The sequence below is a fragment of the Pinus tabuliformis genome, chromosome 9, assembly GCF_031772625.1.
Source record: "Pinus tabuliformis cultivar Carrire ecotype Pingquan chromosome 9, CPIR1, whole genome shotgun sequence".
Classification (NCBI taxonomy): domain Eukaryota; kingdom Viridiplantae; phylum Streptophyta; class Pinopsida; order Pinales; family Pinaceae; genus Pinus; species Pinus tabuliformis.
In genome coordinates this window covers 721,810,487-721,882,575 of record NC_142307.1, presented here as the reverse complement: position 1 = coordinate 721,882,575, position 72,089 = coordinate 721,810,487, and the positions used below count along the sequence as shown (strand labels likewise).

Below are 72,089 nucleotides of genomic sequence, written 5' to 3'. Positions count from 1 at the left end.
CACAACCTTCCTTAAGATTCCTCTAGCAAATCCACACTTGTCACACCAACTACCTACTAGCAGAAGCAGTCTAAGCACTATGAATTCCACACTATCCAAACTAGCTGCTCATGGCAATGGTGGAGGTTTAAATAGGAGAAGGGGTCTCCATGAATGATGGGAGGATAAGCTTATCTTCAAGGAAGGTGGTTTCAAATGACGAACAAACATGCCATAGAAGGGAGGGCGATACTCACAAGGCCAACAACCAAGTCTGGAATCATCTGGAAGGCTGGCTGTTGGAACAAATTCGCCCAAACTGGATCAGCGCGGCTGTATAACTGAACTGGGGCGCTGACAGCGCATCCTAATAACAGAGCAGGCTATGTCAGCGCGGCTTAATACTTCCATAGGATGCGCTGCCTCATGAAATGCGACCAGCGCGGAAAACCCGTGTGCTTCCGCGCTAGCAGCGCATCAGTCACGTTATCAATCGCCAGTTAGCGCAGTTATTTTAATAACAGTCGCGCTGATGAAATAAACTTTGGCAAAGTGGGTCATTTGGCCAGTTTAGAGAGCATGAGCATGGTGCATTTGATTTCATGACACAGTAGGGAGACTGACAGGGAGACAGTGACAAATTACTGCGTAACAGATGCCCCCTAAAGCATGAAGCCCAAGAGAGTGGGAGCGGTGAAATGCTTTACAAAACTGTTGAACTGGAACACCACCAGGAAGGACCTACACGTATGTACAACTGATATCTCGATTACACGTAGTCTAGGCATGGGCGCAGCCATCCAAAGACATACGAAGAAGGTCTGTGGTATGGACGCAGCCACCCAGCTGAAGAAACCATGATGATAAGAAGTTATGGTCGCAGCCATCCCGAAGACTCAGGTATGGGCGCAGCCATCCATCAATGGGTCATGCAATAATAATCCACAAAATCGCAGCCTGGTTCCTAATAGACAAAAACCAGGGTCTTGCGCTCCATCCCAACCCGAACAAAGTACAAGTCCAAGCATGTGAATACATGAGCTGAAGTCGAACATGCATGAACATCGTTTGATTACCATCCAATAATGAAAATTGTTAACAGACGCGAGAGGTACCACCAATAATGACAATGGTCCTCAAGGTACTTATAGGTACAATCCGCGCCGTGTGAATCAATGAGCTGGTGGCGAACACCCGCAGAATCATCCAATCGGAGGCCAATGATGAAAACCTTACGTCGAACACGAAGAACCTGCCATTGAGGCATGCAGGCTCTAAGGCACCTGAAGGGAGTCTCTAGGTCACTTTCCTGGATAATGAGCTGAAGTCGACAGGAAGTAACCTCGATCGAAGGTGGGCCATGATATTTCCCACATCATCGACATGAGACAGAGAAGGATAAAATATTTTGTGCGAGACATCAGAGGGAGGTGGTAAGCTTGCAGAGGCCAACTTATCTTGAACATATCGGCGGCACAACAGCGGATTTGGCAGTATCTGACATCAAATGGGCAGTGGTCATGGTGACAAGGCAATGAGCAGATGAGAGGTCAAAATATGAGAACCCAAACCCACGGAGGCTAGTGTGAAACAAGATGAGAAATCCCCACCCATACATGAATGCAGACGAGTGCCATGTTCAAGATTGACATACTGCCGACACGACCATTATTACAGTTTCATTTTCCCCACCATTTCTGGCAGGTACCCCGATTATTTTTGGAGGACAAGCTTGACGGGGATAGCATATGCTTGGGAAGGCATCATTTCGACGATGTCTGATGTCATTAAGTTTTAACGAGCCTGACAAAGGAAGAACTCGACGTCTTTTCTTGTTTAGAGAGTCTGAAAATACAACAGAAAAGAAAACTCCAGGGGGGTCCTTTTTCGTAAAGTTGTGTCTCTCGAGCCCGAAAAAGTATAAAACAATGCTCGAAAGAACCGCCTGACCAGTATGATCGAGGAGTACTTTTCGTGAATAGTGACTTCGACCTGAAAAAGTAAAAAAGCGGTCGGAAGTACGTCGTTTTGGGGCCAATAACGAGTGCGAAACGACAAACACCCGGTGATCTTTTTAAGTTAAACGGTCGAAAAAAGAGCTTTAAAAGCGACCGCCTCTCGTTCCGTTTAACGAGTCGAGAGGGAACCCGGCCATCTTTTCTTACTTTACGTCGGAAAAGAGCATGAAGACGATGTTTTTTGGGACCAAGTGTTCATAGAGTCGTTGTGACCATGGCGGTTGTTAGAACCTGCACAAGAACACCACCCGCGTAAACCTGTTCGACATGCTAAAAAACATAGTAAAACATGCATAAAAGCATAATATAGCGACATTAGTGCTAAATCCATGGTAAAAACATGATAAAAACCCACATTTATAAAAAACCAGAGTCAATTACAAATTTTTTACTATAAATAGGGGGGTAAAAGTCATTTTTTACCATTGTTACCATTTTGAGTTGTGAAGAACGTTATGGAGCTGCGAGGTTGACAGAGCGATTTCCGTCCCGTGCAGACACCGTTCATCCAGCAGCTTGTTCCAGGTAGGTTCTCCTCCCCCTGCGCTTTAATTTGAGTCTTTTTTAGAGCAATTCCGCGGTGGGAAGTGGCCCTTTGGGCAAATGTTTTGAGCGTTGATGCGCTCTCGGTCAGCGCGGATATCCTCATCGGGTCCGCGCTGATTGATTTATTTTACACACACCACCACCCGGGTCAGCGCGGAAAACTCGTGCGCTTCTGCGCTGACCCAGGAAGAAAAACACAGGGGCGCCATTATCAGCGCGACTGTTTTAAAAACAGCCGCGCGGACGCCGTGAAATTTGATTTTTGAAAAATTGAACGTGCAAACTCCAACGGTTATGGTCTTAATATTTTTCTATGGTCTTGCAGGACATAATGGCCTTTGTTTGTCAAGAGAGAGCTCACGATGACGAGGATATAGCCGCTTATGCCATTGCGGAATGCCGAAATGCAATGCGGGCATGCGGGTTCTTAGAATTCTTCCTCACTCCGCGCCTGAGGGCACAACCTGATCTTCTCAAGCTCTTAATCAGAGCTTGGAACCCAGTTGACAGAAAATTCACAATCCGTGGTCGGGACATTGAGTTTGACTCCACGGATATCTATTTTTTGGCTGGATTGTCACGCCGGGGCCAGATGCCCATCCTGGAGGGGCAACGGCCCAGCGGTGAGACCCTTGACCAGCTCATGGCTTGAGTGTGCCCACAGGCTGTTAAAACACGTAGTGGGAAGGTTGGTATTCCGACGGTGGACGACATCGTTCTTCGCACCATACTCTTCATGGTGACACGGGCAGCAGGTTCTTTGGCCAATCATGAGGCCTCAAAGACCCATCTACTACTGGCTCTTGAGTGCTTACATCCCACCATTTTTAACTGGGCAGCAGCAGTGATGACCAACATGAAGAGGCAACTGAGCAACTGTCGACGCGGAGAGTCGAAGTAGTTCGCTTATGGGTCGCTCTTAATTCCGCTCATGCTGGAGCGGGTGCAGGACCTACAGCTACAGAACATGGCCGTGGATCCACCCAGAGGTCCCCGGGAGACGAGGGCCAGTGGATGGGGCCGTGTCATGCCGCGCGGAGGTGGCGGCCGCCTAGTGGCTTGGGGAGTGTATTTTCGAGAGTGGTTGGATCGGCAGGTCATTTTCGTAGAGGACTAGCCATATGCCGGTATGGACTTCCGCGGCAATCCCGACATGCCACTGCCCGCGGGAGAGCATTGGGATGATGGAGGTATGAGACTTGATCTCTTTTTAATATTTTTTAATGTTTTTGATTTTTCATGTACATGTCTTGATAAATGTCATGGTGTGCAGATGTGGGACCCGTGAGACCCATTGGTCTAGCCCCAGAGGCACGGAGAGAGGGGCAAGGTGCTGGAGTCCTAGCCCTGGCTCCTCCAGGAGTTGACACGACGGAGACTATAGCTCGCAACCTCGAGGGTTTACTGGTGGGGGTGCCAGATTACCAGGGGGTCGAGGAGGTCCCCATAGCTTCTCAGATCCACACAATGGGGGTGGAACCCAGGATGCACCGCCTTTTGAGGCGGGTGGCACGGGCAGTTGTATGCTATAGAGAGCATAACCCAGCTCAGTAGTCATCTAGGTCTTATTTCCACTGATGTTTTTGAGAGACATATGTCTCGGATGTACTGAGGACACCGGCTTTACTTCAGACATATACACTTATTTTTGAGCGCCTTAGTGCACCACACGATATATATATATATACCGATTTTGGATGGATCTTTTACATATGATGATGTTTTATATGCTATGCAAATGTCTAATACAAATGTGATCTAATTGTATCGGTTGCACAACATGCGATCCACATATTTTCATTTTTTATGCAAGCTTAAAAGCACACATGAAAACACACATGCAAACTATGCTTGGAAAATAAATTATTTGCACATGCTTGTTATATGGTCTTATTATGTTTTCTATGTTTTCTTGTATGATGTTTATCTATTACGCAAATGTCTGTCCAACACATGGTTTGCCAATGCATCAGTTAACGTATTTAATCGTCTCGGAATGTGTTGATATGTGATGTAATCAAAATTCCTTTCTAACAATCTCACACGTAAATACAACCTTAGAATGCGTTGGTCTCTGACGGAATATCGCCCGTTGATTTGATGGACGACAAGTTGAGAGTCCAGGTTTACCACCAATGCGCGAATTTCGAGATCAACTGCTTCGGCTAGTAATTCAATTACAGCACTATATTCGGAAACATTGTTGGTGGTACGGCCTAAGCACACGCCTTGAATATCTAGCAACTCGCCGTGAGGATCGTAGATCGCCCACGCCGCAGAAGACAAATTGCAAGTGCTACGGCAGGCTCCATTGGCGAAACCAACATAAGGTGTACTAGACATCTGCACAAGAAGCAGAAAACAAAATAAGAGGCAAACACGCCTTCACACCAAAGCAAAACAAGAAATCATGCACACATAACACACTTGCTAAGAACACACGTATGTACAAACTAGGTGCACGAAATCATGCATAGTATTTTTTCAAATAGAGCCCGTTGCGGGGCTTGTCGAGAGGATTTCCTTCGTAATCGATCAGCTCATATGCCCCCTTTTGCAAAACTCTCTTCACGATATAGGGGCCTAGCCACATGGATTCGAGTTTACCTGCCCCCAGCTTATCCTTAGCTTGATCATAGAGCAGTACTAGATCTCCCTCAACAAAGGAACGAGGTTGAATGGTATTGTCGAAGTGAGCCTTAACCCTCTTCTTCTGCGCTTCAATAGCTAGAGAGGCTAAGCGATGAGTCTCGTCTAGCCGTTCTAAATAAAGAAGTCGTTCCTCCACCGGAGTGGTGTTGGGAAGCAACTCGACAGCTAACTTTAACGAAGGAATCTCACACTCAACAGGAAGGGTGGCCTCCAGTCCATAAACAATCTGAAAAGGAGTGAAACCGGTCGCGTCCTTCACAGAGGTTCGGTAAGCCCACAAGGCAGGGAATAGCATCAGATGCCAGTTAGACTTTTGCGTATTCACGGTATGTTGGAGCATTGTGATCAAAACTTTGTTCACAGCTTCAACTTGGCCGTTGGATTGAGGGTAATACGGCGTCGAGCTATCTTGACGCAAGCCTAGCTGGGTCGTTAGTTCCGTCATCATGTGATTACGGAAATGTTTTCCGTGATCTGTGACGATAGCCTGGGGGACTCCGAACCGAGTAATGACATGATTAAACAAAAACTGTGCCGCTGTGTAACCGTCTTCATTCAATGTAGGCATCGCTTCGGCCCATTTGGTGAAGTAATCCACGGCAACGATGATATACCCATGCCCCCCGGCCGAATGAGGGTTACAAGATGTATAATCGATGCCCCATTTGGAAAATGGACCTATGGTAACAACAGGGTGCAGTGGTGCAGGAGGTGCACGCATTTTCCGGTGGTAGACCTGACTTTCATGACATGCACGGACGGCAAGGATGCAATCCTTGAAGATAGAAGGCCAGAAATAACCAGCACGGAGGATTTTCTGGGCGGTGGCATATCCGGACATGTGGCCGCCACAAGAACCGGAGTGGCAGTCATTCATCACTCGCTCAGCCTCCTAGAGAGTTAAACATCGGCGGAGAACAGAATCAACTCCGAGGCGGTACAGGGTATCGCCAATAATGCGATAGGGTTGAGATTGGTGACGAATCCTCCGTCGACCGTCTTTCGATACATTAGGACGGAAATAAGACGTCTGTAAATATACTATGATGTCCCCATACCAAGGGTCAAGGGTGCTGATTAGAAACAATGTTTCATCCGGGATATGCTCTTCCGAACGAGATGGTACAGAAGGGGATGGCAAAGAACAAAGCAATTCTGCAAAGACCAGAGATTTCTTAGACTTGGCAGCAGTAAATTCCAAGACAAACTCTTGTAGGATGACAATCCATTTCGATTACTTGCCCCCCAGTAGCTGACGCGACAAGATGTAGGTCATTAGGTTGCAGTCAGAAATCACGGTCGTAGTACGCAACAGGATATAGTGCCGGAATCGTTGGACGGCGCAGACAGCTGCCAATGCCAACTTCTCGACATAAGCGTAGCGAGTTTCTATATCCAAGAGATTGCGACTAAGGTAATAGATAACATGCTCATTGCCATCATCATCATCCTGCACCAGAACCATGCCGATGGTAGTGTCAGCGGCAGCTAGATAGAGAGTATAATCACGGTGGTAGTTCGGAGGTCTTAAGAGTGGGGCCGAGACAAGGAGGTCCTTGAGTCGCTCGAAAGACTCCTGGGCGATGGAATCCCAACGAAAGGGTGTGTCTCGCTTTAATAACCATGTGAAACCCTTAGCCACCTCGGCATAATTCGGAATGAATCGTCTAAGGAAATTCGCTTTGCCTTGCAAGCTCTGCAATTGCTGCAAAGAGGCAGGGGGAGGAAGACTCAAAATGGCCTCAACTTTGAGGGGATCCAGACGGATGCCTTCTCGGGAGATGATGAACCCGAGCAGTCGGCCGGATTCTACGCATAAGACACACTTATGAGGATTAAGCCTAATACGATATTGTCGACAGCGGAGAAAAATCTCGCGAAGATGAGAGGGGTGGTCCTGGTGCTTAGCTGAATGAGCTGGGAGGTCATCCAGATAAGGTTGTACAATGTGACGAATGTCGTGAAAGGCATAAGACATTGCACGCTGAAATGTAGCGCCGGCATTCTTTAGACCGAAAGGAAGATTCTTATAGGCGAAGGTGCCCCAAGGACAAATAAAATCCGTCTTATGTTGGTCCGTGGGTGCAATGTTGATCTGGTTATAGCCAGAGAAGCCGTCCATAAACGAGTAAATTTCACTTCCTGCGCACTCATCAATAAGCTGATCGATGAAGGGCGTAGGGAAGTTATCCTTCGGACAGGCACGATTGATATCACGATAGTCAACACAGACCCGGATAGTGCCCTGCTTTTTATTCACAGGGACTATATTAGACACCCAATCCGTAAGGGGAATGGGGTAAATGAAACCAGCTTTAAGAAGCTTTTCGACTTCGGCCTTGATGGCTGCAGCCTTTCGGGGGTGCACAGGGCATAATCGCTGACGAACAGGCTTAGCGCCTAGGTATGTAGGTATTTCGTGCACCACTATACTAGGATCAATGCCGGGCATTTCCTCATAGGACCATGCGAAGACATCACGAAATTCGCGAAATAGAGCAGTGTAGAGTTGAAATTCCTCTGGAGTGCAAGTGACTCCGATATGAATGTGCTCGACAATCCCTGGTTTGACAGAGATGTCGATCAGTTGGGTTTGCGTGATATTTCCCATATTTCCCTCTGAAGACACTTGATAAAGCTGGATGGGTGTTTAGAGGGGCGGAGATGGGACACACGAATGAAACCGCTCGAGACATACGGTCATTTCCGGATGGGGAGGGAGAAATGAAGAGCAGTGGTGGTGATCTGACCAAGGGGGCTCTTCGAGAGACATTGTCTCTATGATGGCTTCGTCGGAAGGAAATATTTCCTTCAATGGATCTGAAGTAGCCTCATCTCCTAGCCAAGGGAAATGATCATACGAATCAGGAACAGTGCTCGGGGGAGCAGGTTCATCAGGGGGAGCCGATGCAGCAACAATCTCGATGTAGTTGAGTTCAGCAGGACTCAACGGCATCATATCACCCCAAGAGTCTTCCTGATTAGCAGGAGGGAGAACCCACGGATCAGAGCGTACAGAGATCATATTAATAGGGGTGAGATTCGGAGGTGGGAGGGGAAAGACTCCCATTAGAGTGGGATCTTTGAAAAGTCCGGCACCCACGCTCTCGAGTGACTTAGAGGTATGCTCCACGAATGGCACATTACCTTCAGAAGAAGAGGCGAAGAAGGAGAGCTAGTCCACCGTGACAATCTTCCGCTGGTGAGGGAAACGAATGACACGGAAGAGGGAGGAAGCCACGGCCTGCATGGTGTACGTCCAACTCCGTCCGAGGAGGAGGTTGTAGGTCAGATTGGCGTCAAAAACTTTGACCTCCACTTCTACGGTCTTCCCTTCCAAAGAGATGGGCAAGCGTTGGAGGATACCGTAAGGACGGGATCCTCTTCCATCGAAAGCTTCTAACGTTGTAGGAGACTGACTCAAAGTAGGGGAACCAATCGCCTTCCAGCAAGCAATGGACATGATGCAGGTTGAGGCACCTTCATCAATAACCGTACGATGAATCGTTCTGCTATTGATGATGACCTATATAAGGAAAGCAACTTGGTGAGGCAGTCTCTGTGTAAAACCCTCGAGATCAAAAGAAATCAAATCTGAATCTGCAGGGTCGATGCCACCGATAGCTGATAGCAAGGACTTCCTCTAGGAGGGGCAGCTCTGGAGGACTTCTAGTGCGGACATAGCAGACGGAGCCTGAGCTAAGTCCTCAACAATGCTATAGTGCTGGGCAGCACGAGCATTAGGGTTGTAAGATGACTTCCTGAGTACACCTTTTGGAGGGGGTCGGGGGATCGTCTCAGCGCTGGGCCTTTCGATGTGGAGAGGACCAGAACTAGATGGAGGAGCGCTGGAGGGAACCTCCGGCTCTTTCCCGCCACGAGATCGACAGTCTTTCGCTTAAGTTGAAACATGGATGGGAATCGTTCCAGCCATGAACACTTGAGAACCGAACGAGGAAGAGGGTTGAGACGGGTCTGCCACCATTTGAGTCTGCTGGGAAGGAAAAGGCTCTTTAAGCCTGACAGGAGTCCCAGGAGCACCTTTCAATAACTGACTAACTTCGGACCGCCTCGGGCAGTCCTTAGTGTAGTGATCCTCATCACAGATGAGACAAGGATACTTAGGTTTTCGTTTAGCTCCTTCCTCGGGTGGAGGCTTAGGGGCATCCTGCTTGGGCTGTCCAGATTTATCTTTAGCTTTCCCTTTCTTTTTCCCTTTTTAGGATTTATCCACCACGGTGGACTGGACAGCGTTTACCTCAGAGGTACTTCCCGGATTAGATTGGCCCTAAGGAGCATTTCCATTAGAAGCGTTCTGTTTTTGCTTCCCAGGGTTCGCGGTCGATTTCTTCGATGACGAATTAACAAAGCCAATGACTCCATCAACAGATGGTTTGGGCGGAGCCTTGGGTTGTCCAGGCCTCGGGGCGTCTGGCAAATAATCATATAGAGTACCTGACTGAGAGTATACTAAGTCTAGGTACTGACCCCGCGCAATCGCTTGCTCTTCAGTTACACAAGCTCCCATGGTTATGTCTCACGCAATTGCAGGGAAAACGGAAGTTGTGAACCAATCGGTCAGGAGTTTATCAGGAATCCAGAACTTGATCAAGCGACGACGCCTTCTCCATTCATGCATATGATCAGATATATGGGTCGCCGTGTCCTGTTTGAGAGACGTGAGGAGATGTGTCCCCATCTCGTACCGAATGGGTAACTGAAAATGAGTTAAGAACGCAATAGCCAGTGAGTTGAAATCTTGAAACGTGCCGCGATTTAGCTCAATGTACCACTTAGCGGCTGAGCTGGTGAGAGTTCTTTGAAAGAGGTGGAGCCGGATAGAATCATCAAGCCATGAGTTCGATGAACACCAGAGGTGATAGGTCATGACATGGGCTTGAGGATCTTCACTAGCTTTTCCATCAAATTTTGGACAATCACCGGGTATTTTAGTCGGAACTGGTGGCCAATATGGATTATGCAGAATGGGATCATTCGTCAACTTGGACACATCCGGCAGTTCCAATGTCGCTAAGAATGGCAACTGAGGGTTAAAGGACATTTGTGGCTGTGGATTCGAGGCAGTACTAGGGTTCCAACCAGGTGGTGGTTGCCCCCATGGACTCTGTCCAGATGGACCTGGCCCAAAATGGCCTGGCCCATAGGGACCTTGCCCGTAGGGGTTCTGCCCATACGGATTTTGTCCATATACGGACAATTGTCCCTGGGTCTACCCCCCAACACCCCATTTATTAGCAACTTGACCCGCAGGTGCAACATACTGATAATTTTGGTAAGGCGTGACCTGCATCTGTTGATAATTTTGATAAGGGGTAAACTGAGTTTGCCCCTAGGGTTGCTGGTAGCCATACATTTGCTGGGCTCCATATTGAGCCTGATAAGAAGGCCGCGCTTGGTAGGAAGGTTGGGGTTGTGGCCCGCCTTGCATTCGATAACCCATTTGAGTTTGAGGCCCAGAATAATGTCCTTGAACTGGCTGGGCTTGGATCATCTGGCCGGAAGGTTGGCCTGGTTGAATTTGGGATGGACCTGTTTGCCTAGAAGGACGTACTTGCTCGGTGCCAGGTTGTCCTTGAGCAACCAAGGGTTTTCCTTGCGGAACAGATGGCCGAGCGGGCTGGATGGCTGGTTGACCTTTCGGTTGGCTAGCCTATCCAGATGCATGATTAGGGCGGACAGTGGGTTGGCCTTGCTGTATAGAAGGCTGGCCCGCTTGTCCGGAAGGTTGTACTGGCTGAGCAGTGGGTTGGCCCTGCTGTACGTAGGGTTGCCCCCCTTGCTCAGGAGGATGCATGGGCTGAGCAGTGGGTTTGCCCTGCTGTACGTAGGGTTGCCCCCCTTGCCGAGAATGATGACTAGACTGAGCAGTCGGTTGGCCCTGCTGTACGTAGGGTTGCCCCCCTTGCCCAGAAAGATGACTAGACTGAGCAGTGGGTTGGCCTTGCTGCACGTAGGGTTGTCCCCCTTGCCCAGAAGGATACCCCTGCTGGACTGCTGGTTGACCTTGAGGGATATAATTTTTCCCAGCTTGTCTGGTGGGATAACCCTGCTGGAGACCAGGTTGGCCTTGTTGGATATAAGGTTGTCCCGGTTGTCCATACGGGTAACCTTGCTGAGTACCGGGTTGCCCCGGATAACCAGAAGGTTGACTCAGATAGGAAAAAGATGGACCACCAATGGCCGAAGGTTGTCCCGGGTAGGGTTGTCCTTATGGGCCCCCAGATTGTCTTGGGTAAGACTGGCCATAAAGTGGTTGCCCTTGAGGGGCTTACACATAAGGTGGCTGGCCTAGATTAGGTGGTCCTTGAGGCTATCCAGGAATTGCCTAGCCCCCATGAAAAGAATGAGTACCGACGTCATAAGTAATAGATAATGGTGCCGAGACTTCAACAAAATGTTGAAGAGGCGCGGATTGAGTGAACTGGAGGTACTGACCGGTAGAATCATAATAAAAGAGTGGACCTTGGTAATTGGGGTCCACAATGGGTTGCCCATGGGCATCATACGGCCCCCCTCCTGGAACAAGACCAGAAGAGGGTTGAGCACTTCATGCAGGGTCGATGACTCCAGACGAAAGTCCCGGCTGGCCATTACTCACTTGACCGTGAGAGGGACCAGCGCCAGGGTTCGTAGATGAAGATGTTGTCACAGCACTGACGACTGGAGTTGAGTATGCTACACAAACAGTTGGAATCATGGGGACTGAGGTAACAGGCATATTAGGGGGTTGCGAAAGAAAAGGTTCCGTGGTGGCAATGACACTAGGATCCCATATAGTTGTAGAAGGCATTCTGGCAGCTATTCTATCCCTCATCGACTGATATCGTGGGGGGAGTGGAGAAGTAGCCAGAATGGGAGATTCAATATTTGACACCACGGGTGTCTCACCTACGCTGGGAGATGTCTCGTCCATGTGGGAAGTGGACATCGGAGACGAGATACCAGGAGGGGTAACAGGAGTATCGTCCTCGTCAGGCTCCCAGATACATTGATACGCTGGATACTCGGGATAACCGGAAGAGTATCGCTTAAAACTGGTACCTCAGGAGCAACAGAAGATGGAGAACCTTGATCACTTGGACCGGGAGTTGACGGGTCAGCCAGGATGACAAACCCCACACAAAAACCTAAAGGAAACTAACAATAAAGACCCTACTCAAGCTAACGCACATAAGAACTAACCAGGTAATGTTATCGTGGCCGAATAAATTTTTAAGACACAGGAACCAAACTTGGCCTTTTCATGTTTCAAGAGTCGAGAAAAGGACGAAAAGATGACTCTAGTCTCCTTCGAATGTTTAATGAGCACGAAGTGACAAGACGCTCACTGGCACCTTTTCTTTTAGGGAGTCCGAAAAGGATCAAAAGTGACTACTCTGGAGATTCTAGGCAAAGGGTTTACCAAGCAATCCGTAAAACTGCTTATACACCTTGGCAATCGTATGAGAACGAAGGACTTTCCGTACTGCAGTCAATCTTCCCGAATGCTGTGTTCGGTGCGTTACGGTTCGTAGGGCGGCAGACTCGACTTCCTATGGATCGAGGATAAAACCCTAGTGGGGTCTCCCTATATACGCGACAGTACGTGGCAGCACAGTCCGTGTTAGACCACTATCGAGTCACAGAAGGAGGAATCACCCAACCGTAATGTGAAACAACAGTGACTATGTTTAAAGACGCCGGAACACGTATCTAACCTAGACCTCTAGATGTTTGCGTTAAGTTCCGATGCGTTTTTAGGTTTATTCAGTTTATTTTATGGTTGATCTTGAATTAATTTTCGGTTTCAGGCCTTATCGTGTGATCTCTCACAATTACCTAGATGCAAACTACATGCCAAAGAATACCATTTCGTTCGATGAATTCTAATTATGAGAGGGTTAAGAGTTTTCAATCAAACAAAACTAAATCAAACAATCAAACAATCTAATGCAGCTAATGACAAAGAAATGAAATTTTTCTTTTGAGAACACAAATCAATGAAATGCTCTTCTTTTCATTAACTATTGAATGCAAAAGACATTAGTTTGATTTCTTTTTCAATGGCACTGTGCACTTTAAAATGAATTTTGAGAGACAGCAACACCGAGTAAAAAGAAGTAAAATCACTCAATGACAAACACAACAAGTGTGAAAAGAGCTGATCGAACCATAGCAACTATGATCTGTGTCTGGCTAGTGAAACAATCTGAGGATCGGTTCAACGATAATCACCTCAAACAAACAAGCAAAGAAAGCAAAAAGAGGAAGGTTTCCGCAAAAGCAAAGGAAAGCAGCAACGAATCTTTGTGAACGAGTGATAAAACAAGGTCAATCGAGTGAAAGCAGGATGATGGAACTAGGTCACGGGACACAAAAACGAAATTCGTCCGACAAGACTTCGCAAGCAAGTGTTTCACAATTCAAACAATAAATATCAAGTCATAAACCAAGTAGAAAGAGCTGGAGATAGTCAAACCAACAGGCTCAGGAGGCAAAATTGAAACAAATTCAATTTTACAGGATCAGCGCGGGTAACGCTCAGCAACAATGCGCTGACAAGAGGTCACGCGTAGAAACAAAGCACTGTCAGCGCGGAAGAACACGACTTAAGCGCGCTGGTTCGATTTCAGAACCGTCGAGACTGTTTTACGTACAAGCGCGATGACAACGGGGTCAAAGAGACAGCTAAGCACTGTCAGCACGACTGTTTTGATATAAACCGCATTGAGGCTAAAAAAGAGGCAGAATCAAGCCAAAAACTCCCAAACCAAGGCCAGATCTCTTTAAACATTTTATACACCTCCCAGACTGAACCAGGAAGTCTAAAAGTAGAGAACTAATCCCCAATTTTGAAAAGAGAGTAACAATCAAACTCAAACACAAGAATGAACAAAAAAAGACAAAGGCCAGCTCCCCAGCAGAGTCGCCAAATTGTTGGAGAGGTAAATCCCCTCTACGGATAGAGGCGATCCCTACTAGCCCAGAATAGGTTTAGCAACAATCAATCAATGCTATTGTGCAAGTTCCTAATTGAAAATAAAAGAGAGGCAATGAACACCTACTTGGATTCCAACGCTATTGTTTGATGAAGAGATGCCGCTCTCGCTCCTTCGCTCTGGCCGGTGACGATCCTCCACGATCTCCGTGAATATATACCTGCACACACGAAGAGAAAGACAAACACAAGCGTGAAATCTAATAAAAGCAATTATACATCAGTCAGAAAGGATATAATTCACATTAACCATTACAAAGACAAATGAGAATGGAACCATAACAGTAGTCATCTATTATTAATCAATAACAGAGAAAGGTACAACCAAAGTTCTGACGCTGAGTCCTTCTCTAGAGGGTCCAGCCAGCAAGTCTCTTAAGCATTCACCCTTGGAGGTAGATTCTCCCAAAACAAAGCTCTCTCTCACACAAGCAATACTCAAAACCTTCCTTAAGCTTCCTCTAGCAAATCCACACTTGTCACACCAACTACCTACTAGTAGCAGCAGTCTAAGCACTATGAATTCCACACTATCCAAACTAGCTGCTCATGGCAATGGTGGAGGTTTAAATAGGAGAAGGGGTCTCCATGAATGATGGGAGGATAAGCTTATCTTCAAGGAAGGTGGTTTCAAATGACGAACAGACATGCCATAGAAGGGAGGGTGATACTCACAAGGCCAACAACCAAGTCTGGAATCATCTGGAAGGCTGGTTGTTGGAACAAATTCGCCCAAACTGGATCAGCGCGGGTGTATAATTGAACTGGGGTGCTGACAGTGCATCCTAATAACAGATCAAGCTATGTCAGCGCGGCTTAATACTTCCATAGGATGCGCTGGCTCATGAAATTCGACCAGCGCGGAAAACCCGTGTGCTTCTGCGCTGGCAGTGCATCAGTCACATTATCAATCGCCAGTCAGCGCGGTTATTTTAATAACAGTCACGCTGATGAAATAAACTTTGGCAAAGTGGGTCATTTGGCCAGTTTAGAGAGCATGAGCATGGTGCATTTGATTTCATGACACAGTAGGGAGACTGACAGGGAGACAGTGACAAATTACTGCGTAACAGTCTCTACAACACGAGGGCCCTAATATTCTCTGGCAAGTCAAGGTCGAAAAGAATTGAGGAAGCTTCAGCCTCTGCTAGGGCTAAGAATTATAGAGCCATGATTTTTTCGTCTAGATGGTGCACTTCAAGCCTTCGCTCAAGATTTGGTAGCTCATTTCTGATATGCGATCCATCCAACACCACAACGCCTCTATCCTCCATTTAAACAAAGTAACTCAGTCACACCCTTTCTCCTCTTGGCGAATGAGATGTTGTGCATCTCTCCCTCGGGATTGTCTCCAAGGATCTTAGTGTCTCGTTGGTTGCTTGGGACTTGCTACGCTTTCAGATCGGGTGAAGTTGGTAAGTCGACCTCCTGGTGCTAATGCATGAGGTCAATGTATTGCTCTCACTCCTCTTGCTCCATATCTGTATCCATATGCTTAAGTGCTTTTTCAATCTCTTGAGCAAAGTCTTGCTCCTATGATTGCTCACCCTGTCTATTTGGTGCGAGCTTTTCGGATGAGTCAACTACCTATACAGGTGAAGTTTCATCTATTAGTACATGTTGCATCCTGTACTGTACTTGTTCCTGCTGCGCTTCCTTCTCCTATATGCAACTCCTTCTCTGTTTCCTCCATTCTTCATTTTCCTCTTTGCCTTTGCGCATTCTTCTTGTCGCGTTGTTTCCTCTTCGCCTCTATTCTAAATGCTACTTTTTGCACAAGTGGGTCTACTCTGAACTTGTAACTTTGTTCTACCTCTGCGCTATCGACAATCTTCCTCTTGCATTTGACACACACCTGTATGTTTACCTCTGCTGCTGCTGGTGATCTCTTGGATGCTGCTTCACTAACCATTCCACAACGATGTCAACCAGTTCATTAGGCCTAGAGAAGTTGTAACAATATCTCTATGGGTCTTCCTCCACCCAATGACATGCCTCGTGGATCCATTGAAACTATACTCTCGCCTAGTGATCTCTTACAAAACAATGCGGGTCATACGGATTGTAGCTTCGGGCATCAAAAGGATATTTCTTGATCTCCTCTGCTTCAACATCCACATGCTTGAAATTTCATATCTCGTATAACTTGATCCACAATGGAAGAGCGGGCCAAGGTGCCTTCTTCTTCTCGTGTAGCTTGGTTGATAGTCCTCCTGAGATGTGGTATGATACTTCATGCATGATGAGCTTATCAATGGAAAACTTTAGCAAAACATGTGGAGGCTTCTTCACCTTGTACATCCGTATGAAGATGTTGAATGGTGAGACATACCAATCGACAATATTGATCAGTGCCCCCATTTCTTCCTTCAACATACAAGGTGGATCCTACTCAAATATCATCTTGTACACCGAGGTGATAAAATTATCTAATAGTTTTGTGATAACTCCTCTGAAGCTGCATTCAAACAACATTATGCAATAAGTATCCACTAAGGTTTCAACTGATGTCCATGCCCACTTCAAGCCCGAGAACTCCTGACGTGCACAGATTGCATCCAAGTTGTAAGTGGACATGTACATTTTTGCTTGTTGACCTTTGGGCGACTAGCGAGCTCTTGCTACCTATTCCTTCATCCTGTGAGCCAACATGTCATACTAGTTTCATGCTTTTCCTTCACTGCTCAGTTGGTCCAACGTGATCACCCAACTCTACGGGAAGGTTTCCTCACTCACTTGGCCATCCAAACGATATGCAAAGATGATCAATTATTGATACGCCTTCCACAATATCTTTATCTTGTAAACATGGTAGGGTGTCATCCTAAATTTTGCTAGCTCCTTTACCTATTTCTTCAAGATATCCCTGGAGTTGGAATTGCTGCTGAGCATGTTGGGGGGTGTCTCCATTATGATCATTGGCTTCAACATATGGTACATCTGTTCATAATCCTCTTCCCTAAAGGTAGAAATCTTCGTTCCACTGACACTAGTCAATATCCATCATCTCAAGATCAATGTGCGAGATGATCCAATGTATCATGTCTGCAGATGGGAACGCGGGCTACCTGCATGCAATCTGGTACAAGCCAGACTTGTGACTATTTGCATAGACTTGGTGGTCTTCAAGGTCTTCCCCAAATGTGCCTACAAATGCATCATTGACCTCTTTCCATTTCAACTTGATTTCCTTGTCTACAATCAACTTGATGTGTTCATAGATCGGAAAACTTGTAGAAACTTGCTCAACTGCTCCTTGAATTGCACTTGCATTAGTTTCCTTTGATCCTATTCTCTTGGAGGCCATTGATCCTGAATTACTAAGAAGCAGATGAATACCTACTAGATATGGAGACACGGTGACATGCATGGCAAGAAATATGTCAGCTAAAATCAAAGCAAACTTGAGGAATGACATGCAACATACATGGGGATTAACTCACTAGGATTACACAATTTTTCGTGGGAGGCCAAGAGATTAGCTGTCAAAACTGCACAAAAGGAAGTCCGGACTACTGGGAGGCTAGCTGGCTACTGAAATTGCACAATGCACAATCTAGACTAGCCTGCTAGGTGTTGGGATTGTGTAATGCACAATTTCAATTGGCAAGGGTTGCAGGCCTAGTGACTACAATGTAGAATTTTTTGGGCTAGCAGTCACTACCTCTGAGAATTACGCAACGCAAGACTAGAGGACATTCACTGGGCATAAATGCACATTTTGCAAGAGGAAGTTAGAACCTTCCATCTCAGGATTGTATAATATTGTCTTGGTGAGGTAGAGTCTCGGCCAAGGCTACCGAGGCCCGCCGATAGGAAACTGAATGAAAATGAAGAAGTGAATGCATGGCAATACTAAGTGTAAGTAGGAGCGAATGATTGTGCATGCAAATAGTGAATGCAAGATTCAGAAAATGGAATAGCATGCATGTGTGTGAAGTGAGTCGTCGAATCAGCGACTGTTCATGCAAAATTGTGTCATGAATGCGAAAACAGTGAGATGCTAATGAAAACTGAAGCAGTGCTAGTAAAAGTTAATATGCATGCAAATGACAATAAGCATTAATAGAAATCAAGCATACGACACTCACACAAGCCAAAACACAAAAAGCAATGAAAATGCTACAAAGTACAAGTTAAGCAAACTTACTTGGAAATAACTAAGATGGATGTGCCAAAGACTCCTAGATGTGTTGTGGGATGTCAGAGCTCCAAGGTCAATGTGAAGAAGTGAGCTCTAAAGCATCAAATAACTAAGCTTGATGCTCATGATGTACATGCCACAAGTCTAGGAAAAAATTACACTTGGAGGAAGGTTTCTAAAATGATCTTTGCATGTAACTTCCAACTCCTAAAAATAGCTCCCTAAAATCTAGGAATTATTTTTGCATGTTTTTTTTTATATTTCGGGAAAAAGAAGCCCATGCATGCATGTCATGTTTTCTCAGTCCCAGGTGGAACTGGTCAACCTGAGGACACATGCAACAACCTACTTGCCCAAGGGAGAAATTTATGTAGTTCTGAGAGGGAGTTGGGCTGGCTGCCCAGAGGAATTACGTAATTTCTGGGAGGAGCAGCTGATTGTTGCCCAGGATTACGTAATTTTTGGGTTGATTTGTCCTTTTGGGTTAGATTGCACAGTTTTCACTGGGAAGGTTGACTGACAGGATTGCATAGTTACTAAGCCCAACAGGCTACCATTCAAGATTGCACAATTTTTGGATGGAAGACTGGTTCCCCTCCAAAATTACGCAATTTCTTGAGGGAGATGCTTAACCTGCAACTGGACCAAGTCCAGAGAAAAAATATGTGAGGGGAGTGAAATATACTATCCTGCATAAGTTGACATTCTGCTAGAAAACCACTAAAGGTCATGTACTTGACAGTGCAAGACAGGTTGATGGGCATGGTTGGTAGGGAAGCTCCAAAATGAAGCTAAGGAAAAATTTTGGAGAATGGTTGTAGCTGCGACAACAACTTAATAAACCAGGTGGAATTTGTTCCTCTTTAGCACTTGAAGATAAAGGTTACGGATGAGAGAAAGGAAGAGTGTAAGAATAAGTTCTTGAAGTGATTATTTGGATAAATTGTGGTTCCTCAGGTTGAAGTACCTCTGGTTGTAATATTTTCGACTCTACAATTTCAAGTTCTATAACTTTAGGGTCTGATGTCTCATCAATTTCTAGTTGAGAAGTTTCAATTGTTGAAAACTCTCTAGTTTCCAAAGATGTAACTTCGGTTTCAATACTAATATGAAGTGATGATTCTAGTTGATTAATTTTGGATGTAGCTTTCTTTTTCTTATGTTTACGACATCGAGTTGTTGCCTCGGTAGGTAATGGATGAAATATTTTCATTCTACACAAACCATTAGGGTGTTGTTCCACTGTTAATTAATTAATTTTGAATAGAAAAAACACAAATAAAAGTAAAGAGGGCTAACTACACACATAAGGATCATCGATTCACTGTGAATTGCAGTATTTATTTAATTATGTGCAGATAATCTCCCTGAATGTTGTGTTCAATGTATCATAGTTACAAAGGAATCCAACTTAGTTACCTATGGTAGGTTTGCAACCTAGTTGGGACTTCTAAAATATACCCTAAGGTACTTGAAGTGTAGTCTGCAGTAGTGTTGTATAGTGTGTAACCATACAATGGGGGCATTCCTATATACTCGTTGTACGTGGAAAACTGACCATCCCTTGGATGTAATGCTAATAGGTAAATATTGTTCCTACATTTTGAGACATTGGAACACATCTTCTAGCCTAGACCAATAAATGTGTCTTTAAAGCTGCTAATGCCCCTTAGAATATTTGATAAATTCTAGTGTTGATCTTGATTAAGGTTTCAATTTCAAGGATCAAAATTAATTCACTTGAACTCCTAAAGTGAAACTAACATGAGAAGAAACCCTTTTCATTCAAACAATGATGTCGAAAAAAATAACTTCTAAACAAGATCTCCAAATCTACTATTATAATTAAAAAATTCAAAGCCCTAAAGCATGAGAAAATGAAAATTTTCTTTTCTTTCAATTTTCAAAGCAAGAAGAAATGAAAGTATTTTAAGATTATTGAATAAAAAATAATTCAACTAGAATACTACTGTAATATGAAAATTTCTTTCAACAAATTAATAACCAAGTCCAATAATTAAAAACCCTAATTAACAAGAGGAAAAAAAGAAGAAAACCCTCATAAATAAGGCAATACTCAATTTCCAGCAACTTGTTGACTTTAGAGACCTTGGAAATACCATAGACTTAGGAAGACATTGTAAAAAAAAACATAATTCAAAGCAAGACAAGGAAAATGCAATTTTTTTGCACTTACAAGATCATCTCATGTAGTGTATGGAAACCAGTGTGATAAATCACACTTACAGAATTGGGAAAATGCACTGGGATGCTCTATCTCATAATCAAAAGTGTGATGGGGTTAATTCTTCTCAAAAGATGCAAATCAAACCCTAACCAAGATAGAAATCAGGTTTCCCTTCGTCTAATGACAGTTTGAACAAGACAAATAGAGTCAATTTTAGAGGTCCTAAAATGCTAGGCAAATAAAACCACTAAATAACATCATGTTACCTAACAGAGTCACCGAGTTGTTTTATGGATAAGTTCCTTTTGTGGAAAAAAGTAATCTCCCTAGACCTAATGTCTTAATGTACAAGCAACAAAGACAAAAATACAATGCTTTCCTTATATACGTTTGAAATATGGCAAGTAAACCTACTTGGAATCCAATACAAGCTTACTCCTTCTCCTAGCTTGTTAGCTCCATCTCCAACTCTAATTTCTATAAGTGGAACTTGCCAATAATCTAAAATAAGTGAGAATGAAAACATACAAATCACATATACAAACAACTATGAACAAGAAGCCAATGATTAAAGTTCTACATATGCATAAATAAGACATCAGTATAGGAGAAACAATTCACTTTTGTATTAATAAAAGTAAGAAATTACTACAACCCTTGTAGGCCTTGACATTGTGAATCTCTCATAGCTACCTTGTCCTTCCTTTTCCACAATGATAAGCCTTCAATCACACCTCAATCACAAGGATTGATTATCGACCTTTAGGCACAAATGAGCAATATAAGGGATAATTTGGAGTCTCCAAAACCCAACCTAGACTTTATGGGAGGCAATGAATTTATATGAAAAATGAGGTGGTTTTGGATCTACCATTCTAGGGATTAGATCCACATAAGGGCAAGGTAATTTCTAGGAGATAAGAGATAAGACCTCAATATTAGGAGTTTGATATATGATCAAATAGTAAATGGTTAAAACCACTTCCGAAGTTTCTAGAGAGAGAAACTTCAAATTTTTATTTTATTTTTACACATTTCTACTTATCATTACACTTTTTTGGAAAGAAACATGTGCTTCCCAGTAGAGTTTCTATGTGTGCAACCTGTGTCATCACAGTTTGTCTTAAAAGTAGGTGCAATGATCCACAAAATTATGGTTTTTAGCCAATCTAATCTAGGATTTTGTAACTTTTGGAAACCGAATCTTTGGATTTGTAGAGGTTGATTGTAGAGTGTAAATCGATGATGATATATCTGGGTTCAAGGTCATCTTCTTGGATGTGACAAAATCACGTGTAACAACCATAAATAAAACATTAAGCAGTGGCTTACCTTTGTATTTTTTAGATCCTCCTTTTAGCTTTTTCACAACTTTTGCTTCTTTTTTATATGATTCATGGCAAGAACGATCACAGGATTTGTGTCATTTTTTCTTATTTTTTGCTTTGAAAAATGCTAACTTTTATGATGTATTTTGTTTTCCTTTCCTCATTTCATATGTAAAGAGAACCCCATACAACTCATCCATTGTTAGTTTCTCCAGATCCTTCATTTCAATAATGGTGGAGAACATGTAATCAAATCTTTAGGGTCATGACATTAACACTTATTTCATAATCATCGGTTCTTCTACTTTGTTAAAAAGTAGAACAATCACAGGATTAGTGTCATTTTTTCTTATTTTATGTTTTGAAAAATGCTTACTTTTATGATGTATTTTGTTTTCCTTTCCTGGTTTCATATGCAAATAGAGTCCCATACAACTCATCCATTGTTAGTTTCCCTATATCCTTCATTTGGCTAAAGGTGGAGAACATGTAATCAAATATTTAGGGGCATGACCTTAGCACTTTTTTAACAATCTTCTATGTTCTCACAATGTGCACTGATAATGTTGAAAATTTCATCAACATAGAGAAAATAGGTTGCAACATTTTATTTTCTTTCATTTTCAAACTATTCAACTATCTTCTATGAGTTTGGAGCTTCACCTTCTTCGCATTATTGTTGCCTTCATAAAAAATTTAAAGTTTTTCCTATATTTATTTTTCAAATTCATTTATTTTCCTAGATTGTATAAGAAGTCATAACGAATTCCCAATTATCGAACACAAGAGACAATAACTAATTTTGCATATTATCGTCCATAATGCATCATTTTTTCCACAAAAGATTGGGTTCTTTCTTTGGAGAAACCTTCTTCACTAGCTATGGATGATCCCACAATCTAACTAAATCGGGGTGAATCAATATGATACAATTTTACTTATTCAAACATTTGTGAACCATAATAAAATAATCACATATATGATATCTATCAGTTTAAGAACATGGAATACAATATTTTTGTAGAATCATTTTCAGGAGACAACCACAAAATTTCTTTTCATAATCCTTTGTAGTAACCAACCTTATAGAGACATCAATCCCTAATGTTGTAAATATTTGTAGGAACTGACCTACTAGAGGCATAAATCCCCACCACTGCAATTATCCATATGTAGCAACCTAACTAAGACACAAAACCCCACTGCTACAAATATTCATAGGAACCAACCTACTTAACTAAGTATTCATCTACTTCTGCCTTCACCAGGTCTACTCATTTCTTCAACCTTCACTAGGTCCACTGATTTCTTCCACCTCCACCAAGTTTTGTTTTCCCAAAAATTTTGTTTTTGACATCTTCCCAAGAACAAAATTGTAGAACATCCAATGTATCCAAATTTTTAAATATGATTCGGAATTTTTTATTAAAGGTACTTATATATGCCTTCTCATATCTTTGAAAATTTCACATTCTAGTTCTTAAAAAATAAGTTACAACAAAAATTCCAAGTTGACCAGTTAGAAATCAATTGTGAGATCATTCAAAAAAACTTAACTTCTATAAGGCATATCTCTTATATAATGAAACAAAGTAATTTTTTTTACCTTAGGTATTCCAATATGTCTCCATATGTATCTAAAATATCCGGAGAAAATAAGTTATACCAAAAATTCTAAACTAACTTGTTTGATGTTGACTTTATGACTTCAAAAATTGTAACATCCACGGGGAGTATCTATGAAATTGTACCAAACAAAAATTTAAGTAGTTTCCTATATGTACCTATATATATTTCCCTAATGTCCTCAATATTTCATGGTATGAAATATTTCAAAAGATATGTTATTGTGAAAATTTAAAACTAATATATTTTCATTCAGTTGTGGTTGATTGTGATCATCAATTAAGATCCATTGTAATGGCTTATTTATTCTGGACCCAAATGTTGGATATATATTATGAAATTTTTCTCCCATATGATATAATAAAAGGATATCTTATATGGAACATTGTTTTATTTTTATGATTTATGAATGGATTTGTTTGTGTGCATATGCCCACATAAAAAAATTTGAGATTCTATCTTAAGCTTTGTGTACTGTGTATTTTTATATTTTTTCGAAGGTTAATGGTTGTAATGAATGTTTTAATTGATTTAAATTATATTTTCACAATCTAAACCCTAAAAATCATAAATATGTCTTGGTACACCTTGGGTGAGCCTTTCTTCTGTTTTGGAAGATTAAATATTACTACAATATGCTAGACTACAATAGGGCTTTTGTTGTCAGCCTACGACATAGTGATTTAGTGTTCATATGTACTTAGAACTTATACTTATACATTGTGACAATTGTAGTTGTATCAAAGTTTAGGAATCATGTGTTCCTAGGAATTTATTATTGTGAGACAAGGAAATGCTAACAATACAACCCCCATCCCAACACCCCATCACCTGACCCAAGTTACATTCTAGATGAATTTGAAATGATTTCTACTCATTTAACAATGGGTAACTTCATATTATACTCCTAGACCATAAATGCTTGCTCCCAAGAAACTCCTTGGATTCTCCCTAAGCGGTCCATGGGTGCTCCCTAATAGTAATGTTAAATTTTAAATATTTATCTTTCATTTTTATTTTTTATTTCAATTTTTAGCATTATCATTAATTATTTCAAGATGTTTGAGAATAGTTCCAACCACATCAACATTCACATGGACAAAGTAGAATTTCATATCCCATTCAAGATTTAGTGGAGTTCATAGTTTTACACCTTTTAAGATTGATGGGATAATTGGGAGGATGGAGTATTGGCTTTAGAGAAATTGGATAATCCCAATCTAGAGGAGGATAATTTGTGGGATGGCGTATTGGTTTTACAATAATTAGAAAATTCCCTTTGGATGTTGTTGTTCATGGCTATTTTTCTACAAAGACTAGGTGTGAAGCATGTAGATGAGATTCAAAAGTATCTTTAGGTACTTCCTTAATTTATTAAGTGATTTTATGATTCTTTCCTAACCTAGGAAAAACACATTGATTGATTATATAATTAATGTTGCCTATTCCACTAATGTTTTTTAATGAAAAGTAACTTAAGAAAAGTAAATTAATTTACTTTAGTGAGTTTAGTCTAAGGGGGTTAGGATTTAATCCGAAGAAAATTTTGGAGATATATGGTTAAATATCTATCTCAATAAGAAATTATAAAATATATCTATGGCATAGGTGGAAGACACATCAAATGTTTAGGATAACAATTATCTCAAGGGAGTTAGAGACTCAAAGAACCAATAGAAGACAAATTTGTGCAAAAAAGATGTTTTGGTAGAAGGATTAGAAGGAGCCAGGTTAGTGGAGAGACTGAGAATTTTGAAGGATGATACTTGTGAATAAAGTTAAGATTTTCAACTAGGCTTGCATATGGGTAAAAGCATAATTTCGTCGAGTGCGCAAGGGGTCAAAAATTGCAAGTAAGACCAGGCCTATTCGAAGGTGGAGAAGCAAATATTTCCCAAGCCTAAGAATTTCTACTAGGCCAAATTCTTAACGAGGCCAAAATTTCGAGGTGGAAAATCAAAGTGATATTTAGCTATATTTTTTTGTGTATTCTATAAGGGTAACGTTCCCTATTAAGGGAACACTAATTCTCCTAAGTAATAAAAAAGTTAAGGAGAATTTTGAGTTTCAATTCCTATTATGTTTTGTGAGTGATTTTCTATTTTAATATGTATTGCAAATTGTTTAATTTAAATATGGGTATATTTTTATTCAACTGTTTTGAGAAAAATAATTTATTGAGTGAATGTAATTTTCTTGTTATAAAAAATGTTATTGAAAATATTAAATAAAATCTGGTATTGGAAAACAATGGAGGATGAAAAACATGTTGAGATGCCACCCATCCACCACCATGGTCCCCATGCCCAAGAATCTAGCTACAACACGAGGACTACTAATTTCATGAACCTAGCACAAGGCAAGTTATTTAAATAAATGCACAACTAAGTTCTTAACATAATTATTCAGTAGAAGAAAAATTACAAACAATATCAACAACATCAATAAAATCAATTATTCATAAATTGGAACTTACTTGGGCTCTCCTCTTGAGATAATTGACCAACGCAGAAATTTACAACTACAACATATCCTATATTTGATCCACCTGATCAAGCCCTAGATTTGTTCTTCATCTTCTTTGTTGATATGGATCTCCTATGCTACACTTTTGCACCTTCCTCGTAGCTGACACACTAGAATGGAAGGCCTTCTCCACTCACCCCTAAGATGATCCTCTCAATGTCATGTTTTGTTGTATAGTGTGTCATCCTAGTCTCCTTAGCATTGCTTTTATAACTTCTCATTGAGCTAAATCCGTATCCCTAAGCCTCAAAGTGATTGATTGTCTAAATTAGATCTAACCTCTCTAGAGATCAACAATCAAAATTAAAATATAATTACTAGTAATAGATATTCTAAAGTAATACATTCATATTTTAAATTATTGAGAATACCATAGCCTCTCTATAGATCAACAATCAAAATTAAAACATAATTACTAGTAATAGATACTCTAACGTAATACATTCATATTTTAAATAATTCAGAGTACCATGCTATACATAGTAGAACACCAAGTTTCAATATATGCCAGACTAATATGGAGATGCCAGCCTGATCCAGGAAAACATGCTTTTTCGTGATCCTGTGAAGTTCAAAAATAGAAGATAGCTTTTGATCAACTTAAAAATCAAAGTCAATTTGCAGTTTTTCAATTATATGAAAAGACACCTGCATAATGTTTGAAAGCTCGTAGAACTATAAAATCGTTGCAGCAGATGCTATAAGCTCCAACCAACAATCTAATCGCATGCTACAAAAATTTTGAAGTGTCCAACTGCGGATTCCATGTGAACTGCCTAAAATGCAAATATTACGAGGACGCTTCAAGAAGTTTAATAAAGGAACCCATACTCCAATTTTGAAGTAGTTATCTAAAACAAAATATGCTTTGAACAAACTGAATAAATGAACTCATCCTCTTATTCCAAAATAGTTAATCTAAAACAAAACAGCTTTTCATGTTTTCTACAAACAGAAGCATACAAATCAACAGTAGCTAAGGTGTCAAAATGAATTATTTCGAAGCCAAATTATAAACATGGAGATACTTTTCCTAAATTCTTATGTAGGATGAATTTTTATTGCAAGAGTCAACCCAGCGGAAAGGAAGGTAGCCAATAACAACATACCATTGTGGAGGTTTTGGTTACACCAAAACCTCTAGGTCTTAGTAAATGTTCCAAACCAATAACTGGGATCACGAGGGTGGAAATTACGGATTCTATAGAGGTGTGGTGATTCTTCCAACACCCCCCAAACACAACTTGGGGGAACTGAACCTGGGTCCAAGCTCTGATACCATGTGGAGGTTTGCCGTTACACCAAAACCGTATTGGTAAACATTACAAACTAGTAACTAGGATCCATAGGGTGGAAATTATGGATTCTATAGAGGTGCGGTGATTCTTCCAACAACCATTACATTTCCATTTGTTACCGAGAATGTTCTCGCCTTGATTATGTACTTAATATTTAAACATTGTTCCACTAAATCTCTCTGGTAAGAGCCATAGTGAACCAAAAAAGAGAATGTAAGGTTTATAACCTTAAATAAGCACCTAAAATTTCCCAGGTTCCTAGTATACGATGGAAATAGCGAAACAAGCATTGGAAACAAGCATTGGGAAGGTAGCTAATAGCAAAATACCATTACACTTCCATCTGTGACAAGTAATGTCCTCGCCTTTATACTGTATACTGTTGTCATAATGTTTAAGCATTGCTACACTAGAAATCTCACTAGTAGGAGCCATAATGAATAACAAAAGTGAAATTTATAACATTGAATAAGCAGACCGCGGTCCAAAAATTAACAATGCTGATGGCCATAAGTTATAAATAATACGCAGGCAAAACCTTATGTTCCCAACCAATTGCAAAGTTCCCGGCTCTATTGGTGTCCCAAGTTTTTGTTTACCCTTTTTAATTCAACCAGATTACAAAGTCTGTTTTCCGTCAACAAAGCAGTCCTCAATAATTTATTGACAGAACAAGCCCTCATTGGAGTTCATCCTTAACCATGTTAAACGTGATCCTTGACAACTGCAGCGGAATAGTTGAGATAACCGGACCGTAACTCTGCAAGAAGGTACTGTAGCATTAGTATTTGTATTAGGAACTAAAAGGCAGAAAATGTAAGCTTTACATGGCCAACTTGCAAGTATCCCAATTTTGTTTAATTCCAGAACAATGAACACGCTGTAAGAATTGTAGACCTTGTAAGCATTCATATTTGGGCACCGATTATGACAAAGCGATGTACCTGCACATTATCGTAGAGCTCGAACAGTGGAACAGCGACCAGATCCAGATTTCTGGGGACTGCAAAATATTCTTTTTCCGGTAGATGAACAAGGAAAAGCTTCTTGCATTCCTGCAGGAAAGGTGATTCAACCAATTTGGTATGAACGCTGTAAAGTGCAAGGCAGTAGTGAAGGGGATAATAATTCACTTGAAACATTTCCTTACCTTTGGTTTTGTAATGTGCGGTGGACAATAAGGATACATCAGTGTCTCAAAATTAGGTCTCCACCATACACCAACACACGGTCCAATCTGTCATGAAAATAAATAAACAAATAAATAAACAGCGCAGACCAGCCCCCGGCTCCCCATATAAATAAATAAACAAACCTCCAAGAGAAGCACAAGGTCTCTCACATTTGTGGATAACGTCCCTATTAAATCAGAGGTCGCTCACATTTGTGAATAACGTCCCAATGAAATCAGTAAATTTAGACTACTGTACTTGACTCAAGAATATTTGAAGGATACAATGGTAGATGAACCATTGTTTGGTTCGACTTAGAAAGAACATATTGCTAAGTTTAAAATCTCCAACTTATAGCAAGTCTATTCTTATAATACCTATGTCCGTATAAAACTCTATTGCAATATTTATAGGCGTTGCTTTTACATTTCATTCATGCCAGGTATTTGATAATGTTGCACAAGCATGCAAATTTATCATGCGTTAAACATAGAAGTCGCCAATGTTTCATTCGAGTTAGGAAGAACGTATTACTAAGTTTTCATGTTTAACGCATGGAAAAAATAAATCAACTACTCATAAATTGCATTCCGAGGAAAATGTAAGCATCCTGAGCAAATGAGAAACATAAACTGCACGACGTAAGAAACTGGCACAAACTTTGTAAGTTCATATCATACCTGCCACTCTTGTTGAAGAGTACTTGAATCTAAAGAAAGTTTGCTCGAAAGTTTGCGCTTCAAGCCTTCAATTTCTGAAGAATCCCAAACAGACCATCTCAACTCAATGATGAGATGAAAAATTTCAAAACTTAAATTTTATAGTTTGTTTAGAAAAGCAAAGCAAGTTTGTTTCACAATTTCATTTCAATTACTTATTGGAAATACAATAAGTCCGTTAGCTAAGGCTCTTACCATTTTCACCAGGCTTTAAGCGTCCTCCAGGAAGCTTATAGAAGGTTCCTATTTTCAGTAATAGTATATGCGGATGGTTGTGCTGATGTACCTGCTTTCCTTAAAATTAGAATAAATCACGACTAGTAAAATCCGCAGACAAAACCTCATAAATATTGGCATCACCTAATTTCATATGGTCGAATGATTCCATTACAAAATCTGGACCATATAGTTAGTGATAAGATTGATGCTAATTACGTGCAATCAAAACACAGAAATGATCACTTACCCTAGACCACTTCTATGAAACCACTTCTATGAAAGGCACAATTTTGTTTGATTTATTTAGAGTACAAGTGTCACATCTAATATTGACTTTTTTTTCGGAAAGTTCCATAGTGTAAGAAGATATAAGCTATAAGAAAGCAAATCCCATCACCAACTCAATTTTCTAAAATTTTGGATTGGAAATCCATTTACAAAAATCAGTATGCATCTTTATTTGATAACAATAAGACCCAACCAAACCTAAAACTAAACCTGCCACACCTTGATAGAAGGTTGCGACATGTTGCTGATAGTGAAGATGGACCAAAACACCATTCGGCTTTCAATGGCCTTTCAATAGACATTAAAAAGGGAGCAAAAAATCACATGCAGCACCAGAGAGCACCACTTCGACATCCCAAAGGTGAATGATAAATATTAAAAAGAAACCAGACTAATAAACCTGGACAACTTTTATAATGTACAAAGAGGGATCACTCAGCTAGTTATTCTACGTCAACGATGCCAATGCTAATCCAATTCAACTGCAATTACAAAACAACGACAACATTAACAACTAACCACAAGGATAGCTTCCACGCTTGTCCGCATGCCTTCTTTCATATAACTGGAGAAAAAGCCAACAAGTCAATTGTTATTGTGAGAACAAAATCGGTAAAATATAATTTGTTTTTACAAGTAAAACGGTTCGTGTTTCTTGTCTGTTTGTTAATCCAAGAGCCGCCAGAACAAGATATTATGCAACAATTCAATGTTATAATAAAAATCCCTGAGTTACAAGGTTACTGTTTTAACTTTTCCTAGAAGTCTATAGTGGCAGTTACTAATTAATAATCCAGTAATCCAGTTTGAACATAACGAGAATTACAAATTACTAATGTCAGAAGGGATGACTTTGAATTATATTGAATTGAATATCGATGTAAATATCTTTTTTTTTCGGGTCAACTAACGAAAAGGTAACTTGGCATCAAGAAGTGTTATGATTGCTCAATGTTTAGTAAATAAAACCTAATAAAGAGAAATTACAAAAAATCATAAAACACTATATAAACTACGAGATCTTTAAACTACAAGGAAATAAAGTACAATGATGTCCAAATTGCAAAATAAGAGCCACTGTGACTATAAATTACATTGCCTGCAATATGTCAGGAAAATGCCTGCTGATCACAAATATTAAAGAAAAAAAGAAAGCAAATGACGGAGGTGGCTCTGCAACAAATCGGACAGAAGCATCCATGGCCCAGCGTGTGAAGGTTGTGCTGTAGTAAATACCTACGGTCTCGGAGGAATGGAGCAATGAGTGAGAAGGAAGCCATCCTAATAAGTACTCGTAATAAAAATAATAATAATAATTAATCATTAATGAAGAGACATCCCAATGAAGACGTTGTTTTTTTGTGAGAAGGCACCTGACAAAAAGACACATGCTTAGGTATTTATTTGGCATCTCATTGCAATTCTATTATCTTTTATAATCTTTCATTTATTTCAGTCAATATAATATTGTAATTTAGATAGATTTTTTAATGTTTTTTTTTCAAGAAAGAAAAAACAAAATTTTACTAGTATAAAAAGATGTTTACATGATTATGGATATAGCATAGGCACACCTGAATAACTTTCAAAATACATATGACTTAGGAGCATACATGCCACTCAATGAAAACACATACGGATATAGCTTAAACAATGGGCAACCACTCAGTAAATTAACAACAGTAGAAAGTACTTTAACTTATCCGAATTGGATCATTATATTGTTTGTCATCCATATCGATGCATTTGGAGTGGAAAGTGGAGGAATTAGCTCATGGGACCGTTTTTACTAGCAGGACCAATTTGGTAAAATGGGATCTGAAACCTTCCGGGAGCATTTTGAGGCATCAAACAACATCCTTTGGGGAAGATTTGCTGCCAAAGTGCAGAACATTTTCATGCTATTCAACACACAAAAATCTTTCCAACGGCGCAAGAATAATGTCAATCGGAGTCCATATGCAAAAATTATGCCATTGAGAAGTTGACCTTTCTATCTTCACACCTATAGGTCGGGAAGATGTTGTGTCAGATACCATTATTCATGGGAAAGGTGCTAGCTATGTATTTGTGATGTAAAACACCCTATAAGTGTCTATATTGTAACTCTAGTTAAGTGTTCATGTAGTCAAATTTAACCACTAGTAGGCTATCGGGCTGTGTTATATCAAGGCCACTAGGAGGAAGAGGCATTCAATTCTTTCGAGAGTATTTTCTATAGTTGAGAAAAGTTAGCTAAGAGAGAAAGGAGGTAGAGGAGACAGAGAGGATCTGTGGACTCTAGCAGCCCACGGGCCAGAAACATTATTTCTTTGTATCTGCAGCCATATTTTCAGACATAGAAAGAGAGCAAAGTGGCCTCACCTTCCTGCTGGGTTTTCTCCTGAAAGGGTTTCCCAAAGAGCATATCTTTTGTATTATGGGTGTGTGATATTATTTTTTCATTTTCTACTTTTCTTCTTGATTTAATTTTAAATGCATGCACTAATTACAATTAATTTTACAGATCTAGAACTTAAATAAAACTGTAATAGTGTAGAATCTCATATTTTTAATATAATATTATCAAATCCATTGTGATGAACTGTCGAGTAGAATATCCATGACAATGTACAGATCACTAACCAACAAGTTGACACACTAGAAGATACTCTCACCAACTGTAAAAAAAATTCTAGAAGATATGTTGACCAACTAAAACATATAATCACTCAAAGATGCTCTGATTCGCAGGAAAATCTTGGAAATGCTCTAACAAGCTCATAAAAAAAACTAGGCACACAAGCGTACATAAAACAACCCCTAAATACCACAAACAAGGCATCTGTTGGAAACCCCCAAAAAAACATCACAACATTACAAAATGAGTAAAACCCCTAATATATAAATTTAAGAAAATGGCACAAGGTCACCAACAGAACAACCATGGAAGCGTAGCCCAAAGTGGATCTGATACCCGAAATGGCCATGAACCCCCATCAATAAAAGCCAATGACCCCTCTGAAGCCAGTGAAAACCACGCACTAATGACAAGAGAGACCGACAAGTAGGGAGAAAAAGGGCCACAAGACGCATAGAAACCATTACATCCTTCATGTTGATGAACCCGAACACCAACAACCTCCATCATGTTCCCTAACACCTACAACCTCACATGGTAGCCCATTCAATATGGAATCTCTCCCAACACCAAGGATGAGATATTTTGATTTCTATTGGTGTCAAATACATACCTTTTGAATTTGATGATTGAAGGATCAACATACCATTAGACCTTGTGGCCTTCTCTTGCAATCTGAATACATATTGTTAGATGGCTTAAAAAAAATGACAAATATCAATACTTACTAGAGTTAGATGGGGACTTCAAGGTTGACGCTCTCTCTTGATTATAGTTAGGATGAGTTTGCTACATGTTTTAAAATACACTTCATATTGACATCTTTCTTCAAGAGATCCTTCAAAGAGACTTAAAATAGAAATGATTTAATTTCTCCTAATTAATGTGTTACCAAACTACTCGTATAGATTTTCAAAATAAGGTCAATATGAATTTCTTGACAATGTCTATCCTTTTCTAGAAGGTTAGCTATTTTGGTGACTCAACTTTCTCTTATGTGACTACTGATGCCCATATCTTATACATATATGTGCATAGATTCTTGACCTTTCTCAATTGAAGTTTTCGTACCTTTTCCCAAGTGACTCTAGCTTCAAATTTTGGCTTTCTAGTTAGGCTAATAAGGTTCTCAATAAATTCAGTCTTGACTTACTGAAGAAGTAAACTTTTTGTAGGCTTGAGAATGCTTCATCTAGTTCACAATCACACACTTTCCTTGTTGAATTGATTATTTGCTATGATGATCAGATTTGAGAATTTTTTTGTATCTTTGAGATAATACAAAGTCCATATTTTAATTTTCATTTCATATCTTAATGCCCAACATTTTGTTCTTTATTTCAAAGGACTCGACTTTGATGAGGCTAGAGGTCTAGTCATTTAAATTTTGAGATGAGGAAGTTTGATTCCTTATTCATTAAGTCATGATTTGTAGCCCTAATTACAGAGGTATGTGCCCAAAAATGTGTATTTTTTAATTTTTTCCTCCTAATCAACTCTTAAAAAATAAGCTAGAAGCCTTCATCTTTTCACATAAAAATGATCTTTAGCTTCCTTATTCACTGACATTAGCTCTGATACCATGTTCGGAAGGTCCATTAAGGAAACCTTAGGGAAATTTTATTTTAATTTCTCTTTCATGAAATTTACTTGTGATATTATATCTTTCTTATTTTGATTATATTAGTGTTTTTTATCATCAAATAAATACCAAAAACATGAAGAAAACAAAATAGGAGACAAGATGTAGCAACTCATCTAGGGACACCTATGAATGGGAATACCCATTCAAACTCTTCCACTACTATATTCAAGTTAAATTGAGACAAACCAGACCATATATTCCACATCCACCAAGTGAACCTCCATGTAGCCTAGTCAAGAATCTATCCTTCTCTTTCCTTCACAAGGCAACAAAGGTTTGTTTCTCCTAAATAAGTGAACAAGAGTATTGGTATGATCCATACTTATCAAGCTTAATATGTACCTCTGACATTTTAGTTTCATTATTCCCTTTGCATTTGAGACAAAATTTCAACTTCAATAACCTATCCTTCATTCAATGTGATAATTCTTTCATATATATTACAAAATGATACTATTTAGACACCTTCACACAACTTCTTTCTTGATTTATGAATTCCAGATCAATGATATTCATTGCTTTATAGGTCAAATAGAACTAGTGTATATATATATTCTTCTTGTCTGAGGATGTGACCCTTCAAATAGGCTAACTTAATATTTGTTTGAGTCCAACTTGAAAGATGTGGAGGTTGACTTGATGGACGAGCATAGGACATAAAAATAACATTCTTTTCCCAAGAAGATTCTAGTACATTTTCAGTTTTTGACTCAAGGTACAAGCCTAGAAGCCTTCAATGAATGCAAGACCTATTGACCAATAGACCAAGCATGAAACGCATGCCTTAATAAGTCTATTATCTTTAAAAATAAAAATTAATTTTTCTTTCTTTTGCCAAATACAATTATGAAGACCGACACTAATTACATTCTTCAACATAATGCCAACACATTTCATTTGGCCTGGAGATTAAAGATATATTTAAAGAAACATTTATTTGGGCAGCAGTCAACAGTTGGGCCCAAAAATTATGCAATCCTCTTGGGTTGTTAGCCCAACTTATAGTCAGGAATGCGCATTTTTCCATGAAGTTGAGCACTGGCATGCATGGATAGTCCAGATGACCAGTTCCACCTAGGACCAGGGAAACATGACTTAAATGCATGCATGACATGATCTTCGTGGAATAGCAAGAGGCAACATGCAAAAGGCATCCCATGATTCATGGAGCTATTTTTAGCAGCCCAGGGTAACATGCAATGTTTCTTTAGAAGTTTCCCTCCAAGTGTCATTTCTTCCTAGATTTGTGGCATGCCCATCTTGAGACAAAAATTAGTTATTCGATGCATCAGAGCTCATTCATTCACATTGATCTCGGAGCTCTAACATCCCACAACACATCCAATACCCTTTGACACATCCGGATCAGCTATTCATGGGTAAGTGGCATCAACTTGTCTTTTTCATCATTTTTGTTTCTTTTTGTGTATTCTCTTGTATGAGTGTTGTTTGATTGATTTGTTTGAATGCATGCTGTCATTTACATATATTATATCATGTCCTTGCTCTATTACAATTTCCATTGATATCTCGCTGTTGTCGGATGCATGAAATTATTTTTCATGGATGTTCTCCCAACCGGCGAGCTACCTCACCCACATGCATGCTGATCTATTTGCTCAATCTTCCATTCATGATTTGCATGCACTCTTTATCACTTCTGCTATCACATAGTTTTTCCATACATTCAATCGAATTACTTTCTTTCAGTTGCCCGTTGGCGAGTTCGGCCAATATTGGCCCAGTCTCTGCCTTCACCAAGGCTGCATTGCACAATCTAGATAAGGAAAACTAAAAACTTTGCGCAAATCTGTCCATGGGCCAATAGTCTTTCCTAGATAGAATCATGCATTTTACAATCCCAATAGCTAACTGCCCAACTAGATTGTGCATTTTTTGGTTCCAATAGTTAGTTAGTCTCCTAGTAGCCTCGAGTGTGCCTTGTGTAGTCTTGGCAGTCGGTCTCCCTACCTCCCAGCCGAAATTGCACAACCTTGATGATCATTCACCCAAGGTATGTTGCAAGTCATTTCTCATGTTCATTTTGGTTTTCAACTGACAAATTGCTTGTTATGAGTGTTTCCAAGAGAGCAGAGTAGTAGACACTGTTCAAAGCATGCTTGGGGATGTAGTCAATCAAGTGTCCATGAGCTTACCTACTCATGAAGACATCAAGTTGTTTGTCGACCGAGACATCAAGAAGCAGCATTACAGTGAAAAGCACCATGAATAGTAGTTGAAGGCAACATACTGAACGTAACGAATGTAAGAGGAAGGTTGTTGACAACATAGAGGTAGATAAAAGTTACAATATTAAGCAGATCCACTGATAATGAAAGAAACTTTGTAGACTTGGGCTATGAAGTGATGACGCGACATTAAGATCGCACGAAGGTAGAAGATGGAACAAAGAAGGAGTTACATGTGCTGAAGAAGAAACTCAGGAAGAACATGAAGTTGCATAGATAGTCCAATGAATTACAGCAGGAATAGGAATAATAGTTGGCGCAAAATGCACTCATGGATGAAACTGCACCAATACAAGTTAAGGATCCATCCCAATAGCTAACATAGAGCAAACATGGTGAAAAATTTTGTTGATCGCATGAAAAGGTGTTAGGCCCCTATACTACTAGTGTAACCCCTTATTGTTATCAGTACAACCCACTTATTATATTGATGTACCCATGTAGTGCCCATATTGTTACTATTGTGCCCCATAGAAGCCCACTATTGTTATTATTGTGCCCTTACATTATTATTGTTATGTCGGCTCTGATTATGTTATGACCCCTTAGACTCCTATATATAGAAAGGAGGTCTTTTCATTTGTATCATCCAAGAATTGTTCATTTATGTAATGTAAAGGAGGTTGCCCCCTCGAGGAGGTTGAATTCTAAGGCGTTGATCTATCTTTTCTATCTTTTCTTGAGCTGGTTTCATAACATTTGGTATTAGAGCTTTGGATTCTAGGGTTTTGCTGCTCAAAACAGGTCATTGTGGAATTTTCGCTATAACTTTTTTTCTGTGATGTTTCAGAAGTCGCAAAAAAACCCATTTGAGAAGAAATCGCGCTGAACCATGGATTCGAATTTTAGAGCTTTTCACACGATATTTGTGGAGATATGATCTGAGGAATTTGGTCTTTTTGCAGACTCCTAAATTACATTCAAAACAGGTGACCTGTGGAAAAACGTCATAACTTTCTCTCTAGGGATCAGATTGCAATTTCGTAAGAAGTTACAGAAAGAGGACGGACCGTAGTTTCTTGTATGGGTTTTTCATATCCAAAGGTTGAAATAGTGACATGTGGAACTTCATACAAGTTCGCTCTTCTGGAAAGGTCTATAATCAGGTCATCTTGGGAGATTATGTATAACTCTTTCTTAGAGAATCCAATTTGGATTAGACTGGTGGCATTGGAAGGAGGACATAGAGGGATACTATAGGTCGCAATTTCAGAACTTAAAGATCCAAAAGTACAGAGTTACAGTCGTTTCAAGGTCGAGCTCCTAAAATCATGAAAAAGCAAGATGAGGAAGTTTGATGGCAAGGATCCGGTAAATTGGATACCTCAGATGGAGCAATATTTTGATCTACATGGTGTACAACTGTTACAAAAGGTATGTATTGCATCTTCATATTTAGAACCAGATCAATTTTTATGGTACAAAGGGCTTTGTTCTCGTAAACAACTTGTTACGTGGTCATTTTTCACGGAGGAAATGATAGCACATTATGAGGATAAAAAGAGCAACACTTTCTTTAGAGCAACACCACAACAATTGGTAAGAGTAAAATGGCTTTGTGACATAGTGGAAAGAAAAATTATGGAAACCAAGAAGCATACCCCTCACAACTATAAAGATGGAAGTGTTGTTTCTCCTAGCCTTCCACAAACTACAAGGGTTACACCACAACAATTGGAAGAAAAAAGAGAAAAAGGGCTTTGTTACAATTGTGATAGAAAATGCACTAAAGGTCATAAGTGTGCTAGGAAGAAATTATAGAATATGAAGAGGAGGAAGAAAATGATCAAGAAACATCAAAAGAAGAAGATATACGCCAGGACCCCACCCCAGAGAAAGAAGAAATGAATCAATCCATATCTTGTAAAGCATTGGCAAGAATTACCACTCCTCAAACTCTCAAGATAGAAGGACATATCAAGAAGAAAAAGGTGCAAGAAGTGAAAGATCACATCGAGAAAGAAGAAATGAATCCAACCATATCTTGTAATTCATTGTTCGAAATTACCACTCCTCAAACTATCAAGATAGAAGAACATATCAAGAAGAAAAATGTTCAAGAAGTGAAAGATCACATCGAGCATCAAGAAATGAATCCGACCATATCTTGTAAAGGATTGGAAGAAATTACCACTCCTGAAACTCTAGAGATAGAAGGACATATCATGAAGAAAAAGGTTCAAGCAGTGAAATATCACATCGAGCATCAACAACAAGTTCTCCAACTTTTAAAGGATAACGCCACTTCGGTGCAAAATCAAATGAAACAACAAGTAGATCAACATCGTAGTGAAAAATACTTTGATGTAGGTGATTGGGTATTTTTACTGCTACATCTCAAGCAAGCTATTTATGAGAAGGAAATGTTGGCAATATTACATGCACTTAAAAAATGGCAACATTACTGAATGGGAAGACTCTTCAAGGATGAGGACGTGGAAGCATTGTTTTGTGCTATTAATATTATCCAACCAGATTGGATAAAATAAGCAAGGGATGAATGGAAGAAGGATGAAGAAGTATGGCCACTTATTCAAAAGTTGCAAAAGATCCCAATTCAAACAATATTGCCAAAAATTGGAGAGGGAGGAAAAATCATATTGGAACCTGGAGCAGTCACAGAAACAAGAACCCAACAGCTACGAAATCAATCAATTTCAAAGTATCTCATTAAGTGGAAGAACTTACCCACTGATGATTCCACATGGGAGAACAAGAATTTTATACAAAAGCATCAAGAACTACTCAAGCGTTGAGGAGAACGCTTTTTAAAGGAGAGGGGCATGTTAGTCCCCTATACTACTAGTGTAACCCCTTATTGTTATTAGTACAACCCACTTATTATATTGATGTACCCATGTAGTGCCCATATTGTTACTATTGTGCCCCATAGAAGCCCACTATTGTTATTATTGTGCCCTTACATTATTATTGTTATGTCGGCTCTGGTTATGTCATGACCCCTTAGACTCCTATATATAGAAAGGAGGTCTTTTCACTTGTATCATCCAAGAATTGTTCATTTATGTAATGTAAAGGAGGTTGCCCCCTTGAAGAGGCTGAATTCTAAGGCGTTGATCTATCTTTTCTATCTTTTCTTGAGCTGGTTTCATAACAAAAGGATCTAACAACATGCATGTCCTTGAGTGCATGCATGCAATCCCACCCATTCAACACACTCACCAAGGTGAAGAGAAGAAGCAAGTCCAACTAGGGATGAACATGTACATCAGCAAGTTGATGCACATGATCACCAATACACACTTGGAGATCAGCACGGGCATTATGCATTAGTGTGCTACCAGTTCAACTATACCCAAGAAGATCGTGCGCATGTTAGTAGATGAGTTGGATGAAGGGGCCGAACCAATGCACCGATTGCAACAGAGGAAAGAGTTCGCTTCAGCAAGATGTCACCATGAAATACATGCACACCATCACGGACTACCAAGCTTGGCATCAACTCACCACCTTCACCATCACCAGCATGTCAAAGAGCTGGTCTCACCAAAGTAGACCAAGTGTCAGTGATGTCTTGCAAGGCTTACTCAAGCCATGTCATCTCACATGTGAACATGTGCATTGTAATGTGGAGTCATGTCAAGTGTAAGTAGAGTGTCAACAGTTGAATGTAATTTGTCATAGAGTAGGTGAAGAGTCATGAGGATAGTTGAACTATCACAAAGGGGAATGTCAAGGGTCACCCATCCTTTGTTATAGATAGTCTATCATAACTCATTATTTAGGATTTTGGTCAACTAAGCTTCTACTATGACTATCTTGAAGAAGTCTTCGACAGTATTGTAATGCACCTTGGCTTCTCCATTACCTAGAGCTAGTACATCTCTTTGTAGGAGCAGGTAGATGTGGTTGTAACATTCTACTGATCAAGCTAGCAGGTTTATGTGGTGTATTGTATGATTGTGACTTACACTTCTTTATATAGTGAAAGCCAACACATTTTCATGAATATGTTATTATTATAGTTGGACTAATCCCGTTGCCTTAATGATATATCTTATTTAACTTACATACTTGTATATGAACTGATTCACATGCAATTATATGAATCTTGTTGTTAATGTGTTGCATATGTTGTTAATGATGTCATGTCCACTACTCTGTCAGACACCAAATAGACCTTTCTCTAAACCTTGTTATATCAACCATCACACTTGTGTCAGATTGTTCTGTGAGTGTCATTCGTGTTGTCTTACCTTGTATGTTTGGACTATCACATCCATGTCAACTGTTGTGTCAGAACATGTGCATGTCCTTTGTGTTGTGTATTCCTAGATGAGTTGGCACTAACCCCTTCAACCTGGAACTCACCTTCACCTTCCTCCCCCTTTGAAGTGTTAGAACCTCTCATACTCATTCCTTAACTCACTGCATCAGTCACACCCTTGCTACTAACAGAGTTATCTTACTTGCCTCTATGTGACATAGCAGTCAAACCATTATCTTATGACCCACTGTTGGGACCCCTACACCATAATATTCTGAGGTCTAATTGGGACTTCTTACTGGGTAGATCTCATTGACATGTTGGCATGTCCAGCACCGTCAACATTTCTGACACTAGAAGGAGGGCCTGATGACAAGCAGTGTCCTCTCATCTAGTTTTGAACCTTTGCATATACTTCATGGAATCTTGCATTATTCTTCCCCTGAGGTGTTTTTCGAATTGTGAAGATATATCCATCTCGAGAATGCTTTTCAATCTCTTGTGCACTCACACGTATGATGGCCAAGGAAAAGTGGCCTAGCCTGAGCACTTACATAACTTCCTTTCCATGATTTATGAGGAAGATGAGTTTGATGACGAACAGGCTGGTCTATTTCTTGCATTCACACTTCTTGAATCAACATTTCATTGGGTGCTCAGCCTATCCGTTAACACCATGCAATCATGTAAGCACTTCTATGATATTATTGAAGACACGTTCCATCATTTTGATCCAAACCATCTTGACCGGAAATTGTTACAGCAATGGAGGGCCCCGCATGAATTTGTTATTGATTTTTGGCAACGCTTTCATGACTTACAATTTCAAGCTCTGAAGAGCCACATGAAGTTCGCTTATCTCTGGGACCAGTTCGAGGACTGTCTTCAAAAATTTTCTCATCCCTAGAGAAAGCTTGATGTCAAGCCTCTCTTAACCTTCTTCCTCGATGGAACTGTGCAATCCCATGTGGGAGCAAGCACTGTCTCAACGGATTTTCTGCCTGGCTTTCATTCAACATTTCCACCATCACCTCATGATGATGAAAATGATGTTCGCATATCTGTTCATTCTTCACACCCTCCAGACATCACTCCACTTAATTTTTGCGTTGATTTGGTTGTGAGTCCTTCGAGTTCCCATGTGTATTATTTTCTTCGACCTCTGTCTCTGCACCCAAGTGTTCCTCTGGATGATGTAGTCTTGTGTTCGTCCATTCCAAACTCTTCACTTGTTGTGAACGAGGAACAACCCACATGTGTTGTCATTCATGAAGAGTATGAGTGGGAGCTTGAACATCAACACTAGATGAAGGATGCCTCCCTTTTGTTTGAGCCCCCTCTGTTCCTTCCTAGCTTCTTTGGTGAACCATCCATTCATGATATTGTAAGTGTATCTTTGTCTACAAATGCAACCATTGTTGATCACTTGCAAGACTCACCGGATGCTAGTCCATAATTCGACAACGAAGAGGATAAGTTATTCATTGAAGATCCACTTGATCCTTCATCTATCCTTTCTGGAAACACAGAGGATGATTTCATTCACTTTTCATCTACCCTTCTATTTGATTTATTTGATCATGTGGATGCCGAAGAATATATTGATTTTTCTAATCATGGCGGTCGTGATCCGTTTGCTTCCACTTTTTATCATGATCATGAATCTATCGCAATTGATCTTTCGAAGCCATTGGCTTATGATGATCTACCCAAGGATGAAGTTGAGACACCCAAGACTATCGAGGCACTTCAACACGAGCTGATGGTTATGTCAGGTCCTCACTCTGTTGGGGTTAGTCTCACTAATGATCATCAAACTATTCAATGACCCAAGGCTCCTCTGCACTCATTTGTATGCATTGATGATCCACCTCACACACAAATCACACTTCCTCCACTCGAACTTTATGATCCCATTGCTCATGCATTGGAGGAGTCTTACATTGAAAACACTCACGTGCGACACTTGTTATCTTTGTTTCTTTCGTTTTCTTGAATGTCTCAGTCAAGAGTTTTCTCTTGCTTCAAATTTTCATGTAGTGTCACACAACACCATGATAAGTCCATGGACTTTCTGTCATGCACATGCACTCTCTTATGTCTTGTGGGCATTTTGAAACACAAAGTGTGGTTGTCTTCACTATAATATCTTTCTTGTATGTTGGTTCGCACAGCTGGGTTACTCGTAGACCAAACCTTCACTCACATGGGTCTACCAATGCATCAGTGGCTACATTGGAAGTATCACTTCACATGATCAAGCCCATGCACCATTAGTGTAGGAGTATGAGTATTGTTTTCTTGTTTTCTTATTTGTTTGCTTGTTTTTTCATTTACTTGTTTCAATTTCATTTTTGGTTTTTCTCTTTCTTGTCTTTGTTGTTTGTTTCATTCGTTCATGGTTTAGTTTGCATGAAACCCTCCGTGACTCATGAAATGAGCTGGGTAAAGTACAAGAGGGATTGTACTACTATGACTACTTGGTTATCTATAATCTTTCCTTTGTATGATGAGCTTGTTACTCATAAGTCCATGATAAATTGAAGGAAAATACGTACTGTTCAAAGTGAACCTTAGTGAAAAGAAAATTCTTGCATGCTAACTAGTGTCACCTTCTCTAGTCGATTTTTTTTTGGTTAACCCTTGTCATCTTAGTCAACTAGAGTAAGGGGAGGGGAAAACCTTAACAAGCAAGTCAAAGATATAATAAACTAATTCTCTGCTGGATCAACCTCCTCTACTCTCAATAACTCAGGATCCCTCTTCCACCTCTGAAATGAATAAGTGTTATGCATAGTGAAAATGAAAATGAAAAAAAATCAAAATGAAAAAAATTCAAAATGAAAAATGAATAAGGCGAAAGAAGAGAAAGGCTTCCTGCGCAGGGAGGTGATGAAAGTAACTCCATCGGGGTACTTACCAGGTTCACTGGCAGTGGATCCATGCTTATGTTCCTATGTGACTCCACCAGGTATTGTCTAGGCCTGTTGGCAGTGGAGCAATACCATAGATGAAACTAAGACTCTGATGACTATACTACTTGTGCACCTATATACCCTCAACCTCAATTGAAACAACTATGTTGTCTTGGCTTAGAATGTGTGTCAATTGACCAAGGACTTGGAAAATGCTACATCTTACAAACAAGTTAGTGTGAAACCAAGATGAGCTAAGATCTAAACAATACTTCCGAAGGTGTTAGACTTGCTTTTAACAAACAATTTCTATACAAAGGGCTGGAGTTTTACCAATGTGTCGCCAAGTTTTGTAGCAGCTACAACCACCCTCCAAAATTTTTCCTTAGCCCATTTTGGAACCACCCTACGAACCTTACACAACAGCTTGCTTTGCTTCGTCAAGTCTTCAAGCTTCAATGTCTTTCTTGCTCAAAGGAAGCCTATTGATCATAGTTTGATCTCTTCCCTTCATAGGCTACTCACCCGGACTTGGTCGAGTTGCAAGCTAAGCAGCTTTCTAGAGAAATTTGCACATTTCTGAAGGGAAACCAGCCTTTCCCTCCAAGAATTGCACAATTCCCTCTAACAACATGTCGTGCTCCAAGATTGTGCAATCTTGCCAGCTAACCCTCCCAGTAGGAATTGCATAATTTTTCCCATCAACAAGTAGTTCAACCAAGCATTTGTGCAAATCTGGGCAGTAGTTAGCTATTGGGCCTAGAATTTGTGCAACCACCTTGGGTAGTCAGCATAGCTTACGGTGATTAATGTACATTTTTCCAAGTAGTTTAGCACTACATGTATGGAAAATTTGTTGACCAGTTCCACCCCACGAGGGCTTCACTCAATGAACCTATTACATATCACACATGTTCATGGAATATTAAACAATACCCCTAATTTGACTACATATTGGAAAATACCTCTAAAATTCACATTATTTAACCCCCTACCAATATGAACCCAATACACCTCCCCAATTTAGAAAACCCCTACTTTAACCAAATATTGTAAGTATCCATTTTTTCATTAATATTTTTTATACCCCTTTATATTATTTCATTAACTTTAAATTCCATTTTTTATCCTTGCCAATATAAAAACCTGTTACACCCTATATATCCCCCAATATATTAAGTCAAATATTCCTCAATTTATGTCCCCCAATATGAACCCATGTGGTATGGTATTGCTCTGCCAGTGAATCCTTAGTGTTCCACCTGGGACCAAGGAAACTTGAATTGCATGCGTGAATGAATTGATCCTCCCAGAATAGAAAGAGGAAACATGCCAAAGGCATCCCATGATTTAGGGAGTGCCTTTTAGCAATCGGGGGTTACATACAAAGTTGTTTTCGAAGTTTCCCTCCAAGTGTCACTTTTTCCTAGATTTTTGGCAAGCTCGTATTGAGACCAAAAGTAGTGATATGACGATTCAAGGCTCATCCATTCACATCAATCTTGGAGCTCTAACATTCCATAGCACATACAAGACCCTTTGACACATTCGTCTAAGTTATTCATGGGTAAGTGGCCTCAACTTGTCTTTTTCAGCATTTTTGTCGCTTTTTGCGTATTCACTTGTGTGAGTGTTGTTTTCCTTATTTAATTGAATGCTTGCTATCATTTACATATATTCTAGCTTTTCCTAGCTATGTTTCAATTTCCATTGCTATCTCACTGTTGTCACATGCATGAAACCGTTTTTCATAGACGTTTGCCCAACCGACGAACTGCCTCACCCACATGCATGTTGATATATTTTCTCAATCCTCCATTCATTCTTTGAATAAGTTTTTTATCATTTCTACAATCACTTAGTGTCTCCATGCATTTCATCTAATTACTTGCTTTCAGTTACCCGTCAGTTAGTTGGGCAAACCTTGGCCCAGTCTCTGCCTCCACCAAGGCTGTATTACGCAATCTGGATAAGGAAGGCTCACCTTCCCCTTTGGATTTGTGCATTCTGGCCCAGCATTAGCCTCCTAGATTGTGCATTTCTGGAGGTCAGTGGCTGTTTGGCCCAAAAGTTTGCACAAATCAGTCCCTAGTCCAGTAGTTGTTCCAACTGGAATCGCACATTTTTCAATCCCAATAGCCAACTGCCCAAATGGATTGCACATTTTGTAGTTCCAGCATCAATTAGTCTCCCGACAGCCTGAAATGTGCCTTGTATAGTCTTGGTAGTTGGTCTCTCGACCTCCGAGACGAAATTGTGCAACCTTCATGATCATTCACCCAAGGTATGTTGCAAGTCAATTCTCATGTTCATTTTTGTGTTCAACTGATAGATTGCTTGCTATGATGTTTCCATGTCTCTAGGTATCACAGGTGTTCATCTGCCTCTGAGTAGTATAGGTACAATGGTCTCCAAGAGAGCAGAGATGAAGGCATCATTCAGAGAACGCATGGGGATGTAGACGATTAAGTGTCCATGGGCTTACCTACTCACGAAGACATCAAGTTGTTCGTGGAACAATAAATCAAGAAACATCATCATAATGAGCATCATCATGAACAACTACAGAAGGTAACATACCGAATGCCGAAAACATAGTGAATGCAAGAGGAAGGTTCTTGAAAACATAGAGGCGAAGCAAAGTTGCTATTAAGTGACGACATGATCCAGGTGGATATTGGTGGCCACCCACCAATTCCAATTGGACCCCAACCATTGTTTCTTTCATTTTTTTAGTTCCCTTAATTGTAGCATGGCTTACTATTTTTGGCAGTTTCTCGGGTCCTAAACTTCTGGAGCCTTCTTGAGACCCTAACCAATATTTTTTTGGCAATCTACCCAACAATTTTCTAGCTAAATTTGTCCTTTTCATCGTAGTCCTTGAACAGATCTTTCCAACTAGGTATCATGCATGTCAAATAGAGATAATATGACCAAGTCGTGACCCAGGGAATTTGGTTGTCCAACTAACCCCAATAGGGCCCATAAACTCTTGGTGTTACATCTCCTCGGGTTAGGGTTTTGGTTTTTTAGGGTTTTCTCTTAATTTTCAATAATAATAAGGCCCTTCAGCCTCATTGTAACACAGTTCAAAGGCATGTAGCTGCCACATCTCTTCTCAGGGATAAGCTACCATCTCTCGAGCTAGTCTCATTTCCATTCTATTTGTAAGCATATTTTAGTATTTGATATTAATGAAATGAAGTGTTATTTCTACTGCATCTTTGTATTTATGGTTATATTTGTAATTTGTTGCATTCCTATTTATATCTGGATCAGTGGTATCAGATCAATATTCTCTTTCTTTGTTTTTTCTTTGCATGTCCCTGATGAGGTCAGGATATAAGGAGTTAGGTCTTGAACTGGTCGAACCTTTGCAAGACCAGCCCTGCAAATCCTCACGACCTCCCATGCTAGATGAAAATAAAGACAAGGGGGTAGGAGAAAATATCAAAATCTTGCTCGACAAAGCCCTTGAGTGATAAAGGAACGTGATGATGGAAAACTTTGGCCACATCCTTCTGCGGCTACCGAAGGGTGATGCATCTACTTCCAGCAACTACTCTGGAAGCACCACACACTTTAAGGTACAAGTTAACTTTAACATTCCCATATTTGAGGGTCAGATAGATGCAGATGTTGTAGATAACTTGTTAAATCTGCTAGAAGGATATTTTTCCATTCATGATTTTTCCAGCTGAGAAAAGATCACTTTTGCACTTCTCAAATCAGACCGCCATGTCAAGGACTGGTGGGAAACCTACGTGAGCAAAAGGATGAAAGTACAAACTCACTATTTTCAGCCGCACCCACTTGGAACTCATTCCAAGATGCCATCAAGGAGAAATACTACCCTATCAGGAGCTATGAGGATAAATACACAAAGTGGACAATGATGCGACTGGGAAGGGACCAAGATGTGCTAGATTTTACCAATGTTTTTCATACCCTTCGCACGAAGTTGGGTATCAAGGATTTTGAGAAGCATTTGGTTCTCAAGTACCATGGCTACCTACACAAGTACATCTAGGATGAGATGGAATTCTTGGACATCTCCTCGCTCGGCACAACATAACGATATGTCGTCAAGATCAAGAAAAAGTTTAAACAAAAGAAGCGATACTTTGGATCTACGAATTCAAAGAAAGGGAAAGGTGACCCCAAACCACAGAACAAAGGACAAAGCCAAGACAAGACAGACCAAGATAGCCTGCCAAAGCAACAAGCAAAGAACAACATCGTGAATCCGAAGAAGGACACGAGAAAGTGGTTTGAGTTCCATAAGAGCTCCACTCACAACACAAGTGAGTATCAAGCCAAGTAGTCACTGGTGGCCGAGCTAATGGCTTCGAAATCATATGCATGTTCCATCTCCAAGTCAGAACCTGATAAGAGGAATGACAAAGGGAAGTAGATTATCGATGTGGAGCCCAACACCATTGTTGCCACCACGAAGATGCAGAAGGAGGAACCAGAAGATCCAGAGGAGGAGGAGTGCCTCTTCCTCTCCCTGATGTGTGTAAAGGGTTCCCTGCTACAGTTCATTATCGATAGCGGGAGCAAACAGAACCTGATTTCGACAGAGGTCATGAAGCAGCTAGGCTTACCGACCTCAACACATCCACAGCTGTACACCATCAGGTGGCTTCACCAAGGACGAGATCTTCGCGTGAGCCAGTAGTGTCACCTTCCATACAACATCAATCCTTTCATGGATGAGGTATTATGTGACATTGCTCCCCTTGATGTTTGTGATGTATTATTAGGCCAACCATACTCATGGAAGTGACATGTTGTGTATGAGTCAAGGTCTCATGCTGTTATTGTTACTTTGGTAAATAAGTTGTACAGGATACCAGAGGTAGCATTTCCTACCGCCATCTCTTTTGTGACTACAAAACAATGTAGTAAGCTCATTTCCAAACATGGGAAAAAAAATTTCCTGATGATACGCCCTCAGGAAAGGAAGAAGACAGTGGCCATGACCTCTAGACACTGCCCCTCCACACGACAACAATGGATGGACAAGGTCATGGAGGAGTACAAGGACATCGTAGCCTTGCCTGCAGGGGTTCCTTTGCATTTTTAGGTCAAGCACTATGTTGATTTGACCCCCGTTGCACCACTACCCAATGGACCAATACATCGACACTCCGCTCTGGAGAACGATGAAATCAAGAGGCAAATTCAGAAACTACTACAGAAAGGTCACATCCGTCCGAGTTCATCGCCCTGTGGGAGCTTGATCATGTTGGTATAGAAGAATAATGGGACTTGGAGACTCTGTATTGACTATCAGGCACTAAACAAGATCATTGTCCAGAATAGGTACCTGACCCTACGAATTAATGACTTTTTGGACCAACTGAAGGGGGACAAATATTTCAGCAAGATTGATTTTAAATCAAGATACTACCAAGTACCAATCGAACCCTCCTATGTGTGGAAGACTACATTCAAAGCCAAGGAGGGCCTTTTCAAATGGTTGGTTGTGCCTTTCAGGTTGACAAATGCTCCTGCATCCTTCATGAGGCTGATGGATGACATCTTGTGGCCATTTCTGAACTCATTTGTAGTGGTATACTTGGATGACATCCTAGTCTTCAGCCAGAGTTGGGAAGAGCACCTCCACCACATATAACACATTCTCCAAACACTACGACAACACAAGCTATGTGCTAATTTGGAGAAATGCACTTTTGGCTTGACCCAAGTTCAGTATATGGGATACATTATTGATGAATGGGGGGTGCATGTGGATCCAATCGAGATCCAATTCATTCGGAATTGGTTAGCTCCAAGTACTCTAATAGATCTCTACAGCTCTCTGGGTCTTGCAAATTTCTACCGCAGCTTCGTGTTGGGATTCTCTCATATCACTTGGCACTTGAGTCAAGTCACCAAGGGAGGAGCGAAAGAAAAATTATTTTGGTCTGAATCTCAATAGAAGGCATTTGTAGAGTTGAAACATGGCCTCTCCTCTGCACCAGTACTCACATTACCAAACTTGCAACAACCATTTGAGATCGAGACATATGCCTCTGACTATGTTATTAGGGCAGTACTTACTCAATAGGGGAATCTAATGGCATATCACAGTGAGACACTTTTAGACACAGTCCGAAAGTATCCCACTTATGACAAAGAGATGTATTCCATTATGCAAGCCTACCATCAATGGAAGCATTACATTTTGTGGAAGGAAACATTCATCCACACAGACCATCAGCCCCTACATTTCATACAGATGCAAGGGAAGTTGCAGAATGATCACCATTAGAAGTGGTCCACATGCCTACAACAGTTCCATTTGAATATGAAGTATAAGAAGGGTAGCACCAATAATGTTGCAAATTTCCTCAACCGACCACTAAACATGGCATCAACCACTGTGCTCAACTCTTATGGGCATGGTACTTCTGATTGGCCACTTCTCTACAAATGGGAACCAGAATTCAACCACGCATGCTAGACACTCTTAGAGGGATATCATGTTCGCAATTTTCACCTCTAGGATGCCCTATTATGATACATGGGACACCTTTGTTTTCCTTCAAGTGAGCATGCTAAGATGATTTTGGAAGTGTACTACAATTAGGCCACTAGGCATTTCGAGGTCGAGAAGACAGTGGCAGTACCACAGAAGTATTTATATTGGTCGAATCTTCAACAAGATGTTGAGAAGTACATTAGATCCTGCACGGCCCGTGCCATTACCAAAATTACCATCAAGAAGCAAGGTCTTTATACTCCGCTACCTACCCCTAGTTGAACTTGGGAATCCATCACCATTGACTACATCTCGGGCCTTCCTTCTACTAAGTGGGGACATGACTGGGTTTTTGTACTCGTTGACAGGTTCTCAAAGATGGCCATTATGGTTGTCTACAAGAAGAATATCACAGTGGAAGCCTTTACTAAACTCTTCTTTGAACGAGTGTGGGTACACATTAGGATCCCATAGTCTATCATCTCAGATAGGGACAGCAGGTTCCTCAGTACATTTTTGTCTAGTCTCTACTCAATGCTGGACACCAAGCTCACTAAGTCCACAGCTTTCATTACACAAGCTAATGGCCAAATAGAGGTCATCAACAGGATGATCATACACATTCTATGCACGTACAACTCATAGCATCCACGCCCATAGGATGAGAGCCATCCATATGTCCATCGCAACTATAATAGGGCTCTCCACAACTAGATTGGACACAACCTTTTTCAGGTGGGCTTGGGATTCTAGCGACTATGTACCATTGATATGGCCATGCCATTTGTAGTTACTTAGGTAGATTCAACTCATGTCTAGTCCAAAACTAATAAGGCAAACAACTTCATTGAGCACATCCAACATATCAGTGAGTAGGTCCACGACATTCTTGAGAAATCAAATGCCAAGTACAAGCAGTGACATGATCAACATTGGGTGCCACACAAGTTTCAGGTGGCCAACAATGTCTAGTCGCATTTGTGAAAGGAACGCCTTACCGGAGCCTATCAGAAACTCAAACCACTCTGATATGATCCTTACACCATTAACAAGATTGTGGGAGACAATGCATTTGAACTCAACATTCCCCCATTCCTTGGCTTACAGCCAGTGTTCAATGTGGACCTTCTTCGACCATACTTCCCACCATTGCTAGATACATTAGACATTAGAGAACAACTCACACCTATAGAGTTAAATCCATATTGCAAGGAACAAGCCACAACTAATCAGATCATGGACACACAAATCAAGCACACTTTCCGGCAGAAGATCCAACTGTATCAAGTTGTCAAAGTAGGCCAACTCCTTTACCAAGGCAAGTGGCTCACCAGGGATCAAGTTCAACAGAATATTCATCATCTTATGGAGGAGCTCAATGGATTGGGGACCATTTCTTCCTGAGGGAGGAGGAATGATCCAAGTGGATATTGGTGGCCACCCACCAATTCCACTTGGACCCCCACCATTCTTTCTTTCAGTTTTTTAGTTTCGTTAATTGTAGCACAGTTTACTATTTTTAGAACCTTTTTGGGTACTAAACTTTCGGGGTCATTTCGAGGCCCTAAACAATGTTTCCCACTAATTCCACTTGTACCCACACCATTTTTTCTTTAAATTTTTCAGTTTCCTTAATTGTAGCAATTTCTATTTTTAGCATTTTTTCAGTTTCTAAACTTTCAGAGTCATTTTGAGGCCCTAAACAACATTTAGATTTACAAGGAAAAAATTGCATCCTAGGCTAGGGATACACCATTGTGGTTTGAATGATAAACCTAAAAAAAAATGAATGTGACACAATAGATCAACTTCTTCTAGATGTTGCACTGACTATTACAAATCTACCATGTTTTTCACATTCTAAAGGGGTAAATTTCTATGTTAACAGGACCCCTTGCTATTTTTGAAGGTTTCTTATGGAGCAGTTTACTAGGAGGAATGTAAAGTATTATTTCTCTAATGCACCTTGAATGATACCACTTTGCAAGCTCTTATAGGTGGACCTTTAATCATATTCTCCAAGGTTAAACATTATTTTATTATATTTTACATGCATCCATTCTTAGCAGGTGAATTCTTGTGAACATAATGTATTTTGACTAAGTAAGCATGCCTATTTTTAGTTGTACATCCCCCATTAGAGACTTGAGAATGTAATATATTTCCTATTTTTGGATGAGCTCAATTTCTCCTTGAAATGATTTTATCCAGATGTTGTGGCATGGTCAACCATGGATCAAAGAAACAATAAATGAAAAATTCTGATAAAGAAATATGAGGATATTATCATGTCTTATTCTTATTATTGTTATGTTAACCTTTGGTACAATCAACCCAATTTCTTCTAAATTAACATAACTTGAATTCCATGTCAATGGTAAAGTATTTCACTTCTATCATTCCAGTGTAGTTTTATGCCATAAAAATGAGCAAGCTAAGGTTGACTTGTAGCATGTATGACATTTCCATTTCCTTACATCTTCAATCAAATGCACTCTTCTACCTATTTATAAGAGTATCCCCCCTATAATTCTTATAATTTGCTTAGGAAAAGTATGTTACGAAACCAACTCACAAAAAGATAGAAAAGATAAATCAACCCCTTACAATTCATCCTCTTCGAGGGGTCAACCTCCTTTACATTGCACAAATGAACAATTCTTGGATGATACAAATGACTAAACATCCCTTATATATATAGGAGTCTAAGGGGTCACAATATAATCAAGCCGACATAACAGTAATAATACAAAGGCACAAAAATAAAAATAGTGGGTTTCTATGGGGCATACTAATAACAATATGGGGACAATAGGGGCATAATAATAACATTAAGGGATACAATGACAATAGTAATGGGGGAATCACTATTATTATAGGGTCCTAACAAGGTAGGAGATCAAATTACCAAAAACATGGAACTTAAGAAAAACATGTGGAGTTAGCTTGCCATCTAATGAAATAAATTGGAGAAGAAAAATAGAGTGAAGTGGCACATTCTTCAGTTTAAGTAAAGTATTCCTATGTTATTATGAGACAAAAATATCCTTGAGCATAATTATATCTAAAATGACTTGGGTAAAAGCATCTTAGAGTAGTTTCAATTAATTCTTAGGGTAAAATAATATTAGCGTAGTTGTGACACATGGTAGCTTGGTCATAAGTTGTGGGATGTAGACTAATCCATGATTATGGGATTCACTCTTTGCTCCACATTATCTACTCTCTGCCTCTCTCTCTCAATTTAAATTGGACTAGCATCATCTCCTCTTTTCCCATGCACATGTCTACTCCATCTCCAACTCACCCTATCGCTTTACCAATTTATTTCTCATGCATTACTACTTCACTCCCCTTTGTCCTTAGTTGACTAGTGCGAATTAGTTTCTCTCTGCACCCTATCCTCACTTCACTCCACCTTTCCTCTAGTCCACAAATAATATGAGTTATCTACTCCACTTTTCCCTCGAATTAGATAAGGTTTCATCACTTTTATTTCACCTAAGTGCATGAACATTTCAACTCTCTTCTCATATCATTTTACATTTTCTTAGGGAGAGTTTTGCGTGGGTAATTTTACCTCCTTCATTTTTAAAAGGGAGAGGTTTCTCTTGGACTACAGGGGATCTTCTTCAACAACGACAAATTCTTCTATTTATTTGTTGATTTTTCTCATTTATTTATTATATTCTCTTATGTAGGAACATCATTGTATCAATTTTTTAATTTTCTTTATAGCGCAACCAACCTCTTGGATTGTAAATGAAATATCGATTTTGAGATTGTGAGCATTTTGATGATTTCTTGTCCAATACTTTATAAGTTCTAAGAATTTTTCTTGGTCTATCATTTGAAGTTCTCTCTATATATATTTATTTTCTCCAGCTGAATCTAACATTGGAGATACTTCCACCACTTTATCCATAAATCGTTTATAACCATTTTGGTCGCTAAATTGATGGTCAAAGAAAACCATTGCATTCTTGTTTTGGGTGTTTATTTTGTAGATTTACAAGGAAAAAATTGCATCCAAGGCTAGCAACACATCGATGTGCTTGGATAGAACCACCTAAAACAAAAAAGAAAGTGTGAATGTGACACAACAAACCAAATTATTCTAGATTTTGCACTGACTATTATAGATCTACCAAAATCTTCAGATTCTAAAAGGTTAAATTTCTAGGTTAATAGGGCTGCTTGCTATTTTCGGAGGTTTCTTATGGATCATTTTACTAGGAAGAATGTGGAGTATTATTTCTCTCATGCACCTTCAATGACACCACTTTGCAAGCTCTTCTAAGTGTACCCTTAAGCATATTATCATGGTTGGACATTACTTTATTATATTTTACATGCATCCATTCTTAGAGACTGAATTCTTGTGAACATATTCCATTTTGACTAAGTAAACATGCCTATTTTTAGTTGTATGTCCTCTATTACAGACTTTAGAATGTAATATATATCATATTTTTGGATGAAGTCAAGTTCTGCTTGAAAGGATTTTATCCAAATGTTATGGTATTGTCGACCATGGATCAAAGAAACAATTAATGAACAATTTTAATAAAGAAATATGGGGATATTATCCTGTCTTATTTTTATTATTGTTATGTTAATATTTGGTAAAATAAACCCAATTTTTTCTAAATTAACATAACCTGAATTCCATGACAATGCTAAAGTATGCCACTTCTAGCATTCCAGTGTAGTTTTCAGTCATAAAAATGAGCAAGCTAAGGCTGATTTGTAACATGTATAACAACTCCATTTCCTTATCACTTGCACTCTTCTACCTATTTATAAGAGTCTCCTCCCCATAATTCCTCTAATGTTCATAGGGAAGGTAAGAGATCAAATTACCCAAATGTGGCACTTCAGAAAAACATGTAGAGTTAGGTTGCCATCTAACGAACTAAATTAAAGCTGAAAAATTGAATGTGGCACATTCTTCAGTTTAACTAAAATATTCCTAAGTTATTATGTGATAAAAATATCCTTGAGCATAATTATAGCCAATTTGATTTGGGTAAAACCATCTTGGAGTATTTTCAATTAACTCAACTTGTGACAAAATTATCCTTAGGTCAATTTTGAATTTTCAAACTAAAATAAAACCAATATTGAATAAATTTGGATAGACAAAATTGGATAAAATTGTCCTTGAGAGAAATTGGAAAATTTGAATTAGGCCAAAAAAAAATATATGCTTTTTTGTGTTGAGGAAAAAGCGATGTGAGAAAAGTAGGGAAAATATGAGAGAGTATGAAATAAAATAGGACACTAATGCACACCAGGAATTCAATGGGGAATTGAAATATATTACTAGACATGACATGCAACCACTAAAGAAAATAGCAAGTGCTCAAATTCTCATGAAACCATGCTCATCATATTTATCCTTCAATAAGGAATCAAATCCATGATTAGAATCAACATAAAAATATTGTCTATTGGACATTTGATGGCATTGAGGTGGTTAGTTGTATAAGTGTTGGCATTGATGTCAAACAAGGCTCAACATGATGATTGGGTGTCCAAAAGGAAGTTCATGGTAGCTGCAAGCTGCATGGCTTGGTGGTTTTGATTCAAGTTGTGAAGAGACTTTGGAGCCCTCTCTGAGCTAGAAAATGGGATGAAGGAATAATTAGACCCCATCCATTGGATAATGCTCCAAATAATATTTCCAATCGTATGTGGAAGTCCTAGAAGGGACTTCTGGAAAAAAATTAGAGCGAGTTGATGTTTTGTCTCTCCAAACAAGAAAACAAAGGAAAAACTTGTGAAATTTCAAGTTTGAGTTGGTGTCCTTCAGACACGTGTCTAATCGATGATCAGAGGTCCTATGATATCACATATTGGTGATTGAAGGTTCCAAGGTGAAATGCATAACAGAAGAAATTGGTCGATTAATTACTCATATCACAATATTAGAGGTCTCAGCATATTGCATATCAACAATTAAAGGTTCCAAGGCACAGTGCACAGTGGAAGAAATTCATTGATTAGCTATTAGTGATATCTCAATATCAAAATTCTTATGTGATGTCAACAATTTCATATTCGATGATCAACAACATGGATTATTGGTGATCGGTGTTCGACACTCTCAAAAGTGACAAGCATTGGGATGTTGCAATCTGTGAATGCCGATTGAGTTAAATGGTGAAGATTGAGTTTTCTTTATGAAAATCGCTAAGGAGGCCAAGAACGAATTTATAAAGGAATTCTTTGAAAAACCAAGGAAGGCAAGGCCTCTTTCTCTCTCCTCTAGGTAGGACACATGGAGGAATCTGATTAGATCTGATAAGGACAAATGATAGTCTCAGATGATCTCTGATGTGGACATATAGCAGGATCTGATTGGTTTTGATAAGGCCAAGTGGTTTTTGATGACATCATGATGTGGCAGTATGGAAGGACACATGGAAGGTGTCTTCAGTTGTTTTGGATGAACTAATGGGCCATATCCGTGTCACACATGTCACCAATCACAGAGTGCCATGTGGCAGGTGATGATGTGACATCAGCAATAAACGATCAAAGGTTTGCGATGGTTTTCACGTTAGACACACTTGGAAATCATCGATTAGAGGGCTTTGTTATGAGGGATAGCACACAATCACGAAGTGTTAAGGAACCAAGGGCTAGGGCTTAACAGAGGGGCCTATCGATGATTGATGATCGACGATTTGTGGTTGCTGGAATATGGGCAATATGGGCTCTAATAGTGTTAGCACTTGGTTATGGAACAAACACAAAAGCAAAGGCGTAGGGCATAACAAAGGAAATATAGACCCAGGCGGGGGTCTGAAAGTCTTATCCCCTTAAGGATAAGCCCTCGGTTACTGCCCTCTGTCCTATGGTGGAAGTTTTATGAGTGATAAATCAAAAGGTGTTAGACATAGTCGAAGGTAGGAAATTAGTTGTTTCTTAGTGTTACACCACTACACAATACTATGATGGAAAAGATTTGATATGATGGTACATCGACCCATTAAACATTTATCAATCAACAGTTATGGTATTAAATGCGGAGGAATAGATTTTTTGGTCGGGGACCCCAAGTTTACACATTGTAAATGTAAAATAACAACAATGACACCATGAGCATGTACAGCTAGATATCTATGTGTCATAAATATGCATGGGGAGTCTCTTGAAATGTGTAAGGGGACTGAAATTAAATACACAACATGGAGAGTCATGCAGTGAGACAAAGAAGTGATCAATGCCCATCCTCATGATTTAATGCAGCGACAGAACTAAAAAAAGTATGAAACAACAAAAGAATGGAGTGCCATGCTAGGGGTACATGGTTCGGAAGTGTTTATGGTGACACTGGATACATCGATTCAAGTGAAACACTGGAAAAAATGTAGAACCTCCATTGAACTAAGAGGGAATAGTCAGCATATATGTGAGAGAGAAAATCAGTGAGTGTGTGCATCTAAGCAGTATGTTGCAAGGGTATTGCTGAGGAGCATTCAGTGGAGAGCCCTGGATAGTGAAGGAAGAGCACAAAGGATGTGTTTCTATGAGAAAAATGAGGAGATATACTACAAGTGAGCATAAAAAGCAGAGTGCAGAAGTTGAATTTGCAGACAACCATTAGTTGGTATTTTACTTGTAAAATTGTATGCCTCTATTTTCAGTTTGGAATTGCATGAAATAGTAGAACAATGGCAGTGGTAGGTTGGTTCCTTCATACTTAAGAGGTAGGCACCTCTTGGAAAGTTGGTTCTTTCTAAACAAAGGGGGTCGGTGCCTCCAGTGGGTGGGTTCTTACAAATAAACAAATGTAATTAAGCTAGTGCTTAATTTACATCATAAAACAAACAAAAAATTGATGGTTTTTTCCCTCTAAGTTTCCAGATGAAAACACTGTGTCAAAGGCGTGTTGCTCATGAGATTATTACTTGAGTATGTATGTCTAAAAATTTATTGATTCACTATTTCATGAATGAATTATCTCACATGTGAAAGAACATAAGAAGGAACCAGGAACATGTGTAAGAGAAAGGAAATTACCATTTTCTTGAATTATTGACTCATCCCCCCTCTCAGTAATTCCTTATTCCAACATTTGGTATCAGAGCCAAGTTCCTTCAGTAACAGTTTAAACACTGGAAGGTAGATCCATAAGGAATTATGAATAGGAAAGAGTCAAGAAGTTTATTGAAGCAGGGTACCGATCTTTGATGGGGCCAACTATGATTTTAGGAAAGTAGGAATGGAGGCATATCTTATGTCCCTGGGGGTAGATGTTTGTACCTCAGTGCTAGTAAACTACAATATCCTTGATATTACACCCACTGATGAAGATGGCAAGAAATTGTAACTAAGAAATGGTAAATCTAAGTATGCCATTCTTGTTGGTCTTAGTCAATCAGAACTTATGAAAGTTATACATTGTAAGTTTCCTTATGAAATGTTGGAAAAGCTTAACTAGTACCATGAAGGAGGTGATAAATTCAAGCAAACGAAATTTTAGACTTTCATAATGCGGTTTGAGAGGTTGACGATAAATAATGAAAGCATAGCAAAATACTTCATCAAAGTTGATGAAGTGGTTAATATGATTACAGGACTTGGTGAAGAAGTCAAGGAAGATATGATCGTTCAGAAAGTATTGAGGTCTCTACCCATGATATTTAATACCAAAATATCATTTATTGAGAAAATTTCTAAGATCTCAAGATGGATCAGCTACATGGTACTCTGAAAACCTAGGATATGAAAGTAGCAATGAAGAAATATAAATTGAAGGAAGAGACATTCAAAGTATCCAGTAATGCAGAGTAACACAAAGTTCATCAAGACGTCTCCAACAATGAGTCTGATCAAGAGGTGGCTCAACAGTAAAGAAATTGAAGCGTGGCTCAGGAAAATATAAAGGGAAGTTTCCCTTTAAGTGTTTTGATTGCGGAAGAGTTGGACATTTCTCTTCCAAATTCCCTTACAAAGAAAAGGTAGAAAGAGAAGAAGACCTAAAATTTAGAAATATGTGTCAGACATATCAAAAGAAGAAACCCTACAAGAAGAAGGACTTTTATTCCAAAGAGGATAACTCAACACTAGAATTAGACTGTGAAGACTCATCAGAAAATGAGACATATAAGTATCTTCTCATGGAATTCAAAACAAACAGCAAGAAACAAGGTATTATGGAATCTGAAGAGGAAGAAGAGGAAGGAGTGGTATGCATTGAAGGGGAACTCATCAGTTCCCTTCATGAGTTGAAGAAAGAAAGGAAGAAAAATAAGCAGCTAAAGGAATAGTCGTAGTTTACATAAGAAGGAATATATACCTATGATGATGAGGAGTTCGCCTATCAGAAAGAAAATCTTGAAGAAGTTATCAAGAGAAAGAATAGTCGAGCCATTCTGCTGAAAGGAGAACAAGGAAACCGTGAGATACTAGAAGATGAGAACAAGCAACTGAAATAAGTGTTGCTCAAGTTAAAAAGGGAAACGAGCTCAAAAGTATGCAAAGATGATTTTTTTCTTTGAAATTTGAGCTGGAGGATGCCAAAAGAAAGGAAGAGGTGCTTCAAGATATGATTCAAGAATGGGAAGAAAATTGTCACTGTCTTGAAGCAAAGGTTATATCCCTAAGAAATCATTTTCATGAATAAAAGACCGAAAATGGTCTAAACGAGAAATTTGTTGAAGGGACAAGAAGACTAAATCATATCCTTAATTTTCAAAGGCCCTTAGGAATCAGAACTAGAGTGGGATACTCTAAGACACAAGAATCTTCTATTGGGAAGAAGAAGATAAAATTCAGGTTTGCAAGAGTTCAAGAAGCACAAAGTCTTAGGGAAAAAACATCATGAAAAACTTCATGCAGACAAGAGATCAACTAAACAAAGAGTAGATCGTAAATGGAAATTGAACCAATTATTCAATCAATGAAGGTATTTTCCTACTCAATCTCATAATTCTTTTAACAATAGGAATCCCTATTTGATTTATGGTCATTGTTATAAGTGTCATATCTTTGGACACAAATCTATTGATTATAGAAAAGTCAAAGTTGAAAGAGATGAAAATCTCAGATATGATACACATAGACTCATAATTCTCATGATTCCTCACTTAGGAATCATAACGTATTCTCTCCCCTACTAAGTGAAGTCGAATGCTTCAAGTGTAATAATTTTGGGCACAAGTCCATTGAGTGTAGAAGCAAGTTTGAATACATATCTAAGTATCAAAACGACAGACACAAGGATATCCAAAAGGATAAAGGAAGCTAGAAACAAAAGACCAAAAATAGCATGCCATGTTGCCTCGTCTTATCGGCTCATAATAAGGAGAACAAATGGTATATGAATACTGGTTTTTCGAAACATATGATTGGGGACAAAATCAATTTTTTGTCACTGAAAGAAAAAGACAGTGGAGGCAATGTCACTTTTGGAAACAACACTCTTGTAACAATCAAGGGAAAAGGAGTGGTCAGTATTGAACAAAGCACAAAAGCATAAAATGTTTTCTATGTGGAAGGTGTCAATCAAAATATGCTCAGTGTTAGCTAGATGTGTGACAATCGCTATGATGTGACCTTTCGATCTGAATACTGTGATTTCCTAATTTGAGCTAGAATGGAATAGTGCCAACTCTATTTGTTGGATACTTGGAATCATCGCCAACCTCAACCTGTACTCTAAGCCTTTTTTCTTCAAACTAGAAAATAATTTCTAGGTTGATGTAATATGTTGGGATGCCCCGTTTCCCGCATACCACATGTCCCTTGGAATTATGCTAGTAGAAAGGCAAGATATCATCGAGAATCCTTCTCGATTTTTGTAATGAACTCATTCATCTGAGTTTTTATAAATACCACTATCTCCATTTGTTGTTAATTTTTTTTACCCTTCTCTAAACACTGTGATGTATAATGATTGTGCTTACAATAAACAAAACACTATATTTTGATCAAGTCCTTTCCTGACTCCTCACTCATTTCCTTACCCTGATTGGGTCATTTACTTCTACCCTTATTTGACTAATAAATTAGAGCTAGGTTCTCGTTAACACCCTTCTTGTTTTTATTTGACTCCATCTCATTATCCTTATACAAACTATCATCCCAAAGCCTATCAAGTCAAAATGTTTTTCCAAAGGGAAAATACCTATAAAATTTTCCCATGAAGGTAAAAAACCATTGGGTGCCATTTCAATCAATATGAATCTACAATGTTCTTAAAAATGATTGCAAAATGATTAAGAATTTGTTGATCTTTACAAGGTAATTGGTGATTGTGTCTAACCTAACAACTTACATGGATATGAGGTTTTTACACAATCTTATTGTTATCTCAAAACTAGTTCCTGATAGGCTATTGATCAGGTAGACCTTAAGTAACTATTTGAAACCTTCTTTTGGCCAAGGCTTAGCCTCCTCAACCTGAGAGGGCTCTCTCAAAGGATTAATGATTCTTGATTATGAGTAAGATGGCTAACTTTTGTGAAACACATGTAAAAATGTGAGTGGTGGAAACACAATTAGAAAGTATCCATTAGGTTTATGGTGTCAGATATGCTTCAGTATTGACAATAAGGTTAGCTCTACATAGAAGTCAGGGCATTTAGAACTCAATGCATGTAGCATAAACTAGAAACACAAAGGACCAACACAATTTACAAATGCAAGAAGGATATTAGAGCACTGTTAGTGATTTCTAAGTAATCACACATTCATACCACTGTAGATAATAAGAAGAGAACAATACAAGATATTCAAAGCATCGAATTCCTTCTGATTCCTGAGAAGCAAAGCCAAAGTACTGTATTTCTAAAAATAGAGTCTTTACATAAATCCAAATATGAGAGCTTTTCTGAATAATTTTCCAACCCTTTGTACATCAGCTCTTCTGCTATATATAGAGCTCTTTCATAAACGAGATTCCTCCTCCAGCATGAGGGCAACTCGAATTCTTCCTATGATGACACCTATTAACACTTAAAACTAACTAATAAATGCAACTGACTGCTAACTAGCAGTTTTTAGAGACCTAAAACAATTAGGATTAACACTTCATCATGTTGGTAGTAGCATTAAATAAAATCCAAATTCGTTCTCTGACATATGGCCTTCTTCAGTTTAGCTTTGGTGGATGTTTGAAACTGCTTGCTGACCCTTAATGTCTCATCTATTAACTGCTCCTGGAAAGTAGGAAACCACCCTTGTTTTTCTGCTTTTGGTCTCCACAAGGATATTTGAAATCAATTATCCCTGCTATTCGTATTTGATTACACAAAAATGTTTGGACTATCATGTTTTAATGCACTGTAGACCTTTCCCATGCACCTGTATGAAGATAAAACCTCTTTAATGCTGCCTGAAGTATGATGAACAGTACTAGCTTTGATCACTTTTATAACAAATGGCTTATGGTTCATATAAGCTTTTCCTTTGCTCGTTTTTCCTTTGCTGGATGCTTGTATTGTGTAAATGATCTCTCTCCAGAAACTCCTTTTCAAAAAGGTTTCGCTTTTGTCCCTCAAAATTGGTCAACTTCATCAAAATATGCAGCTATAGCAGTTTCGTAGCGCGCTACAAAACTGCTGTGTATTAGGCATCATCTTCATCAATTTTGTAGCGCACTACGAAACTGCTGTGTAATCACAAAAACACAGTTTTTAATGCCAAAATTTGACTATCTTAAGCTTCTTTATTTTGAAATGTCCTTTCCATCTTCCCTAAAACTATTCAAAACTAAATGTAGAGGCACCATTCTTCATGGAAAACTTCAAAAAGGTAAATCATCAAAATTTAGGACTCAACCTTACTTGCTGTGTGATTTTCCTTAGCTAAGGAAATCCTTCCCGTTGTCCTAGTTGTATCTTCAAATCCTTCATTTTCCTCTTCATAATTCTGATCCCAACTCTCAGTCTCATATTAACCTTTCTGATGAATTTTGCTTCCTTTATTGCAGGGACTGACCAGGTATAGTATTGTGCATGACCGTCAACCACCTCAGGTATTGAAATTGTTTTGTCTTCCCATAGAGCCTCCATTTTATTAAAATGGGCTTCCTTGATTGCATGTTTCCTTGAGGCTTTCTTCAGTTTAGCAATTTCAAGGTTTGTTAATTCCAACTTCTTCTTCAACTCTTCAACACTTTATTCCTCTTGAGGTTCTTCATGGGTTTTTGCTACCTCCTCTGTTTCACTTGACTCTAGATATACCTCTTTTGAATGCCTGGTCACAGGTCTTCTTGGCTTAAAGACAAATTTAAAAACCTGATCATCAAATTTGAGCTTTTTAAAGGCTTTGGTCTTCTGGGTTTTGTCTTTACTTGATTCTATCAAGTCTGCTCGAACCAGAGGAGACTCCTCAATGTTAATAGCTTGAAGCAAGTCATTCAGACTTCCCTTTGAAACCGGGCTTTCCTCAGTCACCACTATCTTGCCTTTTTCTTTAGCTAACTAGCTCCTAGTTATTCTTCTCTGAACTGCTTCACCTGAAGACTGCTCGTGTACACCTTCTTTGCTTTGAGCTTTCTCTTTCTCTGAATTTAGAGGTGTGTCTTGAATTACCAATGGTCCAGTGGGCTCCTTTACCTGTTTCCTAGCTTTCAGTTTTATGAATCTCCTCGATCTCGTTTCTGCATGATTCCTAACCGCCAGTGGAGAACTCTTCGTAGCCTGAGGGTTGAGGCCAGTTTCATTTTTGAAACCAGACATAAACATAAACACGGACCATTTCTTATCTACTTTCTGGAGCTCATGCAAAATGATCAATTTGACTAAGCCGCGATGAAACAATGAGGTCTCACAAGCTTCCTTCTTTAACTAAACTTTATCACACATTTTGCCAGGGCTACGAAATAAGTAGAAAGGAAAATCAAGAGATATCTTTCCTGTGAAATGTAGCAGAAGCTTGAAGTGATATGAATACACCTTATGATACCTTCCCTCGCAGGTGAAGTACCTATGTATGTAGGTAAGTAAATTCGCATATGAGTCTTTAACAAAACTCCTGGGCACAAATTTGTTTAAGTCTGAATCGATGAACTTCGGCTTCATAAATTCTTTACAGGGGGTTGTTGGAAATAATACTGAGAGGGGGGGTGAATCAGTATTATTAGATCAATCAAACTTTTTCAATGCTCAGAAACATATACGCTACTTCAGTTAGGTGAACCAGCGTGTACACGCTACTGTGACTAAATAAAACAGCGTATAAGAAGAAAACTCATAATTTAGTTAGCTTATTCTTCAGTTAAGTTCATCAGGACATTATTCACCACATTAACAGTAAACAGGTGCAGTATAACAGAACAGATCAAAAGCCACACACATGAACACCAAGATGTAAGGTGGAAACCCAATGTGGGTGAAAACCACCTGCTGCAAGTTGTCTCTATCTTTCTTTAATATGAAACTTCAGTTTACAATCTTTTGTACTGGTGCAGCCTTATACCAGTACGCAGGCTACAACCTGCAGAAGGCTACAACCTTCTCTCGTTCTCCAAGCTTCCTTCGAAGGGAGCTCCAACCCCCTTTGCTCTTGTACTAGCCAAGATACTAGTACGTAGGTGCTGACCTACAATCTTCTTTCCTTCAGGTACCACCTTTCATACATTTTCAGACTGGATATTCCTGAAGCACAACATTACAATCTGTAGACCCCAATTCATTCAACTTTCAGAACAGATCATTGAAGCATAAAACAACCAATACTAGTATTATCAAACTTTGAATCACTGAACCACTGAACCCTGTCAATCACCAGATACCAGAACACAGAGCAGTCTACAGAACTCTGTAATAACAGTCAGATCCAACTGCAAACCCAAAAATCAAGCTTTAAGAGATATACGCTACTTCAATGAGCGAAACCCGCGTATACACGCACTTTTACCTAAGCCAAACTGCGTACAGATCTAAAAATAGATTCTCTCAACTTGCAGCTGTACCAGACATCAGTTAGATCCAGAACATAATATTGCGACAGTATGCAGATCTAGAAATACGCATAATTAACCATATCATAATAGTGCATTTCAAACCATTAGATCCCGATTTATCCTTAGATCTAGTCTTCCATCCGCCGATGTGATTTCTCCTTAGCTCATATCAAGCAACCCAGATCCTACATATCAGATCTCTTTCTCTCTTAGATATTCAAGCCTTGTCGAAAGATATTTTTGCCTAATGATCTTCTTCTCCTTATATAGCCTTAGGCCTTGCTCAATACCAAGAGCCAAAACCATAGTAACACAATACCATCAACTTCAAAACTAGGGATCGACACGCCCGTCGAGACACAATGGTCCGAAATCATAGGCACAACTTCCAAGGACTAACCACCATGGACCAAAGGTACTTTTCCACATACACGCGCTTTTTCTGAATCCAACTTGCGTGTACACGCGACTTGGGCTTAACGAACCTGCGTATATGAACTTCCTTGGCATGCTGTACTAAGATCTGTCTTCTGATTAAGTTGCCATCACCTGTACCAACCTCTGAGCACCTGTACCAACCTCTGAGTGAGTTTCCATCAAGGACAACATTTGAATCATAATGCCAACAGGGGTCATCTCAAACTTGAAATTTTTAAACCATCTTTCTTGTCCCCTTGGAATCTCAGTGACTACAAATATAACTTCTATAGAGATGGGCAATTCGAGCACCCCAACTTTCGAATTCAGTCCTGTGAAATTTAAGTAAAATTCCTTGGTGACTTGCATATGGCCTCCTTGAAGTTTTTTGCAAAACCTCCAACAACCAACCTGTTTGAAGGCTTGTTCCACTTCATCATTCTTTAGGAGGATATCTAAATGCTTAGGTTCATTCCTCAGACATTTTCCTAACCTGTGATCCTTTCTTTCTGTAGACCCCTCGATGAAACTTCAGCAGAATGAAAATTTGAAAGACAGGTACTGTCTCAATCTTCAATCACTGCCTCACTTGATAGCTGCCTCGCTTGAAAACTGCCTCGCTTGATGTTCAAGGAATTCAAATTGAATGCTTGCCAATTTGTTCCTCATGCAATGAACGCAATCATAATTATGACTGTGAATATTTGGCCTCTTTTTGAAACTTGCAATCTGAGCGTACCAAGACATTTAACGACCTTAATGATGATGATAAGTAGTTGAATGTAATAGGAAAAGTGTGTGGAATGACAACTGATGATGTAAAAATAACGGATTTTGACAGATATGACAGCTAGATGAGATTTGTTACGGATCTGCACGAATCCCCGATTTCATAGCGCAGCCAGTGCAAAATCTAGATTTTGTGCTACAAAAACACCTAGACTGGGTTTGTGCGGTATGAAAACTCCTAAACAGTTTTGTAGTGCATAAGAACCTAGAAATAAATTTGATACATGGGATCTACGTGAGTTATGGGACCAGTGATGAATGCGAACGGATTGTTGACCTTTATTTAACCATACCACCTAGAGTCCTAGGACTTAGACACTGAAGTAAAGATGGGAAAAAAAAATTGAACTCGGACTAACACCTAACCTTTACAATCTTTACTGATAGTGAAACCCTCGCCTCCTATAATAATAAATTGAAGACACCATTAAATATATCCTCCAGCTGCCCTCTCTGAGATCTATTGCACAAACTCCTAAATTAGAAAATAATTAAAACTTCCTTTTCATTACACTTTTAGTAAAGAATCTATTTTTAATATTTCTCTTAGTCTCAGTCATGCATTGGGTTTCACAAAATACAATTAATTTTCTAAAAATAGAATTATAATTCTCAACTTCCTTTTGGTACAAAGTTGTTTTTGGGATGGGGTTTCTAAGTAAGAGGCTAGTATTGATGAAAATACTAATGGGAAGAATTATATTATCTCCTCTTTGCTAAATGAATCAACAATACAACACTGCAAGAGATGCATAAATTCAAAATTAAGAAATAAGAAACCAAAATTAAATATGTTAAGATGTACAAGGTACAAGCCTTTAATGAATAATTGGTAAAGGAGGTTCATAAATTGAGGCAAGAAAATATTGACAAAGGAAAGTGGGGAAAGAATTCATTAAGGGAAGAATTAAAAATTGAAAAGAAATGGTAAAATCAAAAGGTTTCATTAGCATAATCAAGAACTTAAAAATGATGTTAAAATTATGAAAAAGCATCTACATGAGTTTTAATCAAAGAATAGGGATAGAGATAATAGCAAAACAATTGAAGGGAATTCTAGCAAAATACTTGAAGAGGAAATTGACAAGTTAAAGAAACCCAAAATATCATTGAGATAAAATTAGAAATGAAATCCAAAATTAAGGAAATACATAAGGATTCGATTAATGGAATTGCATTTTAACTTTAAAAAAAGAGAAAAAAGACAAAATTTTGTAAGGTCAGTAAAAAATAATTCAAGTTGATATCAAGTTGAAAATATGAAAATAAAATATAATGTGATTATTTCAAAGGTAGGTAGTACTAAATACCAAGTGAAAACGATAGACAATGTCATGCCTCTAAAAAGAATATGGATGACATGGATGTGAAAAATGAAAAAAAGACGATCATGGGTGAAACCATATCAACACCCTTATTTACCAAGAAATTTTTCAAGGAAGACAAAAAAATTGACATCAACATTATCAAGGAAGAGGATGGAATAATCAACAATATTCATAGAAAACATGACAAAACCATTATACAAAAAATTAATATGAATGAATAGCTACTACAACAATTTGGAAAAGCCATAACAATTACATGTGTAATTAAAGGAAATAAAACCATGCAACAACTAGTGATCAAGTATTAACATTGAAAAGAATTGAATTTGAATTGATGGATCACCATTCATGTAAATTCCTTTACTAGAAAACTTTGCAAACAAATAGTTTTGAAAGAAGATACTATTATATGACCCTAAGAGAGGCATATATTAGGGGCTGAAGAATACACAATATATCCCCAATGAAATCATATATGTGGTTAAATGTATATGTAATGGGGTAAATACATGTACTAGTGATTGATTGAATGAAAGACCACGTGTAATGAGTGAATAGGCATATATAGAGGTCATGTACGTGTTATTAAGGGTAGATGTGATTTGGATACATGAATGCATTGAGCGATTTGAGGGAGGTTCTTCTATTATTTAAAAAGTTATTATATAACTTATTTATCATATTATTTTGAAGTTGTGTTCCATGCTCACATTTAGTTCACATAGGTGAAAGATCCACTATGGATTATAAATATATGTGAAAAGCACACGAGAAAGATTTTAAAGTACAAAAGGAATAAACCAACTTCAATTAAATTACATCTCCCCCCAATCATTGAGATCTCACTCAGACTATGTCTTGTGGTTGAGATGTGATTTAACCCTTTGCATACCCTTCATTTCATAAGTTTGGGCTATTGATCATATCCATAATTATAATCTCCAAAGTGATTAACGGTTGAGATTAGATTTCAACATCACTTTATATCAACAACTGAGGTTCACTGAATTCACTAATGCAAAAAACCTTCAAATTTCATTAAATTAACTCACTCCTTCATATAAAATTTAATCAGTTTAATTATTAAAATAATTACTAAGTTTAAGGGTTAGTAAGGCAACTTCTACATGCCTAAACACTTAGGTGTATAAAAACATACCTTCTTGACCTATTAACATCAACAACCTCATCCCTCCTTTAACAATTTCATTGGGATCAGGCAAACCACAACAAGAACTGAACCCTATTGGATGCCTTAATACTCCAAACCCATTGGCACACTTCTATTAGAATTTTGGAAAATTTCATAATTTACAAGCTTACAAATTTATTCCAAGACCTTTACACTAATGAATCAGAGTCTACATGCTCGTAGAGAGTCTCAATGGAGCACATCCCTAATTCTACTCAGCCAGTTATTGGATTTGCAATTAAGAATACTAAGAATATGAAGCACGACTTTTTCTTGAGTTGCTTTTAGGTTATATGAGTTGCTTTTGCACTCCCAAAATTTTTCTACTACTGGATCGTCCTTTGAGTCCCAAATAACTACCATTTCTTGGTCATTCATGAACATTATATGAGCATGCCCTTGAAGTGGAAGGGAATGTCGAATAGAATATTATGCGTTGAAATTTTTTCCCTTTCTTTTTGTGCTCTTTTTAAAGTTTAATCTTTATGCTTGTGTATGAAGAATACTTTTAGCATTGTATGCACATAATTCACTTAGAGATTTAATTCAAAATGATACACTGAATGTGGTAAAAAGAATTTAATAGCGTAACTACGAAGGTGACAATGTGCTCAAGAATCTTTATTAACGAAAACCAACCTGCTCACTATTATAGGTGACATAGGACGCAAGCTCAAGGACCTTTATTAACAAAAACCAACCCGCTCACTATTATAGGTGACATAGGACACAATGGCTCTCGAGACTTTATTTATGTAAAACTAACACTTCTTTTGCTAATGTCAATGAAAAGTGGACTTCATTCGATCCAACCTTGGAGAATATTCATTCCTATGCACTTCCATGCACACACTACAACAACAATATTTCTGATACCCATTGATTTATATATGGCATAGCTACAAAATAGAGATAGAATCCCTATTGAAATATTACGAATATTCTTATTACCTATCAAGTATCATAAAGGATTCTTGTGGGTTGGTTTCAAGACCACCTGTACATGTTGAGGTATTCATCCCGAGACTCAACGTAATTGAATTGATATATTTGGTTAACCATAGAGCCAACTTCACATCCTCCAAGGAAATGCCAAATTATGTTCAATATCAGAGCATCTTAGACAATTAAATGTTTCTGTAGTCCTACATGTGCACTTGGTGAGACAAAGGGGTAAAGACAACCCCATGCATTCATAGGTTGACTATATTACTAGTTCTATACCATACAAGTAGTGGGTATCCTAAAGGACTCTCAAAATTACATAGTCCTTGAGCAACTTTGTAAATGACAACTCGCTTTCAACATTTCAGCATATTGTTTGCATGTGTTCCACAAATTCTAGTTGACTCCCATACTATTCAAATTTATTTTTGGTTGATCTAAAGAATAATATAATTCTACATGCACCCTTAATGTGACAAAGGGTTTAAGACAACTTACACATCTCTAAGCTATCTATCTAGAGTTCTACACCATACAAGTACACCATACAAGTAGAAGGTATCCTAAAGACCTCTCAAGATTACATCGAGCAACTTTGTGAATGACACCTAAATCTCAATCTCTATATTAATATTATTTCTTTCGCATCATATCTATTTTATATTCTCTCATTAACCTTCCACTAAAAAGGAAAGCATATTAGCCTCTCACATAGTATTTTGATGTATGTTCCACAAGTTCTGATTGACTCTCATGATTAAGATTAAAAAATTAATTTTGGTTAATCTGAATAATAATATATACTTTTATCATCACATTTTTTTGAAATTTCCAATTTGAAAACCACAACAGCCAAAATATCAAGATATTTATCTTCAGGGACATGGTGATATAGACAGCATGCTTCGTACAGAGTAGTAGCCGTATTCTCATGGTTCGCACGGAGTAGTAGCCGTATTCTCATGTAAGGATATACTTGCTTAAATGAAACGACTATTAAAATTGTAAGTGTGATGGGAATGATTTGTGCACTGTGGGGACAGCAACCCAAAATGAGGACGCTTCCAAGTAACCATAAAAAGCTTCAAATAACCATACGTGTAAACAGTCGAACCTCTAGCTACAAAAAAAAAATTAAAGGCCTCCTCCAGTGACATGTATCTGCGAAAAGAATTAAAGGATCCCACAGTTCCACTAACCTGTAGCTGAGGAAAAAATTGAAGGATCCCACAGTTAAGCTCTCCGAAACCCTGTAACCCAGATATGAAACCCCTGTAACCCAGATATCATCGCGCTCTGAAAAAACCCAGATATCATCGCAAAAGTGGCGCCTCAGAGACTTGAAGTGGAGCCCACTGGTGTGTTAAGTTGTATCAATGTTTTATAATAATTATAATTTAAGGTGTGCTAAATTTTTTTAAAATCAAACCCATCAATAATCATTGGTCGATAGTAAATAGATTTTAGTGGGGATTCTGCCTGCTCATACAAAGGTGGCGCCATTATTTAATAAAATTCGACTGACTCTTTTTATCTGGTCGATATTTAATATGTGAAATCGATAGGTACAATATTAATCATATCGAGATGGACCACTGAAAAAAACATGGCAAACCAATTTGAATTCTAATTAAAATAACCCGTCTATCCTCAGGTAGATGATATAATAATGCAAGCAAACAAAAAAAAATATCATGCGAGACTTTTACAGTGGAGAAGAGGGATGAGAACGGTTGTTGCGTGCAGTAGCGTATATATCTTTTTCACATAAGAAACCGAGATTGCTGGGTGTTTGGGTAAATATCTTTATAGAGAGGGTAACCGGGGGAAGACTTCGGGTGCACAACGCCTTCCAATATCTTCAACACTTTTGGGTCATGATTGACCTGTTCGGCCTTCGCCATTCAATATTTTAAATTTCAATATATAGGAGCCGGCACTGGTGGCTATAAAAAAGGTACATGAATAGAGTGTGCAAACGGAATTTCATATACATCAACATAATAAAACAACAAAGTATAACAACCTGTGAAAAATAAAACCGTAAACCCTAGTCCAAGCCAGTTAGGGTTCATGAGGGCTAATCAGGAGGATATAATTTTTCTGGTTTGGTAACCGTGCGTGGGAACCGTAACAGATCAATGCCCAGAAAAAAGCGTTTAGATTATGTTAAAACCAACTATCGAGGTAATCATGATCACTTTTCACTTTTAGTCAAAACAAGAGAGTCGCCATTGAAGCATTTACTTACTTGACCTTCATTCTAGCAAGCCTGTCTTGAACAGAGGTGTCCTTCTCCATATTGGGATCTTTGGACCCCAATCTGTAGTTTTCCAGAGGGTAGGTAGTTACAACCGGTCCCGACATTTTCTCTTGCCGATGTTTTACACGTTAGTGAGCTTTCTTCCTTCTATTTCCGCAATGGGCTGGCTGTCTATTTACGACTGCGATTGGATAGCGGCTCTCTGTGGAAACTTCAGGAAAACCGCCAACGAAATCGATTAGTTTTGGGCCGTAACACAATCGATATAAAATGAAAATATATAGGTGGGGTTCGCCGCCGATAAACATGGGAGGTTCCGTCAGGTGAACTAAAATCGAACGCTTGCGAGGGATTCAAACATGTATTATTAGAAATATAATTCAA

General features: G+C 39.1%; 1 protein-coding gene across 1 annotated transcript; it reads right to left on the bottom strand.

The window, feature by feature from the left end:
* Positions 1–27,982: 27,982 nt before the first annotated feature.
* LOC149150716 (pre-mRNA cleavage factor Im 25 kDa subunit 2-like) lies at positions 27,983–71,809 on the bottom strand. Its single transcript, XM_089442915.1, has 7 exons — positions 71,694–71,809; positions 30,221–30,266; positions 29,390–29,480; positions 29,156–29,229; positions 28,454–28,540; positions 28,248–28,358; positions 27,983–28,063 (listed from the first exon to the last, which is right to left on the bottom strand). Exons 1-7 carry the CDS (start codon positions 71,807–71,809, stop codon positions 27,983–27,985), a joined length of 606 nt encoding a protein of 201 aa, XP_089299041.1.
* Positions 71,810–72,089: the final 280 nt, after the last annotated feature.

Coding starts and splice junctions, on each gene's coding strand:
- LOC149150716 (XM_089442915.1), bottom strand. CDS start 71,809: ATGTCGGGACCGGTTGTAACTACCTACCCTCTGGAAAACTACAGATTG. Junction 29,481..30,220: donor GCGTGGAAGCTATCCTTGTG/GTTAGTTGTTAA, acceptor TAAGGAAAGCAG/GTACATCAGCACAACCATCC. Junction 29,230..29,389: donor CTTAAAGCCTGGTGAAAATG/GTAAGAGCCTTA, acceptor GGGATTCTTCAG/AAATTGAAGGCTTGAAGCGC.